Raw genomic sequence first — 60,948 nt, forward strand, 5'->3', positions numbered from 1 at the left:
ACCGTCGGATCCGTCAGAGCTGTCGCTCGAGGAGCCGACAGCCGACACAATGAGTCCTTTCGTATCCTCTTACGCATGCGAATTACACGGATCAGGGACCGTCAATGTCCATCGATCATATTTGTGCCCGGAGATCTCCCTTATTTCTTTCTGGAGCCTTTCTGCTCTTCATCCGGCGACTTCTCGCGATTTTTCACCTGCCGATCGAGCTGCTCTGATTGGGGCACACTGAAAGACTTTTTTACTGTTGGATGACAGATTGTTGTATTTTCATAACTACACAATTTATATTCCCCACCATCATTCAGAATTTTTCCACCATTGCTTATTTGTAAGGTAAAGCCACTTTAGAGCAGGGAAAACAAATTTTGAGAATTATTTATACGGGTTTGTAATGAAAGAAATGATAAAGCAACTCGCAAGTTTTAATTATGCAGACTTTGAAAAATTGTTTTATATTAATTTTGTTAGAAAATGGCAGATGGTTGGCATTTCGCAATCGGAAGCTCGCACTGTTTTCGCGAAGGGGCAGTTCGGAGCAAGGCGATGTATTTCTTTTATCCTCGCGTCGCCTAGCAGCGAAACGCGGTTTCCTCGTAAAATCGCGAACCCCGATGCCCCGGTCTAATGGAATATGATGTCAAACGCGTCCCCGCGACTGCGTAGTAAATCTCGATGAGTTATCGTCGTTTAAACGACTGTGAAATTAGCGGTTTAGCGAGCTGCGGCTCCGGATCGCCTCGTAACTGTCTTCTAGGTGCTAAATTTCGCGGGGGCCAGTCTCCTGGCCGAATATTCGCCGCAGAGCCCGCGTCTCCAGCGATTATGCGATCCGCTTTCTACCCAGCATTCACCTCTCGAACAGGTAACTTCACGTGGACTTTTATGTTGAGGCAAGTAACGTTGTAAATGCATCCGCAGTCTCACAAAGCCTTGTTCAGTTCTGCACTGTATTATTACCTATCGGTTATTTCGGTGTTTGTTGCTAAACCCTGGCAAAGTGAATGTTCGTAGACGTCCGTGACGACAGGGTGTACTCGTGAGAGCTCAGCAGCAGCGTCGCGACGCGTCGGCGGCCGTCAAAGCGTGTTCGTGTCTCAGCCAAGCAGTTTTTCGCCGTAATAAAGCCGTGCTTACGGTGATAATAAAAGCCCGTCGCTTCGGTTACGGCTCGGCGATGTTTGTTTCTCTTGCCAGTCGTCTCTGATGTCTGCTGGTGCTCGCCGATTAACGACGGCCTCGTCCGCTTGTGGGAAACGAGCGTCGTTTTCCGCGACATCGCCGTCTTCTACCGAGAAGTTCCCTTTCAATGGCGCGGAACATCGGGACCGGTGATTCTAAAATTACAATGCTAAAAACGAGTTACGAGCATCCTTTTTCGAACCTCCGCTACGCGGGCTCGTCGGCTCGAGACTTCCGATAGTGATCGCGCCTAATCGCTCGACGCAACCCCGATCTATTATTCATCGGGTTTGAAAGTTAATTTTCAATATAATATACTGGAAGAAATTATCTTCTAATGGGCTAGAAGAAAACAAATAGCTCAAAGAATAGCAACTATAATTTTTCTGGGGGTAGTAATTTGGCTATCAACGGTGCTCAATGGAAATAAAATTCTACTCCTCTGTCGTCGATATTTAACCATTAGTGAAAGCTAGGGATACAAACAAATTCCTTATCTCCTAGGAATTTACAAAGAAGTTCTGATCATAGATGACGTGATTCTTCATAATAGAAAATAGTAGCACACAAGGGGTTACAAAGATTCCGATTGGAGTAAGAGGAAGCCAATCGTCGAACGTTGACGGACGTTGACGGGAACGTGTAATTTCGCGCGTGAATGTCCACTTGAATGTCCGAAGGGGTGTGAACGTGGGCCGGCACTGGGTCAGTGTCCGGCAGTGTCCGACGGAATTAGGGAGATGACGAAAATTGCCGGTGCTCGTCCGCCGCGATGGGCGCGGTCGAGTCCAGCGAAAATTTTCTGAATGGACACCTTTTTTTTTATCCTCGCGTCACGACGGTGTTTCGAATTTTAGGCCCGCTGCTAGAATCCTCGCAGCTGCTCTTAATTGACAGAAAGCGCTCGCGCCCCGGGTACCACCTCGTCGATCGAACCACCGGCCCCGTTTCTCCTCTGTAATTCGATCAAGAACCCCGTTGACTACCGACTACTGTTGACATTTGGTTATTTTGACGTCACGCTGCGAGACCACGCCGAGGTTCCGGGGCCCTTCGGAGCAACCCTTCCGCTTTCAGAGAAGGACCTCCTTCAAGGACCACCCGCGGACACGCTGCTCGGACCGACACCGTCTAAACTCGAGCTGAACGACGATCAATTAACGGACTCTCCTCGCCAGGAACAATCCTACCGACCAGGAATTCGATTTTACGGGGTCGCGCCCCCTTTTCCGAAATCGCCGTGCAGTCTTCGATCAACGATTCGGGTGATTCGGGTTCATGCTGCATGCAAATATTATTATTATTATTATTATTATTATATACGGACCGAGGTCCTTTTATACAAATGTGTACAGTTTTGACAGTATAACTAATATAACAAAAAGAAGATATGACAAAAAATCTTGACAATATTGGCTCGAGGAGTCCTTCGTGAGAATAGCCTTTGTCTTCACCGGGTCTTCATCGAGTCTTCATAGATTCCAGAACTTTCCAGCACGATCCAAACTGATTGAAGACTTAAATTTTATCCGAAGACCATACTTGGTGCCATTTTCGAGCAACACGCAGAGGAAGCGGCCTCGAAAATGCCGAAGTCCTGTTTGATTTCGAAACGCGAGTCAATATTGAACTGTTTTTCCAGGATCACGGGGCCCAGGGACAGCTCAAAGGGGACCGATCCATCGATCGTTTGTTTGACTTTCCACGCGTGCTCCACGCCGGAAATGGAGGGAAGGAAAGAGAGAGAAAGAGGACCAGCAGCCTATTTGTCGGCGCAACACGCGCGCGCTCGCGCTGACCCTTCAGGACCTCTTTACGGAGGTTGCCGAGGAGCTCTGAAGAGGTCCTCGAAGGATCGAGGACGCAGATGTTTATTTTGACGCGACGAGTTGCCTCGGGAGTCACGACTCATCGGATTCGAGTGGATAAATACTTTTCGACCCCCGTGCGCAGTATGTTTTAACAGCACGCGAGCAACACCGCCATTTCTCTTCTGCAGACGACGATGCTGCGGGTTTTCCTCTTCAACTATCAACGATTCTAAATTTACTCTTGATAATCTAACTCTCCGTAAACGTTTGGAGATGTTTAACACTAAACCTACCACGGTCGGTTTCTGATTTTATATTTTACAATTATTGAAATTGTAATGACACTTTCACTCAAAATGGTAATACACATTTTTATATCTAAGCACATATTACAATCGAAATCACAGAAAATCTGTATAAATTCCATGATGTCATTTTTATAAGGCAACACATGCCAGCCATTTTTATATCTCGGTAGGTTTAGTGTTAACAACGTTTCAAGGCTTCCGACATGTTTCCTAAAGGTATAAGCTATGAGAATCGGTGGGATTTTGTTCGAAACTTATTCCGACGGTTCTCAAGCACTGCGGATTTCACGTATCGGGTCAGTGCAAGTAGAAACCATGAAATCGAGGAGGAAGCGTACGGATCGTCTCGGATCGGTATTGAAACGTGTTCGAAAGGTTCCTGAACGCGAAACCGCGTATCCTGTCGTGGAAAAAGAAACGGAACCGATCGAGGAGGGCGAGAAAGAAGATAGCGGATCGGAAGAAGCTTCCACGGAGAGAGGTTCGATTACACGGTTACTTTGTCCCCGTGAATGGGGGACGTCGGACATCGGCGATCGTGCATCGGCGAGCAGCAACGAGAACAACGACCGGCAGAAACCGGGAAAACGGCATCGGAGAGCCATCCGCGCAAAACCGCACAAAAGAATTAGCAGTCCGCGCACGGCAACTGTTCCCTCCATATTATCTCTTTCTTTCGCGTCTGTCTCGTCTTCTGCCGACTTTCGTTCAGTCCTTTCTCTATTCCTTCGGATTCGGACATTTCCAAAAGCTGACCGTTGGTCCACGGGAAAATTTTTCTAGTTATCTTGTTCTAGCCATAAGGCTCTCCTTTCTCCTCTAAATAATTTGCTAATTCTTCTCTGTAAAATAATTTTTTAATAACCATATAAAAAATTGTTTTACACAGGTAGACTGAATTTTTTTGATATCGTTTGTTATTCTTGAGATATTTCATGGAAAAGAACATTTTCTAAGGGCTGATTTCACCCCTTTAATGCGAGAAGTAGCGCGAGAAGAATTAATACTAATAATATACACATTTTGTTTATTTTACTTTACTCTCCATTTTTCTTTCCGTTGTCGTTTTTCTGGTATAGTGGCACACCTTGTTCGGCTCGTATATCGGGACCGGCTTGTACGCTAAAATTACGGTCATGGCGTACGGTTATTGGTCCGATGGAAGGGTGAGCTCGAGCCATTCGGAAGAGGTAGTTTCCATGAAATCGCAGCAGATTCGGTGGTGTTACGGCGATGACTCGTGCTCGAGGATTTAATCGTCTTCCATTCGTTCCGCCACGGGGGCGGGTTCATGAAAAGATCGTCGTCATCCGGCAGCTTGTACTCGTTCACGGTTTCAAAGGCGTCCCGGGATTTCCCGTAATGATCTCGACACCGTCGCGACGAGTCGTTCGTTTCTGTCCTCGCCAGAGCTGCCGATGATTAATGTGAGTTTATGTTTCCGGCGCGGCGGGCGTCCTGCATGTATACCTACAAGCCTAAATAGCCTAACATACGATTCGATTCTATGGCTCTTTTCAACCAAACACAATTTTCTCAGTTACTTCAACGACCTGGTGAAATATCCCCTATAATTTCAAACGGATAAACAGCTCCCCTTAATCCTTTGCGCAGTTAATTTATTCGCAATGCGTAAGTCTGTGAACTAATTGAACTGAATTATGACTTGAGGGTGGCGTGGATGCTTATAGTTCCGTTGCTGAAACGATTGGTTATTAGTAGTACTACGGATTTTATGCCCTTACGACAAAAATGGGCACGTACAATTTAAAGCAGTGGACATGTTAAAAATATTTAAGGACATCAGTGCATTAGTTTCACCTTAATAGGATGATTAAAAGAAAAATACCATTTCTATTTGGCTGCGGTGTCCAGCAATCAATGCGAACAATTTTTATTTTGAATAAAGATCCGCAGTCAGGTTTGTAGTAGCGTGCGGATCACATGCTAAATGGAACTACGTAGACTTGACCCTCTGCATTCGAATATTCGAGTTTCTATTAACCTTTACAGGCAAGTGGTTAACTCGGAGTCACCACTAAAAAATCATATGTATACAATAGAATTATTCTAGGTCGGAAAAAATGTTTAATTTTCAAGTTAAAAGAATCCCGACTGCAAAGGGTTCAACATTGACGTACAATCAAACAGTAGTATAATTTCACGATGAAAAATGTAGAAAGCATAAAACATTTGTCTTTGCACTCAAATGGCGACTCTGGCAAAGGGTTTAAGGCGAACGAATCGTCTGGTGTGTTCGATTTGACTCGCTCGCCAACGAAACGCATCGATCCGGAAAAGGAACAATAACGATCAGACGGGTTCCAGTCGTCGCTGACTCGGATAAAAATCAAGAGGGACTGCACGAACCGATTTCTAATAGAAAAACTGTCCGAAGAAGCTGTCCTGGGGCAGCGGCGTTTAAACGGCCGAGCGTGGGTGTAATTGAAAGGCGCGTAACGGCTGATTACGAGCCGCTGAAAGGGCTCTATTCAGCGGCGCGAGACACAAAAGTGCGTCGCCCCGATCGAGACAATGCCCGCCACGGCACAAACGGGGCACATCGGCTTGATTAAAACGAGAATTAGGGAAATAAAGCTGCCTGTCTGTCCTAATTGCGACGGGCTTATCGCCGGGCCTTATGTCGGCCCGACAGCCTCGCTCGTTCGCCAACTAGCTTCATCGAAACAGACGTCTCCGGCGAGGAGGCGACGTCGGCCTCGTTTAAAATATGCAATCCGAGCATTTGCCATTTTACAGGTTACCAAGAGAAATTATTTTTTGGTAGAACCAATGAAATGTCATAAATAGACAGTGGATTGTATGCATTTATGACAAAAATGAGTAGGTGTAATTTAAAATAGTACACACATCAGAAGAACTTAGGAATAGTGTTGTATTATCCTCAACCCACTAAATATAGTAAGACAGAAAATAAACTTCTATTTCACTCCAGTTTGTTGCAACTCAGCAGGAAAATTTTTATTTTGCATAAAAATCCGCTGTCTAGTTATAAAGAATCTAGTTATAAAAGAACTGTTTAGTATTCAAGTTAAAGTAGCTCCGAAGTGCAATGGGTTAAAAGACTTTCAAATTTTTTAGTATACTGATATATTTATATATTTACCATAAAAATCCTATTAAATCTGGATAAAGTCAATCCTGTTATATCAATTAACACTGGAACTGGATAATAACAGGATTGACTTTATCCAGATTTAATAGGATTTTTATGGCAAATATATAAATATATTAGTATACTAAAAAATTTGTAAGTCTTTTTAACCCATTGCACTTCGGAGCTACTTTAACTTGAATATTAAACAGTTTTTCCGACCTAGCATAATTCCATTGTATGCAGTTTGTAGCGGCCATCGGCACGTACAATAAAAACATTTGGCGTGCAGATGGTTGGGTCGATTTACGAGGCAAGCGACAGCGAAGCTACATATTTTCGAGAAAGCCGTTTTCAGCGCTTGCAATTTGGATGTTTTAGACAATGCATGTCTTGTTCCTTAGAATCCTTCGTTGCCGGCCTCAATAGGAAATGCTGGTGTCATAAACCCCCGAGTTTCCAAAGGGTCGCGCAGACCGAGGTCCGATGGGCCCACGCCAGGCCGCGGTATGCCTTATATTACGGGTCCGGAGGAAAAACCCATTATGTATATCATAAAAAACCCTCCACGGTCACTTCTAGCATCGCCAAAAAAGCGCGCCTCGAGCGCAAAGGATGATGGGGGTGTACTGGCCGAGTAAGCAACCTGATTGGCAGCGATTGTCATCGGCTGTTCACTTAGTGTAGTTTTGGGTCGAGGATCCGCCCTGCGAAGTTAACTTCAAGGATTTTCGGAAAATGCAAAGAGAGAAGCTCTGGAGACGCGTCCGCGACAATATCTTACTCTTTTAAATAAAGATCTATCATAGAACATAGCAACTTAGTTCCTTCACGTTAAATATTTCTTTTTAGTTTTCTATTGATTATTACATAGTGATTAAGTAGTTACTTTTTTTAATTTTGTGTTAGTTTTTAGGGAGTGCTAGTTTTGCTAGTTTAAGTGATAGAAATGGCAAGTGGCAACAGAGTTTCGTTGACTGCAAATGAACGTATGGATGTTGTAAAGGACTTGGAGACTTCCTCTGTTAGAGATGTTGCTAAGAAGTATAAAGTACATCACTCGACAATTCGGCGAATCCATCAAAACGCTACGAAAATCGTGGACTTCGGAAACAAAGGAAAACTGGAGAAACAACGAAAATCTACAAGGAAACCGTTGTGTGAAGAGTTGGAACAACGGCCCGTAGACGAAGGAAATGGGGAAAGGCCAGTGGTCGAAGGAAATGGGGAAAGGCCCGCAGACGAAGGGATCGAACTGTCTCGAGACGTAAGGAAGAAACTGGAGGATGCATTTCAATGTTTAGAGAGTTGTAATAATCACTTTCCACGCTCGGTACTCTATTTATTAGAGGGAGTAAAATTAAGAATCTTAGGTAAGACAATTCAAATGGTTAATTATTAATTAATAGGTCGTACTATTCTGAGCATAACACAACATTCTCTTTTTAGGCGATTCAACAGAACACCGTCGAAAAACACCGAAGAAAATTGAAATAAAAAGTTAGCATCGCATTGATGTTTTAAACAATACAGTAAGCTTTCAGTGTTTGCCTGGCGTCGAGATATCGCAATTTCTCTTTCCTTTTCACTCGCTATCCTCTTCTGTCCTAAAGTTACTCCATACCGTCAATTAAACCACATATTTATACCGTATTTATACAGTTGAAATTATATCGCGTTTGGTCTTATTTTAATCAGAAAAATGCCACAAATATAAAGGTGAAAGTTTCATAAAAAAAAATAAGTAATAATAAAAAGATTTTATATTGGTGTTATGTGAGGACCTTTGAACTGTGCCGAAGACTGCGACTCTCCGCGTCGCATTAGTAGCGATTCACACCGATATACACGAGCCAAAATCAGATTACTAATTACTACATTGGATTTACCGTATACATATTTCCTTTTTCAATTTATGGATCTGAAATTGATGTCTCATACAATACTTAAATGTATAGCAATTGATTAAATGCCGACATATATTTAACAATATAAATAATATTGTGAATAACAGTATAGCAATTTTAGTGGAGACCGAGTCTCTCACCCCTAGACTGCTAAGGGTTTTTCAATGTTTTAAATTGCACCCCTACTCGCTTTTGTCATAAATGTCGTATTTGTCTATTCATAATCATCCGCGCCAGCAAAATACCATTTTTAACGTAATGACATGCCATCGCTTTGAAGAAAATTCGTGAGAATTGTGAAATATTTTGCAAGCGTTTACACGAATGACGAATATTCACTCCTCCTTGAATGAGACAGCGCTGAACGCGGTGCGTACAGGCTGCGCTTTACGAGCCCTTTTTCTCCCTTCGTACGGCTGGCCCGAAGGTCGAGGCACAATGTACAATGTACAAAACGTTAATATCCTGCGACGAGGAGTTAATGGACAAGCGGCGGCGCGATGCTTCCCCGGTTACGTGGGCGCAGATAATATATAGTCGACGTAACAAGCTTCTAACCGGGTGCAACCCCTTTGGTCCGTTTCGCGTGCCTACACTACCACTGGCAGCACGTTCAACGTGACGAGGACAAATTGCGGATACCGTTCGTCCCTTTTCCTCCCTCGCTACACACGCAGCCCTTCTTCGGTCTAGTTGATGGATGATCCTACCAGGTGATGCACCCTCTCGTTAGAAACCCACCCCCGTTACACAGTCGCCACCGTCTCGATTTTCCTGCCTTCTTCGCTTTGCTATCCTCTTCACCCTCTATTTTGCATCGGAACATTCTACACACATAATCCGTTACGAGGCACCAGTAAGGGACTGTCGTCAATATTGGGACACGTTTCGTGCTTTAGCTATAAAATTTTACGCTCTACATTTAGCTATACATTTTCGCTGTAGAAAGTATAACGATGGCATTAACGAATAAAAAGTTATAGCCAATTTTCCGAAGACAACGTTACCGGCAGATTTTGTCGTATAAGTTGGGACACACCAAAAACTCTGAAAAGTAAGTGTTGAAATGAAGTCAAAACGCCTTATATTCAATGGTTATTGAATATTTATCTCTTGGATCATAATTTCACACGAAAAAACATTGTTCACTCAATAATGGATTCACTTTCACAATGTTTGCATGTAAAATGACTTGCTAGCATGGTAAAAAAAGTCGTCCAGTCTTTTTCGGTTTTTGTTATTGCAATTCACGTTTGTAGGCCCCTCATCGAGACATTCGTTTGTTGATTTGAAGTTTAGAATAAAAAATGCACGAGATATTACCCCAGGCTCTTTCATCCGGTGGAAGCATCGGGCAGGTAATAGTTATCGGTGTCGCATTAGAGGCCAGCTTTGAAATAATGTTCCGTGACAGAACGCGGGCTCGCCCGAACGCTCGCAACCGGCCAGCATCGGTGCAACGCGAACCGTTATTAGTGATCGGGGGACATTGGCGGCGGCGAGACAGCGTTGTCAACCGATAAGCGTGGTCGCCGATCAACGTGACGAGACCTTGCGTGTGCCTCTCGCGGATTGGGTTACCGTATCGATATCGAATTATACGCCGTCTTGAATCGATACCGGTCGACTTGAACAAAAAAGAAAAAACGAGAAAACTGGACCCCGACCTCTCGACGAACCACGAGAGAACAACGTGGTTTCTTTTACAGGGAAACCGAGACAAAGGAACCCGGTTTGGCGAAATAAAAAGAGCGATTATCAGCCGGTAACGTAAGTATAACATATGTTCAAGAATGTGTTGCAAATCGCTCGAAAACTTGGTCCACAATTTGACTAGAAAACCGTCGCGACGAGAAAGGATTCTCAATCGATTTCGCCGCGAAATTTGAATAACAAAGAGGGAGACCTATTCACGGAGTCTAGCGAGGATTCCGTGGACGTCAGTCAAATGTTGAAGAGGAGGAGGGGGAGGGGTTGAGAAGAGAGACGAGCTAACCGGGGGCGAAACGGGGAAAATCGCGAAACGAAAGTAGACGCTGTCACGGGCCCCTCGGGAGGGCTCGGATAATTCAAGGAGGTCACGCACGGCGCCAGATGGATCCCGGTGCCCGTTCGCTTCTCCTCGATTTTGTGGAGGTTCCTCAGACACGACATTTGCAGCTGGCAGACGCGCGCGCCACCGACCAGAAGGAGCTCTAGCACGTGCTCCCAGTGCACGCGTGCACCTACAGCGCCTCCGAAAACTATCGCCACGGTAATTCGCCCGTCTACCACGAGCTCTCCATGTTCGAGTTTCAGAAACCGTAAAGGTTCGTGTCCATCTGAGAGTAAAACTATCGCGAGTCACTCGCGAGAGTCAAATTCGTCAGTGTACACGGTATTGAGAGTGCTAGCGATGAGCTGCACTATGCGTATTCTATGACACGTACCTTTAGGCAAAAATCTCCGTCTTAAAAATCGTATTTTGCGAGACCACGCGTAGCCACTTGTAAGAGACGTACCTGCGTATAATCTAAAGCTACGTCCACACTGTAGCAACATCTAGCAACCTTTCGTCGCCTCTCATTGCCTCCTTTTTTTTCCACGGAATAAAACGTACTTGAACGAAGATCCTGGTTGGAAATCGACGACCATCGGGCTCGTCATCCCCAAAAAAATAGGCGTTCTCTGAGCGCATTCGTGTTCGAGGACGGTTTCAGTTTCTTTCCGCGAGTCGACAAAGGGCTAGACAATGGACCAGAGGGTACGGGATAGATGCTATCGATTAACTATGCGAGAGCACCGCCTCTCCTCTCCCTTTGTCCCCGTCTCTCGCGTTCCCTTTCCTCCCCTTCGCAGCCCTTTGAGCAGATTTCGCGCGCACACCCTGCTGTCAAGGGGAGAAACAGTCGGAAAGGGGAACGATCATCCCTTAAGGGGGCTGCTTCCACCCCGGCTGATGGCCAATCGGGGCTCGTGCACGCCCAGTGACGTCACGATCACCCCTCCGCACCATAATTAGCCAATCCCGTCGCCGGGGCTGCGTTCTGTCGCGATCCAACCCCTGCAACGATTATGCTCGCGAGCCAATGATCCCGTCAGTATTCCAGCGAGCGTGAACAAGTGTGCGTGCAACCCTCACGAGCGTGCTCGCTCGTCGTGCATCCTGCACGCTGGAAATCGCGAGGGACACAATGGTGCCCGTGTCTCTTTTTTCCTGTTTGCAGGCTCGAGTTCCCGCTCCGGTCGGTCCCCACCCCTAGCCTTGTCTTTCTAGGCGAACTCTCCCACACCCTCGAACTCGACAACCGTCCCCCTACGACTTCTTCGCTCGCGAAATTGTTGCGCTGCCTTCGTCAATCTTCGATAGGCAAACTGTCCCAAAGAGATGGGTCGCCTAGAGAGCTGTCTAGTCTTTCTTCCAATCTACCCATCATTTCAAAGAGCAGCTATTCGGTTTTGTCACAGATAGGTATATAAAATCTACAGTCTGTGATATAATTAGACTGAGGTTCTTCGTGCGAAATAAAAATTGTCTCTATCCATTGCAGGAAGCAGGAGCTAAATAAACATTTATTTCTTTCACGAAGTATTTTAATATGCCGCAAAATAATATATTAATATTTAATATCGATACTTTAAATCATTTTACTGTTTTAAGTTTTATCTGCTCAGTTTTGTCACAAGCTCATAAAGCCCGCAGTGCAATGATAATAGATAATACAATTGCTTTCATCCTTCCAGCCTACATATTTTTCGAAAACGGAGAAAGAATTCATTGTGTACTAGGATTCATTATGTACATATGGATTATGTACTTCGAATTTCGAAGCTTCGATTTCACTTCGAAGGCGATGAGAATATATATTTTTTATAACTATATATTTATATTCTGTCAAAATTCTGTTAAATTTTTTATTAATATGTTAAGCGCCAAGTCTGTCTTGCCTTTCTTTCCATTTAGCCTGCGGTATCCGATTCCACCGAATTTAATAAAACTCATTAAAATTTTGTTTGCTTATTATTTTTTAAAGTACATTCGTGATATGATCCCGAAATTTATTAATAGAATGCAATTTTTTTAATTTAATCTAATTACGAAAAGTCCAAACGGAACGTTCAGTGTCAGTCACCGGTGACTGACATGGCGCTTAACGTGTTAATATTTTTATTTATCAAAAATCGTGACATGGTATGAAACTCATAAGTAGACTGCGGATATTTATGCAATATAAAAAATGTCTACGTCGATTCCAAGACACAGAGGTTACATAAAAATTTCATTCTTGTTTTAATTATTTTATTGAACTGGAACTAACACGTTGATGTCCTTAAATTTTTTAAATATGTCCACTGTTTTAAATTGTACGTATCAATTTTTATTATAAATCCATAAAATCCACAGTCTACTCATAAGTTACAACTTCATACGTTTCGGAGACTTTGAAACTTCGAAGTTCCCTTCGTTCCTTCGAATCCTTCGAATCTTCGAAGAGTCGAAGCTTCGGAAAAGTAACAACCCTATTATGTACATGGCAAGCAAAATTAGCGTAACGCCACCTTTTCTAGAACTTCAGACATGTTAATTGCGGTGGAGAGGAACCAAACAAACGAATGATGGAGTCCGAAAGGGTTGAACGAATCTTTGAACAAAGAGCAAAAACAGACGAAGCATTACGCTCGTATAAATACAGTCTGAAGACCGTGGCGCAAGATTGAATATCCCCAAAGTCCATAAAAATGCTGCAAGCGGAAGTTATGGCTTCGATCGCCGCGAGATAGGTTTGTCGCGATTTCCCTGGATCGAGGCAGTGGATCCTGGGAACTGGAGCCATTAGCCATCAATTTTCAGCAGTGACAGGCTCCCACCCTCTCTATCAAATCCAGAATTACACGGCCCACGCTCACAAAGGAGCAGAATCTGTTGCTCGAGGAGGGGGAAAAAAATAGACGAAGAATAAGGAGCTTTCTCGGGGAAGATCTCGAGCAGATAGCGATTGCACACGGTGGAGTATACGGAGCGAGAAACCAGAAGCAGGCTGGACGAAGAAGACACGAGGACGGACAGAGAGGAGAAAAAAAATAAGACGAAAATGAGGAGAACGGTTTTGAAGATCGCCGGGAATGAAAGAGACGCGGCGGATGCTGATGTCCGTGTATCGTCGCACCGAACACGCGTGGGCGGCTGCATAGGTGTGTGCTCGCGTCTGTGTGTCCGAGTATCGCTTTCTACGACGAGGGATAATCCGCTTAGGCGATCCCCGACGCTGTCGTCCAGTCTCCCGGTCGTCTTTGGTGGCATTGTTACCGGCGTTTTGTGAGAAAACAGCATTTTCGACGCTCGAGGTGGCGACAAGAACAGGGCTTAACTTATCTCCGTCACAACAAGAGCCGCGCGCCGGTCCTGGGCCTCCGCTTTCGCGTGGATGAATCCCGCCCGTTGCATCGGATACACCTGATGCGCGAGACGCGACGATGCACCTGAGAAACCAGATTCACTCGAAACGGTTTCGTCCCGTTTCGACTGTTCCGGCTGGAGTTTGGTACAGGCTGCTTGTTGGAAGCACTTTCCTACCTTTGACAGAATCTGGAGCAACGAGGCCACGCCTACTGGAAAGGCCACGCCTATTTTTTAATAGAAAGTGCACCGTTGATAGGCTTCTGTCTCTTTCTTCCTTGTTATTTGATTTGAGAACCAGTTCGGAAATAGTCACAGACACAGACAGATCTCTGAGGCACTTTCCTAAGCTTAGTTAGAATCTGGAACAACAAGGCCACGCCTATTTCTTAACAGAAAGAGCATCGTTGATAGCCTTCTGTCTCTTTCTCCCTTGTTATTTGATTTGAGAACCAGTTCGGAAATAGTCACAGACACAGATAGATCTCTTAGGCACTTCCCTAGCTTAGTCAGAATCTGGAACAATAAGGCCACGCCTACTAGGAAGGCCACGCCTATTTCCTAACAGGAAGAGCATCGTTGATAGCCTTCTGTCTCCTTTTTCTTCGTTATTTGATTTGAGAACCAGTTCTGAGGTAATCACAGACACAGATAGATCTCTGAAGTACTTCTTCTTCAGACAGAATCTGGAGCAACAAGGCCACGCCCATTCCTCAACGAAAAGAGCAAGGTACACTTCTTTATTCCTCTCTTTCATGTTATTTAATCTAAAACGTTGCTGTGTAGTAATCACAGGCACAGACTGCCCTCGGGGCCACGTCCACGCGGAGCAATCAACACACAGAAAACAAGCTGGGTGCAGCTTGTATTTTTCTGTGCATTTTTCTAGTAAATTTGTCCCGTCTCGCGTTGGAACGTTACAATAGATATCGCGCTATGGCTTTGCAGAAGGAGAAACGTGATTTCTGTGGGCCACGAGCGCGTGTCGGCGTGATCTTTCCTGATCGATGAAGGGTTGTGGGTCGCGGCCACCCTTCGGCACGGCCGCGCATAATCCTATGAATGCATAATCCGGACGCAAACAGCCGCCACGCGCGTCTCGTTTTAGAACGCGGCCGGTGATGTTTCACGGATTACGAATATTTGCGCTGCGTTTCACGGTATCTCGATCTCCTCGCGCGTCGCTCTCCGTGATCGTAGTGCTCCGTCTTTTTTTTACGCTATCGTTGATGGATGACCTCGGAAAAAACAGCCACCGATTTTATCCTTCCGCAAAGCTTCCGTTCAGAAGTCCTCGTAGAAATACGGAAAAATTTGACCGCTTTATATCGCAGACGAATGAAGTTCGCAGTCTCCGGTCTATTTTCGACCGGGAGTTGTGGAATAAATTTGGAGAGAGAGAACTTGTTCGGTAAGTACTTTATTCTTGGATCAAGTGAAAACGTTTTGGACAAAGAGACGCGCGATCGTTTGTTGCTCCTGGTACCGTGGACACGCTCCAGGAAGAAGTCGACGACGACAATGCATAAACGTTCGCCGTTCCAACGTCAGCGAATTCGTCTTCCAGTTTGCCGTCGTTCTAATCGCTACTATCACTTATCGAAGGAAACGTCGTTAATCCTATCGGGCGCGTCGCGAACGAGAACGCTTCGTTCGGTCCCCTTTTCGCAGCGACGGGGGAAAACGGCACGATTAATATAGAAAATATCGTTATTGTTATTTACATAACGTACAAAACTAGAAAGTTCTAGACGGTCGAACGATCGAGGCACGTGGCGCACGGTCCTCCGGATCCTGGAATCTGCCGACACTCCGCCGATAAAACCCAACTTTCAACATAAATGAATTGCCATTCCACCTTCTGCTTTGATTTATGAATATCAGAGTTGCTGCAATATTGTTTTACCGTCAGTTACTCGCACTCCACTTTCTACGTAACTGTTTATACATGGAACTTTATATGACTCGAACATAAATGAATTTTTATTCGATACAATAACTACTTTGATGCAAAATACAGCGAGTGTAAAAAGTATCCGCACGCCCCTTGAAATAGAATTACCTTTTTGTAATTGTACCAAACGATCTGATTTTTTATAATCAATTAGAAGCATTGGTTTACAAAATGATACGCGAAAAAGATTATCCAAAGAATGGTAATTTCGAAGGTTACATGCAAAAATAAAAAAGGCGTTTTTAAAACTTTTTTATTTGGATCCTTAATGAAAATTTAATTTAGTTTTACACGACTTTTGATCAGTTTCTGCTTAAAATCCACAGAATCATCTGTCGATGCGTGTCGTTTATTCCTGCGTCAACCAATTTCGATGAAATTTTCAGTATAGTATGTATAACCAACATAGATTTACAAAACATACGTTTTAAATTTTCTTTAAGGGCCCAAATAAAAAAGTTTTAAAAAATGCCTTTGTTATTTTTGCATGTAACCTTGTAAATTACCATTTTTTGGATAATCTTTTTTGCATATCATTTCGTAAACCAATTGATAATAAAAAATCAGGTCGTTTGGTACAATCATAAAAGAGTTATTCTATTTTAAAGGGCGTACGAATACTTTTTACACACACTGTATATATTTGCTAGTGTAGTTGATACCTTTGTTTATGCTTGAAACACTGCACTTTGAGTTTTGAGATTGTAAGTAACATGTGCGGTAATTAAGATTTAATTGAGGGAGAGTATGTGTCAATATAATTTAGCACCCGCGTTAAACATAAGAATGATGATTCCAGAAATTCCCATTGCTTTCGAGACGGAACAATTTCGACAGAGAAGATGGCTGAATTCAGGCGAACGGAAAACCGTGCGACGGCTCTCGGCCTCGGTATACAACAGTTATCGCCGTGTGTTCGTTACAGTTAGAGTATCTACGAGTAAATTAGGCTCTATTCCTCCGTAAGCGAGTCTACAAAACGATCGGAAATTCGCGAAACCAGGGAAGAAAGTGGAAAACAAATGAAACACGAACGGAATCTGTCCGTAGTTTGATTATCGAAGCAAACGAATCCCTCGCCGTTTTGTCCGGAACTATTCAACAGAAAATCGAGGGAAATGAATCGTCAAGATTTTCATATTAAGTTCCCAGATAAAAAGATCCATCATACACCAGGAACAACGGGAGTTGCAATTGAATTTACAACGGGTGATTTATTCGTCGATGCAACCCTTTGAGGACGATCTACGGTGGCAAACACATAATTTAACTTTATCTACAGTAGCACAGACAATATCTCTTTTATTTCCCAGCGATGTTCGATACACGATCTAGTCTCCACGATCTAGGAAAATATTTTCAGTGTCTTCGGAAATCCACGTCCGCAAAGGGTCGGTCGAAAGTAACGGCGCGAAAATACGGGAAAGCGAGACGAGGGATGGAAACTCCACAAAAACTGGCACGATCGAAGGATAAAACGAGGAAAGGCGATCGACAGAAGCGATCCGACACGAGGGACCGCGCGTGCAGCCTGCAGTCGTTACATTCGATTATCGCTGGTGCACTCGCAAGCTACAAATTGTCGGTCGAGCGTTGTCTCGTGTACGTCGTGTTTTACAATTAATTGAGCGTTAGGCAGCTCGTAGTATTTATTCGACAGGAGTGCAAAGGCTTAAACAACGAAGGCGTATGTACATTGACGCGTTCCGAGTCGGCTTTCGGTTTTCGGGAACACCTTAGCTGCCGAGACTCTCTTTCTCTCTCGTGAACCGAATTGAATTGGTTCGTCGATTGGTTAAACAGAAACAGAAACGTCCTGCTTCGAAGCTGGGACCGTTCTCTACGAAATTGGTGATCGATGAGTGTGAGGCCGTTTCTATAGTTCTTTTTCGCTTTTAACCCTCGTCGCGCAATGCTCGGGTTCGCTCGGACCCGCGTGAATCGTTCATTTTTGTCACTGGTTTCGAACTACAGTAAATCCTCTACAGTAATTCTTCAATCGATGTCCAACAGCCGTGTTCTGAACGGACGTCAGTGGTGTAGTAGATGCTATTTTTTTATGACTGCATCTACCGCGCCGAAACTTCAATCGACGAGCCGAACATAGAGAAGGACAGAATGAAATAGGATCGCGTGGCCGAAGCGTGTCGCCGTCGCCGGCACAGTTTAAAGGCCCGTGCGTCATCACAATGTAACACCAATATTTAATCTTCTTTATTTTTCACTATTTTTTTATGAAACTTTCACCAACATATTCGTGGCATTTTTCTAATGCAAAATGATGCCAAACACGATATAATTTCAACTGTATTTAGTGGTTTAATCGACGATGAAAGTTTCGAACGCAACGAAGAAGAGCGTACTAGAAAGAAAGAGACGCGGACAGTCGGAAATACAGTTGAAGTTATATTGTGTTTGGTGTCATTTTAATCAGAGAAATGCCAGAAATAAGTTAGTGAAAGTCCCATAAAAAAATAATGAGAATTAAGAAGTTTGAAAATTCGATTCACTCGAGTCAATGTGTGGTGTTCACACTGATATACCCGAGCGGAGATCGGTCATCGCCGCCCTGGACTTCGATTGCACAGGCGACCCAATACTCCGATTGAAGAATTACTATATAAAAGCAAAAAGGCTGTACACGATAAATGAAAAAAAATATCCCCTCCACTGTAGTAATCTAATCTCGGAGCAGAGACTAGACACGATATAATTACAACTGTATTTAGTGGTTTAATTGACGATGAACGATTCGGGCGCAAGGAAGGACAGCGTATGGGAAAGAAAGAGACGCGGAGACTCTCAGTCGCTGTCCATCTCTACGTTCGGCTCGGCCTTTGAAGCTCAAAAAAGTAGTGTCCTTCTACGAAAAATGCAAACGAACCTCCGCGAGGCTTTTGCGTTTATAGAGGATTTACTGTACTCGTGCCGGTGACTACAAAACTTCCAAACACGATCTTTCCGCTTATTATTACATCAATTGATTTTAATGATTATATGTGGCGTAGAATAATTCGCGTAACGGGTCCGATCAGACCCGGCCAGTTCCGAGGGTTAAACAAGCTCTGAACTAAGAAGATGACGCACAATGATTGCAAATTCTTTGCGGTGAGGATAAACTGTTTGCTTTTGAATTTCCACGAGAATTGCACTCGGCGAGGACGAGTCGTTTACGAGGATTCGCGATCAACACGATATAGAGAAAACCGGTAAATGCTTTGTAGAAAATGGCGGACGAAAGGATATGTGTTCGGAAGAGTCGCGAATCGCTCGTAAGCCTCGTCTATTGATAAATGAATCTTCCGTTTCAGTGCGATCTCCGAAGTTATACAGATCGAATAAAAATCCGTCGAAAAATAGATCTTGATTGTTCGAAAAGTTTCATTCCAGAGAAAAAGGACCTTGAGAAATGGATGGGTACCGATGATTTTCGAGGAGAAGTGCAGAAGATGGGCGACGAACGTGCAGAAAGGAAAAAGAAACGATTCTAAAGGGTCGCAGCTAAAGTGTCAAGATGGCGCAACCGGAAGTGGATGGCCGAGGGAACAGAGCACGCTCACTCACTCTCCTTACAAAAATACGTTGGACGGAACCGACGACGAGTCTCTTCTCGTGCTAGCACTCATTCATGTATACTCGTTCTCTCTCTCTCTCTCTCTCTCTCTCTCTCACTCGCACTCTATCTGTCTTATTTTTGTAAATTTTCTATTAGGTAAAACAGCGTTAAAATTGCGTTTTGAGCGCTCCAGTCCGTCTCCTTTCGCCATCTTTGTTCCATCGAGAATTCTGCGGGATCGCGACGGGACGGGTTCGCCGACAAAGAGGAAAGAAATCGTCCGACAGAAATCTGTGGTTCGTCGTGTCTTGCTCCGCGTTTTTCCGCTCTGAGAAGCCGAGTCGATCGATCGAGGACTCGACTTCCGGTCTCCTCGGACGGAGCCGACGCGCGAGGACACCGAAGCAGGATAGTCTTGGAGAGCCACAGAAAAATATTCGTTGTTCAGGTGTAAAGGTAATTTACTTGATCACATGGTATAAAAACAGCTTGTCAATAAAATAGGCCGGCCGAGGTACATTTCACGAAGCTTCACTCACTCGAAGTTTCATTTCCTCCGCGTGTCTCGCGACTCGAGCACCGATCGAACGTCGAGTCGATCACCTCGGCGATCAATCGCGTGCCCTGACTAACCGACATTGATCTCACCCGGAAATTCAGATCATTCCGAGACTCTGTACTCAGATGAAACCATGGAACTCGTCCGTAACGCGAACACAATTTTTATTCACGCCGTAGCAGTCTTGGAAGATGAAATCGTGAAAAGCCTCAAGAATAATTTTTTTAACGTTTGGACGTTGAACGGTTACAAAGAAAAATCACAGACGACTTGAAAGGTTTAAAACCGAGCCTTTGTACTTTGAATGATTTCTGTGAAGACGGTTCTTGATAAAGGTTTTTTAATAAAATCCTTAATAAAGGATTTGTTTCTCTTCTCTAATATAAAATTTGAACTTTCAGGTTGATGAGACGATTCTCAAAATTTGATACGAAAATTAATTTCACTATTCCATTTCATCTGGAAAAACTGAACTCCGGGAGGGATAAAAAATATGCTCGCGTCGAGGACGAGTCGCTCGATCTGCGCAGAGAGTTCTCCGAATTATCGAGGCACTTGTTCGCCTAAGTTTCCTCGTTAGGCGCACCGCTCTCGTCTTTTCCCGGTGAAATCGTTTCCATCGTCGATGACGCTTCGCCTCCTCTCCGATTCCCGGCAAAATTGTCACTGGAACACGATGCCAAAAGGCTCTCGCAGATTATGTGTCTCCGCAGAAATTTGCAGGAGAAAACCAAGAGGATCAGAAACTCGCGAAAACTCTCTCTGTCTCCCTATCGCGGCGTACCGTTCTCTTTATTGTACGTGTTTCGCGATCAATCCTCGCTCGAACTCGTCCCCGAAAGCACCACAGTACTCTCGAGAACGAGCTCAGCTACTAGAAGGACACGTTGCGGCACAGAGTTTCGATCCAAGATCAAAAATTATTCTATAGAAAACGTTTCTCTAAAAAAATCCATTTTGGACCGCAGAATTGTGCTATTTTTCAAATCGCATGGGTCTCGGTCTCCGGGAGATTATCGCATGCTGTAACCGGTCAGGTTTCGCGCGTTCATTATCCTAATTTTTCGTCGCCATTCGGAACCTTTTGAAGTTCGAATCGCACGGTTCGCGATTTTTTTTAAAGATTTTCGCATGCTGTAAACGCACATGATATTCTGCGGTCAACGCGTGACAACGTTGTTCGAGGTTAAAAAGTCCGTGTGTTGCGTTCAGAGGAATAAATCTTGAAAATTGGTCGGACAATTTCGAAAATGATCCCAACCGTTTCGTTAAAAAAAAACACCTTCGGCCTCCTCGATTTCTCGAAGGTTTCAAGACACACGATCGGGGTGCACCTTGTCCCTCTCATTCTATCTCTTTTCCATTTTAAATCGTTTTATTAATGAACGGACGCAAATGGCTCTTGCAAAAATACAATTTCTTATCTCTTCGACCTCTCTTCCTCTCTCGCTCTCGTTCTCTCTTTCACACTCGCACTCTCTCTCTCTCGCGCGCTCACTCTCTCACTCGGTTACTCTAAAATGAAACGCGTGTAACTAGCTACTCCTTAATTAAAGGTCTTCTGTAGTCGTCGTCGGGGGTCCTCGCCGGAAGCGCGAGGAGCTGGCAAGAAGGCCGTCGAAAACAACGGACAGCGAACGTTCCCGATAAATTGGAAAAATTTCATCGATCGTCCACCCCCTTGTGCTGCAATCTTCCCAGTTACATATAATATAACGCGATATATTATATAATAATGTACAGTACGCTTTATCTAGGCTTCGAGACCGAGACGGTTTCGAGAAAGACGAGCATCCCACGGACAGATCGAGGAAATTTTTCGCATTGCAAGGCGCGAGAGGACCTTCGAGCAGGGCTTGAAACAATTCCGAATGACGCTATTACGAACCACTGAAATTTCCAGTCTGTTTCGGTTACGATTTCCATTTTGCTTTTCACATCAATTCTTGTTTATTCTCTAGATTGAAATTTCTTCCGAGCTCTTTCACTGCTAATTATTGATAGAATTTTTTAAATCATCCATATTCTCGCAGAGCATAAAAAGACGAATCCGACGACTTTGTTAACGATACCATTAGGATCATTTAATCTCAGGTCCTTGGGTACGACACTCGATGCTATTAGACACAATCATCTCGAGATCAAACAATCGAATATGGTTAATTAGGTCGTTGGATTCGTCTTTCTATGCTCTACAAGAATATAGAATTTCATGGCTTCGTCCTGCGAACATTTTCCTACGACAATAAACTAGCCAGATGTTTAAACATCAAAATGGAAACCAGCGAAACAGTTAACAACATGTCTAAACAGTTTCCTCCGGTGTAAAGATCGTTTGAGACCGTGTTTCAGGAGCCCAGACTGACACTACTAGATTGCGGATTTTATACATTCATCACAAAACTGAGTAGCTGTAATAAGTATCGATACCCGAACTCTGTCTCACATTAACACGATTAAAGAAAGAAAGATATTCCTAAGTAGTTCCTTCCCCTGGCAATCGTTGCAGAGAATTTTGATTTTGCCTGAAAGTCCGCAGTCTAGGTGTCGCGCAGGTTTTCAAGCTCTACCTTCGAGGGCACCTCTCCATCGATTCGAACACGTTTGCCCCTCTTTCCTCTCAGTTCGCCGCACGGGTGTCTGTGTACAAGGTGATCGTTGAACGTTGTTGCTCTTCCTCCAGACGGGTCGACGAGTGGACACGAGGAACCGACGAGTGCCGAACGGCGAAGGAAGAAACGGAGATTCCCGGGCCGATCGTAGCAGCTCGAACGAGCGGCCCTGTCGGGCGACGACGTTTCGGTCTGGCCCATCTACACCTACGCTTCCGGCCAGGTCCTCGATCTCGATCCTCTGTCAGGTGACGACGAGCCAGGCGGCGGACTGCGCGGTGTTGTTCAGCCGTGGTCACTCGATGCTCCTCATTAATACTGCCAGCTCGCGGAAAGTCGCGCCCAGCTTCCCCGGCGTCGACTGCTTCTTCAGCAACACGCTCCTAATCGTCTGCAGCTTCTTGTAGCAGGAGAGGCACTTGTGGTATCTGAAGAATGGTGGCCGGTTAACAACGATCGCCTACGATTAGGGTCCTTAGATCGCTACTGGATGGGACCTCTAGTCGGAGGATGGGGGTCTCGGAACGAGAATACTTAGCTTGCGATAGTTCAAGCAACTTGCAGCCAGAGAACCAGCACGAGAATATCGAGCTTTAGGTAGCTTCTGAGAGTGCAAGGATAAGTCTACAGTCGGAAATCGATTGTTCTAATCCTTGAATAGCTACCGTATGCAAAGGAAATTACTTTTAACGATGCAAGGATAAGTTCTATCAGCTTGCTCTGGACTTTGGATAGCTACCAGATTCAGAAATAGTTCTCCCACTTATTAATCGTGGATGTCAAAAGTTGCGGATAGCTTTTGATGATACAAGGATGGATCTCCTACTTGTGGATCGTGTGCACTAGGCTCTTGCAATGTAAGGACGCGTCCTCAAAGTCGTGAATAGGATCTGGATTAGGCATAAACGTTTCCAAAAGTTACTCACCGTTCCTCCCGCGACACATCCACGCCGATCGTTTGCAAAGGCGCCTCCACGTTCGATTTGATCACCGTCGCGAAATTCCGCAGGATCAACCTCAACGCTGTCGAACCCGTGACTATGTACCTGGAACAGTCGAAAGGGACCACCAACGATTTAATAATGAATTTATAAAAATAATGAAACGTACAGCGAGGATAAATAGAAGTGAAACGGAGCAAACACGATGCCGTTTCGAAATGTCCCGGGGAACGCGACGGAAAAAGGGAAAGGACGAGAAAGCTCGGGAGAGCAGAGAGCCTAGCCATGCCGCCCACCGGTGCTCGCGTCACGGCTAGTTTGTTCCAAAACGTGTTATTAGCCCATAACGACGCCAATAAATAACGAAAGGCACGAAAGGCTTAGGCGGCCGGATTCGACACGCTCGCTTTCGGAGGACGATAAAGGGTTCGCTCGCGCTCCCGTTCGAATCGGCGCGACGAATCAGCGAATCGCGCGGACCGCCTCGTAAATGTTCCGCGTAACGCCGATCGTTCGCCTCGGGATGCACAGTGGTCCGGACAGCAATTCCGATCTAGCAGTTCATTTGGTAAAAAATTACGGTATTTAATGCATCTACATTACTTTCGAAATGTTCAGCAATGCCGAAAATGCCGACATTAATAATGAACATTTTGTCAATATGATTTTCGATCGAAAATGTTACTAATTTTCCTTTGTGATCCCTGCTGAACCTATTCAATATTTCTAACAAGATTTTTTTTTTAATGAAGAGCATTCTTTTCCTTCAAAGTGCATACCTCAAATTTGGTATTACGGTTCGTCATTTGTTAAACAAGTCATTCTTAATGGACTACATATTGTTTGTACTCTTAAACTTCCAAATAGTGCTAAAATCTTAATGAACAGCTAGATCGGCTGCCCGGACCACTGAAAATTTTCCGTCAACATCCAAACCACCAATTCGCGACGTTTTAGGACGTTTCACGCCAATATCGTTCGCGCCGAACGATTTCTCGAAGCGAACTCCGGTTTCACTAAAGAAACGGCAATCGTTTGTACTCGTTCAAGTTTTAGGACGAATTTAAATAATTTATTATTTATCGAACACACGAGAATCGTGGATGGAAGATCGATAAATCGGTAAACGAGCGCGGTACAACCCCTCGAAAGGCGGCACGCGCCCCATCGAATATTCATCGGCTCGATACTTTTTTTTCTCACGGGGTTCCGTCGGTTACGGGACCAGGACGAAAGCCCGTGACGAACTAGCCGTGAAAACGGCGAATAGCTCTATGCAAACTGCATCACGCCGGCTGAGATGCATACTCGTTGTAATATGCATGTAGCCGGCGATTTTCTGGCCCGATTCACCCTTTTCCCGACTGTCAAATAGTTAAGGTACGTGTTCATCTGAGAGTTTCTGTCGATAGTTGCTCTCGAGAGTACTTTCAATTTGCGTGCCCATTTGAGGTACACAAGTAGCAGGGTAGACAATATAATGAGCAGACTGTGTTATGCATTTCTCGCAAGAATAAATGAACTCATTAAAACAATTAAGGAAAAAAATGTTTATTTTCCATAAAGATCCGCAGCCTAACAATGAAGAATCGTGCGATAAAAAGCATCGAGCAGCATCGTTGGACACACGAGACCGTTTTAAATTGATTGCAGCCTAATCGCCAAGGGGGAAAAGAAAAGACACAGAGAAAGAGGGTCGCGTAAACGGCTGAGCTCGACTGTTACGATTGACCGTAGACACGGCAGCTGCTGAGCGATCGACAATTAGTACGAATTCACTTTTATGGTATCGGTGGCAATGTGCACGCGAACGTCGACTAGGCGTGAGGATATTCTCGAATGGTTATGATCAACGACCGTGAACTTTGAGAATCTCGATCGGCGCGAGGAGCCGAGAACTCTTTAATGAATCTTGAGGAATCGAAGAGTCGTTAGGTGTCTTCGAGAATCGATGGACTTAGGAGGTCTTGAAAGGCTGCGGAGTCTTACGGAGTCCGAAAGAATCGGAGATCTTGGAAGATCGTGAGGAATTGAGGAACATAGAGGATGATGAAGAATCAAAGGACTAAGGGGATCGTGAAGAATCGAGGAACTCGTAGGACCGTGAAGAATGGTAGAAGTTAGAGGACGATGAAGAATGGTAGAAGTTAGAGGACGATAAAGAATCGAAGGACTAAGAGGATCGCGGAGAATCGAAGCATTCTGGCGGTCATTAAGAATGGAAGAAGTTAGAGGTCGATGAAGTATCGAAGAACTAAGAGGATCATGAAGAATCGAAAAACTAAGAGGATCACGAAGAATCGAAGAACTTAAAAGACCATAAGAATCGAAGACCTCGTAGGTCCCTCTAAGGATCGAAAAACTTGGAACATCTCAAACAATTAAAAATGTAGTCGTTATCAAAAGATTGAACTCCAATAAACAACCGAATTAAAAAAAGTCTGCCCTACAGAATTTCGAAGAAAGGCAGCAATGAAAAATTGAAACTCGAAGCACAAGAGCTAGAATTAGAAGAATATCAGTCGATTAAATGACATATAAGAGATCCGATAGAGAATCAATTAGAAAGCCGGTATCTCGTTAATGAGGCGCTACAAATTGATTCGCCGACAGCGCCGTAAATCAAGACGCTCGTTCTAATAATAGCAATGACAGCGGAATAAGTGAAAAAGGAAAATCGTCGCAACAAGCGATCGCTTAATGAATGGAACGGCAATTTTCCGGGCTGGTGGTTTCTGATCGTCATCGAGGAGGAGATGTATTATTAGATCGTGGCGCGATTGGCTCATCATTGAATCAACGCGAGGAAGTTATTATTTACGATAACAGCCGGCGACAGACGATCGATCCGATGATCATTAAATGATTGTGACACGCCTGTGCGGATCACAGTGCGACGGGGAATCGACGAGAACATTGATGGAGATAGGTTTGTATAGAAATTGCGACGGACAGCCGTGCAGAATTCGTAATGCTTGTTGTTTATAATTGGCGAGGAGTGAAACAGGAAGAGACGGATAATCAGCGCGCACGTGAAAGGAAACGCTCGTTTCTGGTCACGACAGCGCAATGGCAACAGCTTGTAACTGTGCGCCGGCTAATTAACTGGTTCCGAACACCGGTTCCACCCTCTAATTCATTTCTTTTTTCACTCTTCCCCGTCACCGTTTTCCCCAGAATCTACCAAAACGTGGACAGCTAGGAACGATTAGCGTTAGACTGCGGATTTTTATGCTAAATAAAAACTTGTCAGGTCAATTCCGGGTTATTATAAAATTTCCCAACAAAAATCCGGGCTATGAGTTCATTTGTACGTCTACTACAAAGCCGCTTCGTCAAAGCAATAATTTAGTTGTATAGTAGAAGTAGGATAGATCTAATACAGCAAAATGTAATGAATATAAATGTATTATAAACGTATAATCGTAAAGGTTAAAAAGTCATTTTCAGAGCCATTGAGGCTGAAAATGAACTAAACCACCTAACTACAATGTTGTTTCGTTAAGAATGAATTAATACATTCGGTCTTGCGATTGTAATAAGGCGACGCGTGTCAGTTCTGTCTGGTGCTCCGTGCGTATAACGTTAGGAACTACATAACTGTTTATTTCGATGGCCAGTTTTTTCGATAAAATTCGAACGAACGATAACGAAGACGAGGTGCAAAGGTTCCCGCGAGTCCGACTCGGAATCTGGGTCGACCGTTCTTCCTACGCCGGCATTAATATTCATGATCGACCGGCACCGGCCCCGACGCTGGGAGGACAAAACGAAAAAAAGAAAGAACGACAAAAAGGATTTGCCCATAACTGTCCACGAGACACGTCACCATATGCATGCGAAGCACGCGTGGCCCTTCGAACTTAAACCTAACATCGGGACAATCGTCGCGCGACAGCGAGGATCCGAGGCTCGAATTTGCATCTGGCCTCTGTCTTGCATTGTCTCGGCTAATTTCGCGCAGCCCTTCTCTTTTTCGCCTCGTGTTTCCCCCGTTCAGCGAATTAGCCATTCCCATAGAGAGCCGACACGGTGAAGTACGACGACCCCACTCGAAACCCACCCTGTTTGTATCGCACGGAACTCGAGAACTTCTCCCCTCTTCTCTCACCCTTCCCCTCTCCGCGGCTCAGGAAGGGCTGTCTCCATTTTCTTTAATTCACCGACCGTGTAGTGTTTCACCGTTGAAAGTGGAGTAACGTTAGACGATGATACGCTCGAACGGGCACCGTGTGCACGAGTGCATTCTATTCTCGCGATAGAAACATTGTTGACGCTGGAACTACCGAACGCCAAAACATCGCTGCTCTGCAAAGACTTGTAAACATAACAGCGCGTTTAATAAGATTTACAACGATTTTTAACAAATTACGCACCGGCGATTACTTCAGAATTTGTTTAAGTTCATTGCCCATTGCTAAGGATTTTTTGATTAATCTAACAACTACTTCGATCGTGAACCAATAACTCGGAGAAAGTCCTCCAGTTTGACCGAAATAAATTGAAATTGGGCGAATACAGTGCCGAATAATTTTGCTTTGACGAATTTGTGAACAGAGTAGATATTGAAACGGTATTGAAAAATCGATGTGTACTCACATTTCGTATTTACTTTGCAGGAGATCTCCGATCGGACCAAGCATAAAGTTGCAAAGGTCCAGGTTCCACATTGGTCTGAAATCAAACGGGACCGTGAACGTGGCTGCCACGGAACAGAATCATCGAATCGTTCGGCGAAAAACTACTCACGGTTTCAGAGTCAGTATCCCCAGCAGGTCGACGATCACCGAAAGATCATTCATTGCCACAGCAGATTCCACCGCGGCCTAGAAACATTCAACGATTCCGTTTAGTTTCGAATTATCGTCGTCAATCCATTTGCATCATAAGGAAGAACGAAAAATGTCACCGATTTCATTAATTTCTATTATGAATGATAGCGATGATGCGAATGGATTAGACAAGCTCCGACACGCAGTAGCAATAGGATACCTTAAGATCTTTATGTTGCTTCTGGGAGTAGATGATCTGCAAGGACCGATGTCGGTTCGTCATCACGGTCATCATCGATTCGTGACCTCGCATCATGCTGTTGAGAACTTCAGCCTCGGACATTTCGTTCAGAACTCCGATTTGAGGGTAGCCGAACGCCGTCGAACTCGCAAAATTATTCTGTGAGAAGTATCATTAACATGCGTTGCAGTTACAAACGGTTTGTTACTGGCATTACTGTGTACGGTCTTTCCTCTTTAACGTCGCGCGTCTCGGTGGACGAGATAGTGCGTCAATAAAGACGACGAGAAAACAGCTGCCACTGTTCCCGAATGTCCCGCTGCCTCCCGAGTCGCGAGAGGTCTACACGTTTCGCTGTCTATCATTGAAACGTTTTGTTAAACGCAATGTTTGACTAGTTTCATGTAAACTACGAATTCATTGACGTCACACATGTGTACCGGTGGTAGCGAACGCGTTGAGGAGGGAATATACTCGGATAGAACGAATCGTATATTCATACTAACGGGCAGAAAGGTTTCAACGTCCAGCCCATAAGGTTTATCGGTGCTTATGGGAACGAATTCCTCCTTCCCCGTGGTCTCCACGCTCGGCCTCAGTTGAGACGCCCGTACGTCTACCTTAGGATTCGGGAGCACTTGAGCTTTGTTCGCTTTCTTAGTCGCGAGTGTCGTGGTGGTAGTGGAAGCGTTGCGTGCGGACAGCGACATTGAGGTAGTATAGTTCCTATTTAGCGAGGTGGACCTGGACTGCGCCGAGTTCGGCCTGTTTAACGCTGGATCAGAGGGGCTATGCCTTATACTATTAATTCTGAAAGAACGTAACACGAATCGTTAACGGGGTAGACTCCTTTCCAGGATTGCAAGGGTGCGGGATGCGCCTTCTCATTTCTCGATAATGCAAAGATGGGTTTTTCCGTCCACAAGAGTCCTATTTTTAATTAATGTTATTTACAGCATGCAGCTGTCGCAGCTTTATGAAAATGGCTAAATGCGCAGCATTATGCTTCCGAATAATGCAAATTACGCCTCGTAAACGTGAAAATAGGACTTTTGAGGACGATTGCGGCCTAGACTGATCTTTTATCTAGCGCTTTTGACTATTGAAACACCCGATCTTTGCATTATCAAGAAATGAGAAGGCGCATCCCGCACCCTTGCAATCCTGGAAACGAGTCTATCCTCTTAACGCGACGCACAGCTAACCAAATTGGAATATTCGTTGAAAGGGGTACTGATATACTTACTGTACCGGATAATCGCTTTCGTAACCCTGTTCCCCGTCCTTACAACTACTCTGTCTCTTCAAGTAATGCTTCGGAGAGTCCGGGCTAGGTGCTCTGTTCTTGAGTTTCCCATCGTCCATGACTGGAAGAACGGCAGCCATCGGCGCCACTCGCGGCGTCAACGTCGAGTTCGACCTTTGCGGGCCCAAGGGTTGTGGAAGCGTCCCTATATCACTGCTGGCGCCGATCTTCTTGCCGGGAAGGGGCGTGATGTTCTGTCTGAGAGGAGGTATGGACGCCAGATTCTTCGAGGTTCTGATCAGGCCGTTGTTCGTCTGCAGAGTCTTCGATTGGCTCGTCGAGGTCACCGCACTTCTCTGAACCGGTGGTGATGACTTGATTGGCTGAACACGAACTGGCACCGACTTGGTCAACGCCAACGTCGGGGCAGGTGGGGGCGGGGATGACGGTGACGGTATGGGTGGAACTTCCTCTGGTTCCGCCGCGTTCAGATTCGACATTGAGGTAGAAAGATTCTGCAGTATCTGCGGCTGGGTGGGATCTGGAAAAGGTAATCGTGCGCGGTTCGTAATACGTCTAATAAAAGTACATCGGCGGATAAAACGAGTGCAAAGGTTCGTCTCATGCAAACTTCAGTATCAGAGAAGGAAGAGGGGACGTTTTCGTGGAAACTCACCTAAGTCCTGAGGCTCCTGGAAAGCCTCGGGTTCTGGAGGTGGAGTGCGTGACACTGAAACATACCGTGCATAGCATGCTCATTCGCAGACTGTACGACACAACATTCACGAATGGATTTGTATTTTTCAGGCTTGTGTGATTTGTAAGTGGATAGTTAACAGTTAGGACAGAACAGAGTTTGAGTCGAGTTAGGGTACACGATCGAGTCTTGCAAGAGAAGAGATAGGACGACGTTGATATACTTACGTGCTCTGTTTGGTTGAAAGACGTCGTGATAGGCGGTGACATTGGGTATGTCTGCGTACGTTGCTTCATCCTCTGGGTCTGTTCCAGACTTGTCCGCTTCCTCGATCGTTTGTACGTCTAATCTATAAAGAAAATTATCATGGTTGCGATTTACAATGCAACAATACGTAAAACTTGAGGTGATTTCGCGTGTTTCACTTACGTATGTTTTTTTAATCCAGGCGGCCTTTCCCTCGAGAAGCTCTTCCTTAACGAGTTCCCGTGACTAAACGGCGAGTCGGACGTCGATACTCCTCCCAACGGCGCTATTTTTTTTAAATCGCATACGTATAAAATGACATTGGCAGTTTGCAAACTCGCAGCGATCTGAAAAGCATTCGTTAGAGCGGATTTATGTTAACTGTTCATCGTTTGTCGATCAATTTCTCCGCTGTATCGACTTACCAACTGGTTCTGGGCCACAGCTATGTCCTGCACTTTTACCCAACCAGTCGGAACCGAATCCAACGTACGAGCCGGTTCCCAACCGTACACCTTCAACGCATCATGGCAACCAGCGAAAAGACATTCTCCACCCTGACTGAAATAGAGGCACCTAAACAAACGGAGAAAGCAGTTTAATGAAACATTGAGATTATCGGAAATCGCTTTTACCGTTGTCAAGAAGCATACCGAATTGCTGTGGAGTGAGTTTGATCCGTGGACGAAACAAGTTGAAATGATTCCAGGTCCCAGAAGTGAACTGTTCTATCCGCGCTGCCACTGGCTAACAGAAATTCGTGGGGATGAAACTCTACCGTGGTAGCCGGACCTCTGTGTTCGGAAAATTCTCTGAGTTGTCTGCCAGCTCTCAAGTCCCACAGCTAATGAAGAAATAAAGATCAGTCATCGAATAGTGGCATCAAACTACATTGCACTGAAATGATCTTTAATTGGTTTTACCTTAACCATTCCCTCCTCTCCTGCACTGGCAATCCATTGGCCATCAGGACTGAATTTTAAACTGTTCACCATCCTATTGTGTCCTTTATACGTGAAGATACAACCTTTCCTTCTAATGTCCCACAATTTAATCGCCGTGTCCAAACTTCCAGATGCCAGCAACTCCCCGTAAGGATGAAAGTCCATGCAACGTATACCTGACTTGTGTCCTGTTAATGTACGGGCCAATTTGGCGTGTTCCAGGTCCCAGATCTTCAGTGCTCCTGTCTGCGAGCCAGCGCATACCAGATCCTCGGTCTGTCCAAATCTTACACATTCTATCGGAGTGGTATGGCCACTCAGGCTCTGAAAACAAGTCAAAGATAAATATTTCAGAGTTTCTTTGAACCAACTCCAAAACAAAAGGACCAGACATACCATAATACAGTTCTGCTTGCCGACTGCCCATAGATTCACCTTCTTGTCGTCGCCACCGGTGACCAGAACACGGCCAGATTTATGACCCAAAGCCAGGCAATTGACATTAGATGTGTGGGCAACAAAATCCTCTGCAGAGAAAGAAACGCATGTAAGAAAGATTCATAGAGAAGTCTCTAAACATCTGTCTAATCTGTCATCAATACAGAGTGCCCTCTGCTGCAGTCGCATAGTCATAGAGCCACTGAACTCTCACACGGTGTGGGACAATGCTGTCTTTGCAGTCCATAGAGTGTTTTGTTTTCTCTCTACGCAGCTCAGGGTGACAGAAGTCGCACGAACATTTGCAACACTTGAATTTTCAAGTTATCTTGCACACGATTGAATCAAGAGCAGAACGAGATGTCAGCGATCGGTGACATCACGAACGCAGTGTGTTCTACGATCCGGCGAAGGTTATGACCATAATAGGAAGACGCAGCGAGGAATTAATCGGCATCGAGGCAGCGTCGTGCGCATTGTAAACAGAAATTGTTTACCCGTATCGGGCTCGTATATAGCGCCGGAATGGAATTGCTCGAACGCAAGAGCATGGTATATCGAATCGAGTATAGTGCACACAACAGACAGTTAGGAGACGAACACTTACGGAGTTTCCATGACCTCTTCGTGGACGAAGCCATGTTCCGGGGCCGCAGGATCGCGTTGTTCACTATACTTATTTGGCAACGACAACAATTTGAGACTTCAGCTTGCGGACGCAGAATTTTCTCTTGGCCGAGCTCGCGGTCAACATTTTGCACGTTTCTGTTATGATCTCTCGGTACAGCGGCGATCGTTCAACGGGGCGACAGCATCTCGCCGCGCGACACGGTCCTCTTCGTGATCCTTTCCTCGAAATCTCAGTCCGTTTGCAGAAACCGTTCGTTCCACCTCCTCGTCGTATCTCATTTCTTGAATCTGCCTGTCCGTGGGCAGCGCGAACTAACGTGACGTTGAGAAATATCGAAGTCCCTGTTTCTATCGAGATCGCGTTCCGATCGATCGCGCCAGATGTCACCAGCTCACCGGTCAGTTGGATCGTTGGATGTTGCTGGATATTGCATGCTGTTGCACCCGAGACGTCAAAGAAACACAAAGAAACAAGACGCTCTTGTAGAGCGTACACCGATTCTTTACCATCCGCGAAAATATAAATTTCACGAAAAAACCTTGTTCGAATTATACAGGGTGAACCACGAATAGTGACCAATAGAGACTACTCTGTTATTAACATTCCGATCGAAAATGTTTTTATCAGGTATAGCATGGTTTCAAGAGAGAATTTTTAGGAGTAGACCACCATTTCTCTTTCCTTCGAAATAAACGATTCAAATCAACCGTTATAATCGAGTGAACTGTAACAAAGATTTCCAGTATGCCAATTTTCAAATCGAAATCGTCCGATCATAAAGTGCACTCATCTAGCTTTACTTTTTGCATTTACCTTTGACATTTAAGAAATTTTAACTGCAAAGTATCGAAATATTATTTTTCATTTGGGAGCAAATGATTCTCGCTATATTCTGCCATGAGACGATGAGACACAATGCAAATTTCGATAAGAATCATTTATCCGTTCAAATGTTCGTACAGCGCTATTCTGCGTGGCAGCAAAACGCTCAAACTACTAACGAGACCTTACCGACTGTGTATAGTGTAGAAAATTATCGTAATCAGCGTCGTAATATAAAAATTGATAATAGAGATATGTAGTAAGTTTCTGGATAATTAATTTTTGACTTTGAGCCTTTGAGTGCTTCGAGTTCTGATTCGTCATTTTTTATGTTCTAATATCATATGCTTACCTTACCTTTTCCAGCCTGTGCTTCTTATCTATAATAGACGCATACTCATTGGGAATTGGTTACCGAAAAACAACGGAGTTTCACCTCTGCACCTCTGTAAGAATAAGAATGCTCAGTGACTGTGCCCCACTCAGCCCCACTGTGCCCTGCTCCTGCTGTGCCCTAAGCATTGTGGAATTGTGGTTAGGTTTATACAGGTTTATATAGGAGGTCATTGTGGTCGTGGTCACGTCACTGGCAATCACTGGTCACTGAATTGACTTTTCTTTGTGAATAAGTACTTGTACGAACAAAACATGGCGCTTAACCTTACCGTGAAAGTTCATCCTGTGGTTCTTTTTCAAATAGTCGACGCTTACGAGCGTCGAAAAGCCGAGTCCCACCGTGTTATCGGTACACTACTAGGTAATACAAAACTTGACGATGTTTTCCAACGTCGTTTCGGTGAAAGCATATTATTAATTTTAGTATATAGCTTTTACATATAGGTTATTTTGTCAAATCCAACAATCGTTAAGCTAAATTCTACGTTTTTTCGATTGATTTTTCTAGGCACGGCTGAAAAAGGTATGGTCGAAGTAACGAATTGCTTCTGTGTACCTCATAAAGAGTCAGAAAGTCAAGTGGAAGCTGATCTGACATACGGAATCGACCTATACGATTTAAATCACAGGGTGAATGCACAAGAAAACATTGTTGGTTGGTGGGCAACTGGGAACGAGGTAAATTACCTTTGATCATTTCTGCTGTTCCACAAACCGACAAAAATCTTTTATTTCTAATGCGTTGTACAGGTCACCACTCACTCTTCGGTTATACACGAATACTATGTTCGTGAGTGCAACAATCCTGTTCACTTGACTGTTGATACAACACTGATAAACACTACTAGAATGGCAATTAAAGCCTACGTGTGCGTACCATTAGGAGTACCTAATGGAAAACAAGGTTCCATGTTTACACCAGTTAAAGTACAGGTGTGTTAATTATTATTAATTTAATTGAAACAATACAGTTCTGTATCGAATACATCTGCTTTTATGGACTTACTAAACTTCTAAACTTTCTTAGGTTACCTGTTACGAACCAGAAGTAGTTGGACTGCAGCTTTGTTCCAAGACACAATTACCGGCTCATGCGCAAATAGCTGGTGTAAAAACTGGTGGTGGTATAGAGCCAATGATGGATCTTGCTCAAATCGCGGAAGCCAGTGGTAAACTATCTTCCATGTTGGAGCAAGTACTCGAATACGTCGACGTCATTCTCAATTCTAAACAACCTCCGGATAACCAAGTAGTTACATGTTTCTATTCCTATGTATTTCACTAATTTTTAGCGAGTTATTTTTAATCAATTATTCAATATCTTCAGGTGGGTCGTGCTCTTTTGGATATGGTGCACTCTGTACCGACAATGTCGAGCGATCAATTCGATGAAATGTTTAACAGCAACGTGAAAGATCTATTGATGGTTGTCGCGCTCTCGCAGTTAATAAAAACTCAACTTCAACTCAATGAAAAACTTACGCTGCTCACAACTTTGTAATACAAATTTCGACCAGAGAATTTGTAACACGAGTTTGAAGATTCTGTACATCCATTCCTGTGAATAAAAGGAGTTTCAGATTTTCGGTACAATGCGACTCTCTTTCATTTCATTGTGTTGCGAGTATATTTTACATTGATTAGAAATACAAGTGAAAAATAAATAAAATTGTTTATACAGCTCATTATGTACATATGAAAATCCTTAGGCAATTATTCATAATTCGTAAGCCACAAGATCCTCTCTTTGATTATCAATTAAGTTGGTCCAATCAGGCACTCTGTTCGATTTCAAATAATTCTCTTTCGTTATACATCTCAATGGGAGGTCGACGGTACCGCAAATAGCACCTCCTAACCATGCTGTATAATTGGGTTTACTGGGTGCAGTATGAAATTTGAAAGCTTGAATTTTCAACTTCTCCGAATAAAGATTGCTTTTCAATAGAGCTAGGAGTTCCGATTTAAGACGACTAACGAATCCTTTCGTCATTGTCGTGCCTCCGATTAATATTATATTTTCAGCCAAAGTTCGTCTAGTGTCTATGGAACACTGCAAACAACAGGTAATATTAGGATAGTTTAAATAAATATTGGGAAACTCTTAATCGCGTATAGGTTGTGTATTATACCTTAAGAATTGCATCTAAAATCATTGTAGGTATGCTTAAATTATCATTGTCCCTTTCCCACAATACTTCAAATGCTTTCTCCCTAACTTTGCCAGGTATGGTAATATTTTTAACCCCAGGGTACATGACTGCAGGAGGAGGACTTGGAGCTTCCTCGGTTTCTAATTTAACGGATCTCTCCAATGTAGTAACAAAACATGTTCTAACTTTTATATCTTCCACAAGTTTTTCTGTTATATTCGCTTTCGGAGATGTTTCTTTCAATCTTTCCATTAAATACCTATAAAAATAAAATACTAGTAGTATATGGATGTGTTGCTAGTATCGATCGTACTGCATTTTAGCAGGTGGTATTTACTTGTGCACAGCTTCACCAGCTAAAGGAAGTGCTTGCCATGCTTTCAAAATTGGTACCCCCTCGTAAATTGGAATCACTGTAGCTTCTTTGTATCCAACATCCAATACCAAGGCTGTATTGGTGCCTAAAGTACTAATGGTTGCCAAATGAGTAGACAAAAACATCAAACAGCCAATCTCAAAATGTCTGAATAATACTTTAGCTAGTGTTTCTCTGAATTGAGACGGCGTTAAACAAGATTCTAGTATTACAATTCTGGCATCCTTAGGTGTTATTATAACGTACCTGTGATCGTGGTTAAACTATTAAAGATACAGCAATACGATAAAATGAAAATCATTTAGAAATGTACAAAGCTGTTACCTAAAGAATAAACAATGGAGAAACTCTACGAGTAATTGATACAAATCTTCTGTATCCTTATAATCGTAAATCTTCCTGATCTGTTTGGTTTCTGAACAAACAGCCTCTGTCCTTATTATTCCGCGTGGTGTAGCCTCGTTCGCGTACCCGTATCTAATCATAAATTACATTTTAATTTGTTGCCTAAACATTAGAATACTCGAACAAATGCAAATGATTCGATGCTTTACTTCGTGTATGCGCTTCCAATGTCAAATATCACCATTTGCTTGTCCGAGAAATAGAGAACACCTTCGTAGCGGCGTAACATTTTAACCATCACCGATTTTCGTTTTTCACGTAAGGAAGATTCAAAAAGGGTAAGTTTTATTAATACTTCGAAGAATTAGGGATTATTGATGCACTGACAATTACACAGGTGTTGACTATCCCGTTCCGGTAGATCATGAAGAGAGTAAGTTCTATCCAGTTCTATCCCTATCTCATTTTGTACAGAGTTTGTATGAATCACCGAATCAAAAAACTATCGAAAAGTCGTGAAAATAACTTATAAGTATTATTTCTTTTTATTATCAAAGATGATTTCCTTTCTAATGTAATGACAAGTATAAACAGAAAGGATACTCTCAGATATAAAAAGAAATTGTAACGCCATCTATGACAAAACCTTTCAAGCTACTCGTCAAGGGGCAATGCCATTGCTTTTTGCCATAATAAGATAACGTTCTAAGCTGCAGATTTTTTCAAATCTGTTTCAAATAAACAAAACTTATATAAATATTTTCCTCTTTTCGAATTCAACGATAGTACGAAAGATTAATTTAATTTCTAATAAATACATGATAATTTTTATTTATTTATAAAATACAAGGAAGATGATAGACATGTTTCTTAAACGATCATTTCAAGTTCTCTTGCATAATCTATAGCTAGCGTAGCCAAATCTGAACTGGGTATTGGTTCCTCAGCTTTCTTTTCGTTGGTAGTTGCAAAGTAAAAGTAACCCTCTTTGGTCAAAGTCCAATTCTTTTTTGTTGCAAACGCTTTCATATCTTTCTCTGAATTCAGATTGAGCATTCTAGAGGCATCTTGTATTGAAATCTTATCGTACGCGCTCTCCATACAGGCTCCGATTTCATCGCGCACGGTATTCAATAAAATATCTATGAAGAAGTTGTACGATGCCGCCGGCACGTTACCTTTCGCTAAAAATATTTTATTGTACGAACCCTCCATCAAATACTGTTCCAAGCTTAAAGGGTGTCTAATATAGACGTTGGATTGTATCTGATCGGAAGGCAGTAGTTCCAGTTCTGTGTGAAACTCGGCAACACGATTTTGAGACAAGAGAAACAGGAGATTTAATCCTAGCAGATGATATTTATATGCAGATTCCAAAAGATCGGACTTGTAATCAAAATAGTAACATTTTAACTGTGCCATATAACGCTCGAAAGAAGGTATATCTTCCGTGACTATACTCCATTGTGCACCAATCTCTAAAATATCACCTGTAATTACAAAAAAGTTAACAAACAATATTATTCATAATTCCGGTTTGCATTAATGATACGTGTTCATGTATTATGCGTTGATACATACGAGCTATCAACAATTCGTTCTGACTTGCTGTATTATTGGACGTTGGAAGGAACATCAAATGGGTAAGGCCAACCTGTGAAAATTAATTATTTTATCAAACGTCTGATAGATAATAATTGTATTGTATGAAGTAAATAGTAGAAACAGAAATATTCAATATTAAACGGATGCTGTCTGATAAATTTCAGCTACAGCACACCATGACAATTCATTTTGACAGACTAACTATATAGGTTATACTGTTTGCATGTTTAACAATGGTAGCATTTTCCCAGTAATATTACCGTACAATAATCAATTCGTATACACTACCTTTAATTGATTGAGCAATTCGCCGCATTTTTTTAAATTGCAAGGAGTCGCTGACCATTCTTGTTTTAAATTTTTGTACAGAGAAACAACATCTTTCAACGCTGCCATTTTTCCACATAAACGGTGAACTGCATACATATATATATGTGAGTAAGTATGTGTATCGCGTCAGCCGCGTGTGCGTGTGAAGTGTGACTTTAGTAGAGATACATATAATATATATATATAGAGTTACACTTGTTACACCATAGAGGACGATTTTGAAATTGTAAAATAAGCCTACAAATACATACCTATACATAAATAGTAGATTTCAAATAGAAACCAAATGGTTGAGCGTTCAGAAAGATCACCGAAGAATTTCACTAATTTGAAACAATTTTAGAATGCGATTCTAAAATTGAGTGCAAACTAAGCTTAATGCATCAGGCTCATTTTCAAATAAGAAGGAAGAAGGTATAAATAGTTGTTTGTTTATTCCGTAGTCTCATAGCCTATAATTCCAAACGAAATTTGTTTGAAAATGTTTTCTAATTGTTTAAATACCTCGGATAAGGATCAAGGTTTGTCTGATTGTGTTGTTTAAATATACATGTACAAGAACTCCGTATGTTTTGTGATTCGTTTCAAACTGAAAGTTGTCGATTCTGTTTTCAGCGTGTATAAGAAACGTGAATGAAATTTGATTTGTAAATTGGAAAATGACGTTGAAGATAAAATGGCAGAAAAAATTGTACGAAAATTATGGATTGCCAGACAATTATACGGATAGATCATTTTTGAAGCAGTTACGTAAAAATATTAAGCCAAATAATATAACATTGATAGAAGCGATCACGTTTGGAGCTACTATATGCATTCAATTAAATATTGTAGTACTCTTTGTCATTATATTTGTCTGGTTGAACAGGGAGTGGGCCATGCCCGACATGATATTTTTATCGAGTGTAATTCTGACAATATTCGGTTATCTTGTATATTGTTTAAAAGAACCGAACACTTTGACCAAGTTGACCAAAGACATTAGGACAGTATTAATTTTCCTTACATTTGGTTACATTTTGTCGCCTGTTTTGAAGACATTAACTGAAACTATTAGTACGGATACAATCTATGTTATGGCAATATTGATGTTCTTAACACATTTGATATTTAGCAAGTACGGTTCTCTGCAGATTTCTTTGTCCGACTCTTTATCAATAACGTCTTCCATATTTGGTTCGTTGATGTTAGCTTCTAGATTGGCATCTCCGTCTCATGCGTTTTCGCTTCTTACGGTTGCTGTGCAATGTTTTGTACTATTACCATATCTTATGTATAAAATAAGCAACAAAATACTTATTTCAAGCTGTTTAACTTTTAGTACTTTATATTTTCTTTTATTTATTTCACAAACGATCTCTTATGTTTTTATCGTATCCATAGTATTCCTACATTTCGTATGTCCTTATTGGTATGTACAATGCCAGAGGTATAAAGACAATATTTATGGTCCTTGGGACGAAGCTGTTATTACTTCTTAGCAACTTGGAAATATTACGAGTCGATCGTAGTAAATACATTACACGATGTACAGTCGAACGGTACAACTTCATGGAAAACGTTAACATTTAATTTATTAATAGACGGCACGATTACTGTAGCCACAGAACGAAACTATGGAAGAATATTTGGATATATTATTAGAAAAATATTCCAATAAAAATATTAAAGATGTTAGTATTCCTATGTACAGATATATACATATATCTTACCAACAAATATTACTCTAACTATTCAACTGCAATTCGTGAACTACAGTTGATAAAAAAGTATGTACATATGTACATGACGACAAAGTATCTCGCAGATACAGAAACGAACGATCCGAACGATCGAAGATCATACACAAAAAATATGTTCTTGTACATTCGAATCGCTATGCGTGAATGCGAGCTTATGAAAATTGTAATAATCTCTTGATCCTTCTCACGAGCACATCGACGAAATTGTGATCTATCGTCGTGTACTCGCTGTGTGTGTCTAACAGTTGCGTAATAAAACTGTCCGTAAAAGTAGAAACGAGACCGTGTTTTAGTTCCACTAATGTCTCCGACGATCCTTTCCACGCGACCATGTCCTCGTCTATACCTCCCGACGACACTGGAAATAAGTCAAGAAAAGTTAGAAAACGACTACCGATAAGTATCCGAGAGCGGTAACCCTGGACCGGTAAGCAGTGCGAGTCGTTTCTAGGTCCCGTATGTTGGCCGATTTTCCTGTATACTGTATATTCAGTATGTATGCTGTGAAATGTGTAGAACGAGGCTGCACAGCCTCCAACAAGTAGAGCGTAGAAACAACTCAGCATCGCCATTCAAGATTCGCTTTCTGCGAGCATTAAAAGCACAAAGCTGTTTACCTTGCATTCGACTGTGTCGGGATATCACTTGAATCATATAAAAGTCCAGGTGACTCCAGAGTATGTACAAAGCGTGTTCTATGATCATGGAACAGTATTTGATAGTTTGTCGCTTTTCTTTGATCCAGCGATTTAATCGTTGTTCGACTATGACCCGATGGTTCCTCACGCCTAGTTCGGCTTCTTCTTCTTCGGACGTGTACTCTTTTAGTTCGGTGGTACTCATTTCTCCTACCATGGCGACCTTTTTTATAAGAGCATCGATATGCGGTAGTTCGGAGTGCAACAAATTAGTAACGGAAACAAGTTGATCGATGATCGTCCCCAGGTGTACCCCACCAAGGTCTTTGATCTTGTCCTCCCTGCTTCCTGATTTTGCAGCCAGATGCGGTTCGAACAACACGTTCCGTATCTTCTGATCCATTCTGGAGTGCTGCATTTGATTGCGCGTGTACAGCATAATGTTTGCGACGATCTGCACGCAGGACATGTGCTGTTGATTCGCGTCGGTTTCTTCGTGGTTAAAACGAACGGGCGCCGGTTGCAACTGAAATTTACACAACAGAGAGAGCATCAGTCTTTGCAATCGATAGAGATGAGCGCGGAGTTCTCTCATGCCGGTGGTGTCTTCCAATTTCCGATCGTCGAAATCCGACTTGGCCAATTCTTCATCGACCAATTTGTACATGTCGATGTTGGCAGATCTGGATATGACGCCGGTGAGGCAGGCGATCTCCTTCAAGAAAAGAGGATTCGCTTTGGGGAACGCGTTTCGCAGAACCATCTCGATGACGTCCCGATGATTTTGAAGGAACCCGCACACTTGTATGGCGCACGATTGGTTCTCAGTTCCGAGAGTGGTGAGGAGAGCGTCGCAGAGATACAAAGCCGGCAAGAGGATTTGTTGGTACCGTTGGCCGATCGAGGGTATGAACGAATAGTCGTCCCCTTCGAATCCGATATGAACGTCGGGATGATGATCGAAAACAACCATGCTCGACATGCACGAGAGAATCTTGTTTTCGAGAATGCTCTCGGCGCCGAGTCTGGTGGAGGCCATTCTACAGAACGCTGCCATTTTCGCCTCGTACAGGTAGAGTGGTCGCAATGTTTGCGGCTCCGGCTGTAACATACACCGTAACATATTATCGGATTCGAGAAGGCTGTCTATCATGTGCTTCAGATATCCCCTGCTGGTCAGATAGAGTATCCAAGCGTTGTCGTAGTCGAGCTCTAAGATTTTGTCGAGACAGGAGAGCGCCAGCATCTTGCAAACATCGTGGCCGCCGGAACAATTGTGGCACAGAATGTCCATCAGTTTGTTCCCGAAGCTGTTTATCACCTGTATCGTCGCGTATCGGTGGGAACGCTCCTGCACCGGCATCACCCTGTTCACCGTGCTGTCCAGCTGACTAACGTACATCGTGTCTATGATATTGGTGCTCTCCGACTTCTCCAAGCCTACCACGCAGAGGAAATTCAAGAGAGCCGCGTACAGATGTGTGATCACTTTCTGCGAGGAGGCGCCCGCGTTCAGTATCCACTGCAATATATGGTTCAGAATTATTTTCATCATCGTTGTGTTCGACGGCGAAGACGGGAACGACTCGTTGGTATCCGTCTCTGTCATGAAGCTGTTCCGCAAATTGACCAGCAACATCAACACCGTTCCGGACACCAGGGTCTTGATCTCGCTGAGCGCCTCGCAAGAAGTCATTTTTTGCAATAGATCATGAGACAGATTCAGCAAGAGATTTTGCTTCTGCTGCGTTGGTAGCTGTTGATTGGTCGCGACGCAGAACAGTATCTCGGTGGTCTGGCACCAGCCTTCGACGAACTTGACGGTGGCGTACGACAGCAGTTTCGTCTGGTTTCTCTTGAAAGCGTGGGTTAAGATCTTCTGCACCTCCTGTTGCATGAGATTCCGTTGAGTCGCAGTCGCGCTGCTTTGTGTTACTGCCAGCTCCTCCGTGATCAAGGAATGTAATTTTTTTATGTCTACGAGGCGCGGACCACCGATCAGGGCAACCGGAACGCTGCAGCGGCCCAGCACCATCTCTATTTGGGATGGATCGAAGAAATCCAAGGACAACGGGGCTTCCAGCTGAAGCTGAAACTCGATGTAGTGCAGCAGATCCATCAAAAGCTTCTGCAATGGTACTATTTGCCCTTTCTCTTGGCCCAAGTCTCCCATCAGACGTTGAACTCGAGAAGTTTGTAATCTACCGCCAGCGACTCGTAGCTCGATCGCGGCTAGTTTCAGCAGCCACGACATACAACCGAGCTCGGTTGCGGTGTTCTGGCCCTCGAAAGGCAGCTTGGAGAGATGTCTCTGCACGAAATCCTGATTCGCGCTGATACGAAGAAATCTCAGTACCGAAACGGAGGTCTTGCTGTTCGCGGCCAGCGTATGCAGAAAGCAGTAACAAGCTTCCGTGATCTTGTCGCGGCCGCGTTCGAGGGACTGCTCTAAAATTCCCAATATCGAGTGCAAGCAGGTTCGTGGAAACCCTAAGAAACCCGGTTGCAGCAGCAATGTTTTTCGAATATCCTTCGTAATTTTGAACGCTAGCAGATAGTGAGAGAGGTTCGGTGTTGGCCGTGTAATACTCTGCATCAGCAAAAGCAGGATTCTCTCTTTACAGTTACCGGTATATTGTTTCTCGCTCGACTCGATATCATCATCCAGAGCGATGTCTGTGTCCAAACATTCGACGAACCCGTGCCTGATGTTGGTAGCCAAGGCAGGAGTCGCCGTGAACGTCGACAGCAGTTCGGAGTCGGCTCCTGGTTCGTTTGTCACCTCGAGAATCACGCCGACGGCGTAGAATGCGTGTTGCGGTAGCCACGAGCTGTACGAGACGTATTTTGCGACGTTTATCATGTAGTCGGGTTTTTTCGATTGTGGGTCCACCTCTAGAAGCAACCTAGACAAACCGGTTAGGAGTTTGTGTATCGATTTTGCGGCTGACAGTTGTGCCATGTAGCTGTGCTGCGTTTTCAGTCCTCTCTCCAATATTTCTAGACAGTACAAACTACCGTTCTCGAGATTCTTCTTGCCCGGGAAACCTTCGTATAAATCAAAGTTGGAGCAACCTTTATTCAGGATGTACAACATGACGTGAAGGAGTTCCGATTTCGAGTGCAACTGAGTCATAATGTGGTATCCCGGAGCAGAGTTGACCACCGTGGTCTCACCGCTTTGCAGCTCCACCTTACACCCGATGAAATCCTCCACGGTCGGCTCATACTGTTTGATGAGCTTCGAGAAAATTTTCAGGCAGCCTTCGGCCACCTCCCACTTCTCTGCCAAATTTTTATACGATCTCGTATGAAACTTGAGGAAAATGGTGTTTATGATGAAATGCAGATATGGATCGAAACCGGGATTTCGATGACCCATTCCCAGCAAACGTGGTATCGGGAAATCGGTCAGGACATCCAGAAGTTCCAGCATCGCTCGTGTCAACGGATACTCGTCTTTCTTCGACTCAATCTCCTCCAACTCGGTCTGAACCCCCCGCGGTTGATAGCTACTGATGGTTGGTATCGTTGATAGTATTTGCGCGGCTTCTAAACTTTGCCACACGGTCGACGAGCTTTCTGGTGATTTTGCTAACGCGGCTAGAGTCCTTATCAGCACTCCTTTTAACGGAATTGATATGCTACAACTGACCAAACCGATCAAAGATGGTATCACTTTCCACCCTGGATGATCGCATATCGCTATTCTGGACATTTCATCGTTCTTCGCGATTACTTGAACTACCATGAGTACCGCTTCGAGTCCTTTTACTTCGTCCGGGGTGATACCCTTTGGATGATTTCTTTGCCGGTAAACGGTGTCCTGACTAGGAGGCAATTCTTTTCGGAGGTTGATGTAATACTGGCTCAACGATTTGAAAAAGTGATCCCATGAAATCGTTGTCGATCCTGAAGTCCCTAAGAAGAACGTTATTTTCATTAGAGTTCTGCCAGAGTACTGTTTAAACTGTAAACTGTAAACTGTAAACAGTGAACAGTGAACACTTTCGCGCTGCGACAAAAACAATTGATTACCATTTGGTTTAAGAAAGTTGAACACTTGTCTTGCAGCTTGCGACGAAGATGCGAGAGACGCTATCATTTTAAGATAAGGTACGAATAGACCGGCTGGCAGTATTTCACCTGCCAGCCGTACGAATTTGAATAGCGCAACTTGTCTGGATGGGAAACGATTCATGTATATAGACGCGGATACGTGCGTCGAGTCGGAATGATGACACCAATAATCCATCACCAAATCTAATTTTAGGGGGTCCTCTTTGTACAACTCCCCCACTATTAGCATCAAATATTCAAAGTGATTGTCCAAGTTTAATGGCGGCTCGATACCCTCTTGTTGATAGGCTTGTATCAAGCGCATTGATTCGTCCGCTCGACTTCGTAAATCTTTCACTTTTAAAGGCATCAGTAATATAAAATCAGATAAAAGAGTATGAAAATAACGAATATAGAATTCTTCTGAGTATATACTCTTGTTCTTGAACAATACTTCAGCCATAAAGTGGAAACATTTGTTAGATAAAGCTGCTTCCAATAGTTTCTCGTCTTCATTCGTAATGTTCAATGGCTGTGAATTGATTACAGTTTTAATCGTTGTTAAGGCAACAGCGAAAGCAAATTGTATCATTCCTCGAAGTCCAGCGCTTTCCCAAGTAATAGTCGTAGATAGTAATTTCTCGCTGAATTCTTCGCGCGCAATTCTATCCGAGATCAACGGCATCGAATTCATTAGTTCTGAAACAAACGCATATCTAAAAATTCAAATCTATAAATACGATACTAAATTGCAAATTGTTTATCGTACCTTCGCCGTTTTCGCGGCTATGTAACGAACTGAAATTGATTGCATTCAACACGCTCATTATAAGGGCGAGAGTAACTTTATCTAGTCCATCTGCGCGTGCTTCCGATTCTATGGGTCTTGTTTGTAATAATGACAACAAGCCGAGTAAAATTTCATTTGGCAGTGAGGATTGAGCAGACCACAAATACAAAATATCGGCCAAGTCTTGCCTGGAATCGTTGTAAAGCTTCATAACCATGTAGCGATGTTTCGATCCTCCTAATGCACGATTTTTTTCCAATAACTCTTGTTCCTGTCAAGTATATAATACGAGTTTCAGATTAGAGAAAGAACGAATATGGAAAATTTGGGATAGCCACCTTTACAGGATCCATTTGTTTCAACAAGGATAAAATTCCCTGCAACAAGTTGTCCTTCCCCAATTTGTCCGTATATTCTGTGATATGTCTCAAGAGGGCTATGGGCGCATCGATTTTCCAACTGTGACCCATTCTAGCTTGAACAAGCATTCTCAGAGTAGATGTAAGAGCTTTCTTTCCATCGTAGTACAATAAAATTGCTGTTAATCCTCGAGGTAAACCAGGATGGTCAGGCATTTGTAACTGCGCCGTGCATAGAAGGTCTAAGGCGGCCAGTTCGTTAAGATTATACATGTCTGATATAATCAGAGTTTCATCCACCAGCTCTTTTGGCAACAACTGAAATCCCAAGTCGGGAAGTGTGATTCCTTCTGTTGCTCCTTTCTTTATTTCTTCCCGATTGTTTGCATTCTGAGGCTACAACCAGACAAAATATAAAATGTGTAACAGAAACGCTCGTGTTTATATTGTATATATGGTGTATATAGTATACTTGCGTACAGGATTCTTCAAGAGCGTAAGAAAATTCTGCCTATGATTTCGTAGAGCTTCTGTAAATTCATGATATTGAAGATCATGATTGGTCGAAGAAGACGTGATGTATCGTTCTACGAGACTCTGTAATTCCTTGTACGGAGTCCACATATCTGCCGTTGATATTTTCTCTGCAACACGTTCATCATCGATTACAATTCAAATTGAAAATTCGGTAAAAACGATAGAAATGCATCGGGCTATGCGGCATGTTAAAAGGGTTAGATTTTTCAATCGATATTCTGTGCGTAAGTATTTATATAAATAAAGAATTACCTTCGGACATCTTATTTTAATCGTGGGAACGTTACTAGTAAGTCACGAAATGCTCGCAAACTGATTTAAACGTAATGTGATTAAACAAATATCGTGCAACATAATACAAACACCGGTTCTCTTTCTCTTGCCCCCACTTTCCCCGGACTGGTTCAACGGTCCTCTGGCGGCAAGTGATGAAATTACGAGATATGGCGCGCTTTTTTGGCGCATGCGCGACGATTTTAGCGTCAGTAAAGTACAAAGTTGGGCTAAAATGGGGTACTTTGGTCACCTCAATAGTTTCGCAAGATTTGTTATTACTTGATTTTGAAATGTGACTGTATAACATGTGTGTGTTGTATTCAAATTTAATATGTATATATATGTACATATAATATATAATATATAAACTTCTGAACTCTGCCGGTACTTTCCTACCAGTAATAGTTCTCCACTACATTCCCCACAAACTTAGGACTGCTTAGGTCGGCTTAGGACGTAGATAACCATAGACTATCGACTGATGAGACGCGATGCTCTAGGGTCTAATTGTAAGGGTCTAATAACATTTAGTAAACATTTAGGGTCTATAGTGTATGCATAGAGACTCCTATACTACACTATACAGTGTATGCGCATCATGCGTGAATCGGAATGGACCCTAAGATACAGACAGATACAGAAATGTATTTAATTCTGGAATTCGACGTCAGAAGACGCGCTGTTGCTCGGTTTCGGCAGTTATGCAAGGTGGCATAACTAGAAACAGCTTTGAATCCATGCCTTTTTCTTTCGTGTCCATTCGTGTCGCAATGTGTCTGAGTTAGTAATCGTTTAAATGATATTGTTATTTTCTTACTTTTCTTGTATTGTTGTGAATTTCTAAACTCGTAAGTTGAGATCACGGTCTATCTAATTGCCGGAAAACTACATTAACGTACGATGCGGAACGTGAAAACACGTGAATCAAAATACACGCATGTCACCGGCCGGTAATTTTGTATACGTGGTCAGTTTTGAGATAAATAGACGACATGCTCGTTATATGTTTATTGGCCATGCAACCGCTGTGTACTATTTAAATGGCATGTTTATCGCTACATTTATTCATTTTCTCGTCGACAAACGTGGATTGTCTTCTTCCGCTTGTTTACGTTTCGAAGGAATCATAACCTAATGTACTATGACAAATGCCATATGCAATACATTTTAAATTTTCATGAATTGCAATTACACATTATTTACATAGAAAACACCTTTCGCGCTTTTCCGTTGTTCGATTTCCGCCTACGAGACAATTATCTCGGTTTAGAGAAGATAAGGATTTGTAAAATATAATGAAACAAATGACTTATATATTTTTCTTTTGTGCAGGTCAAATTGTAAACGAAGCGTGTGATTAGTTAAGAAGTTCTATCTGTAAGCCTAATAAACATGGGTGCATTAACAAAGACAAAGGGTTTACTTATGTCCGCTCAAAAGCAGGAAACTCTTTTAAAATTAACTGTGTTATCTCTCGCTGCGATTTTATGTAAGTATTCTGAATCTGTATGTAACATTCTATACGATATGATTACATCAAACAATCTGTTATAGCATTTGCAACAAGATTATTCTCGGTTCTAAGATTTGAGAGTGTTATCCACGAATTTGATCCATACTTCAACTATCGTACGACAAAGTATTTAGCTGAAAATGGATTTTATAGTTTCCATAATTGGTTCGACGATCGTGTTTGGTATCCTCTTGGAAGGATAATCGGAGGTACATAATTTAATGCACAGAGTTACTTTGTTTAAACAAGTAAGGAAATCACTATTGATTCTTATTATCTTACAGGAACGATATATCCAGGCTTAATGATAACATCAGCTGCATTATACCGTATTCTATGGCTACTGAATATTACCTTAGATATACGTACTATTTGCGTTTTCCTTGCTCCATTATTTTCTAGTTTAACAACAATCATAACTTACTTGCTTACCAAAGAGCTGAAGGTAAATTTTCTTTCGATGTGTAGAATATTCAAATTCGTAATGTCCAATGGAAAAGTGTTATCTTATCTTGGTTTAAGGATTCCGCGTCAGGATTATTTGCTGCAGCTATGATAGCAATAGTTCCTGGCTATATATCACGATCCGTGGCAGGTTCTTACGATAACGAGGGTATAGCTATTTTTTGTATGCTGTTTACATATTACATGTGGATCAAAGCAGTGAAAACAGGAGCAATTTGTTGGTCGGCTTGTGCTGCTCTTGCATATTTTTACATGGTGTCTTCCTGGGGTGGCTACGTGTTCTTAATTAATCTTATTCCTTTACACGTGTTGACCCTAATGGTGACTGGTAGATTTTCGCACAGGATATACGTCGCGTACAGTATTCTGTACTGCATAGGAACGATACTGTCCATGCAAATATCGTTTGTTGGTTTTCAACCTGTACAAAGTTCTGAACATATGCTTGTAAGTGACATATATTTGTATACGCATATACATATCGATTGTTCGGCTTCGTGAAAATTATGCTTATCTCTTTTTATAGGCATTAGGAGTTTTTGGACTTTGTCAAATTCATGCTTTAGTTGACTATTTGCGTAGTAAAATGTCTCAAGATGACTTTGAAGTACTTTTCCGTGGTCTCGTTATCTCCACAGTTAGTATTTCGTTTGTTTTGGGGATTATTTTAACCATTACAGGTATTTATCGTATTTGTATATATAATATATTATACGCATTATTCAAAGCTGAGATTTCTTAAATCGTGCATGGTGTATACCAGTATTAGAAGTTTTCGACCTTTTTAAGGAAAAATATCTCCGTGGACTGGACGTTTTTATTCCCTTTTGGATCCATCCTATGCAAAGAATCATATACCAATAATCGCTTCGGTTTCCGAACATCAGCCGACGTCTTGGAGTTCTTTTTACTTTGATCTACAGATATTGGTATTTCTATTTCCATCAGGATTGTATTTCTGCTTCTCAAAGTTAACAGATTCCAACATTTTCCTTATTTTATATGGAGTTACTAGTTTATACTTCGCAGTGAGTATAACTTAGTTTAAGGTATATTCTATTCCAACTGATGCCAGTTGTATTCAAACAATAATACCTTTTTAAATGTGCAGGGTGTGATGGTCCGTTTAATGTTAGTTCTTGCTCCTGTGATGTGTATCTTGGGTGGGATCGGAGCATCTTCTTTACTCGTTACTTACATGAAGCAACTAAATGGTACAAAGGTTACTGATAAGAAGTCGAAAAAGTTTGAAAGCAACTACATACTGAGAAGCGATGTAATTGAATCAATCTATCATTAATGTTCTATCGTTATAATATGTATATTATAGGTGCAACAGATATACACATATGTTACGTCCGCTAACTATTAATTTTCAGATCGCATCGCTTTTTATAACGATCATGTGTATTCTATTCTTTTCGTACACTACCCACTGTACATGGGTTACGGCAGAAGCTTACAGTTCACCTAGTATTGTGTTGTCAGCGCGGTCTCCAGACGGTGGACGAATGATTTTCGATGATTTTAGAGAAGCATATTATTGGTTACGCATGAACACGCCAGAAGTAATTCACTAGATTTTGAATAGTTTGAAATAATTGAATATGCGTCTGTTGAAACACGCGAATATATATTATAACAAATATTTCTTTAAACTTAGAATGCCAAAGTAATGTCTTGGTGGGATTATGGATACCAAATTACAGCAATGGCGAACCGAACAATTTTAGTGGACAATAATACATGGAACAATACTCACATATCACGAGTCGGTCAAGCAATGGCGAGTTCCGAGGAGAAAGCTTACGAGATAATGAGAGAATTAGACGTGAATTATGTTCTTGTAATTTTTGGAGGACTTGCAGGATACTCATCCGATGGTACGTATAATATCGCAAGCACTAAACCAATTTAATTAACGTTCAAACGTTTGCAAGGCAATAAGTTATATCGTCTTGTTCCATAGATATAAACAAGTTCCTATGGATGGTTCGTATCGGTGGAAGCACTGAAAAAGGCAAATCTATAACGGAATGGGATTACTATAATTCTGCAGGAGAGTTTAGAGTCGACAAGGAAGGTTCTCCGATTTTGCTCAATTGTCTCATGTACAAAATGTGTTACTACAGATTCGGTCAAATTTACACGGAAGGAGGTGAGTCTTCCAATCGTGTAAATCGTATTACGATTTTCAAACTGAATGGAAAAAACATTGAAACGCTCTAATGTTGAAATTCTATCGAACAGGGAAACCTTCGGGGTACGACAGAGTTAGAAACATGGAGATTGGTAATAAAGACTTCGAGCTGGATATGTTGGAAGAAGCTTACACGACAGAGCATTGGCTGGTGCGAATATATAAGGTGAAAGATTTGAGGAATAGAGGAAATTAAAAGCACAGGGAATAGTAACACCGAAGTAGGCATCACTTTGTAAACCGTGTCATAATCTTGCTCGCTTATAAGGTTTACAATTGTTTGAGGTATGGATGTGGGGCACTAAAACTAAATACAGAGTCGCGTGTTTCCATGAGCATCGATATAATCGAAACCATGAGAAAAAAGTATATCAGGCCTCGTCGTAAGCATTAGTTTGATAAATATAGTAATTCAGTCTTGGAAATAATCCAGGTTTTCATTTCTTAGAGAAGCATATATTTTGTACGAATTTATTAGTATCGATCTTCATAATTGTTTCGTATTCAAATACGTATACATACATTACATACATAAGTATCTACATAAGTTACTTTTTCTAATTTCATAATGTATACACAGAGTCTGCTTATTATTCTCTTTCCAATTCTCGAGGTTTAACGATATGAAAATTCAACTCATAAGATAATGGTAGCTTAGGTAGGAAATAAATTTGTACTAAAAAGAGAATTGGTTTTTGTAATCGAAACGTTATCGTATATCGTAAGCTTCGATGCTGCAACATTATATGAAGAAAAGGGGAAGAAATACCAATTGTTTTTAGATCATTGGTGGTGCATACAACATACATAAATATATAGGTATCATGTACTATACGATCTCACCATCCATATGTTGCGCAAAGGCATGTTCGTACATGCATTGCTTGAAAGTGTAATTAATGTCAACTTTCATTTTCTGAATGTGTACAAACATGTGCGACTCCTGGTGAACGTGAAAATAAATGTGAACAAGACAGTATTTGTTTCAGTGCGTATGTTTTATTCGATATACATACTTGTATTTAACAAATTGCATTGAAATCCTCGATCTTTTGGGATTAAGAAACGAATGGACAGTGTAGGTATGCGTGTATGTTTTTTTGTTCTTTTTCGTTTTCTTTTTCAGGAGTTTAATTATTCGCTCATATAATATTAAAATTAAAATGAATTATGTTGTTTATACATTTGCCTCGGTACCTTACTAATATCATTAATTTAAGAAATATAGGAATGGAAACATCTATTTAAATAATAGATTTATTACTCGATGCATAATAAAACTCTACTTCTCCAATTATAATCGATTATCTTCTAATAGACCACAAAGGGTCCAACTGATTCAAAGGATCTATCGTTGGTTCTTTACCTTTCTCTTGGATGGATGTCGAACTCGTGGATCCTATACCATTGTTTGGTGAAGCTTTTTGTTGACCTGAAACAGTGACTAACAATATTATTCTATACAATATATCGTTATCTGTGATTCTGTGTAAGCGATATTCCATCGTATAGTATGCTATACTATAATAAGCTATAAACATTGCAGCCGAACCTTGTTCGATATCTGATCGTTGAGCGTTAATGCAGAGACTTTGAAGGAAATCGTCCGAGGGATGCATTTTTCTCGAGGTTTTATCTTTGTTCCCTTTAAATCCATCGAAGTTTTCGAACGTTGAGCGAGTGGATGATAAGATGCCACCTAAAATATTTTAGAGAATAGTAGACATAGACATATTCATAAGAATATGAGTTAAAAAGTAATGCAGCCCTCGCACGTACGTTTCATTAAAATGTCTTGAGCATGGTACAAAACCAGTTGATAGGCAAACAACAATGATTCCTTATTTACAACTTGTTTGCGGCACTTGAGAAGACCTTTAAATACCAGAGGTACATCGACTATTCCACATCCAGCCCGTATATGACATACTGTTGCAGCTGCGACCAAGAATAAGCTACTCAACGATCCTCCGTCTATACAATGAACAACTATGGGCTTTGAACAGCGTCGTAATGCTTGTTCTGTCATCACGTCCGTTGCAAATGTAAGTAACACTCCTGGACTACTGGGGAAGCCGCTGGAAAGAAGCCAAAGATATTATCCAAACTATAATATAATATAATACAAACAAACATCGCGTCCAATTTTTATCTTACTTGGAAGGCCACGTAAGAAATTGCATATGCACGATCGTCTTTTCCGAGTTTTTCTTAACATTATATATAGACATAACCCTCTGGATGTAAGAAACATGATTGACCCTCTTTTTCAATGAAATCTTAAACGTGCCGACGTTCAAAATGTCCTCTTCGTCTATAGGCCAATAGATTTCACTGTTTAACTGAACAGAATAATATTGTACTTGAAATCTTTCTTTCTATGGCATACGGCAGGGAGTTCCAACTTGTTCTCCTCCGAGAACCGCAAGATCCCCACCATTAGTCAAACCTCTTCCCACTACTACTACGTGCAGCCGTAGAGTTAGTGGGCGGCATAGCGACACGGGAACAGGGACGTTCTACCTTAAGAGTGGGGGAAGAACCTAAATTGGGAAGGTGCCGCGTATGACTCGCGAGCTACAAGTTGGAACTCTCTGGCATACGGTATATGGCATATTTAGTCACCTGTGCATCCGAAGCTAAACATGCGATTATCTCGCATTCTTGCTCCCACGTCATCGTCCAAAATGCTTGTGTTCTATCTGGCAATGGTGTTTGAGTAACGATGAACGACATTGGTATCCATTGCGTGATTTCTATTACATGCGAGGCGTTGATATAACTTGGAGTATCCGTTGACACTATCTGTACCCTGGCTGTGTCGTAAGGGATACAGTCCATCACTCTGTTCTCCGAGGAATGCGCCAGTGCCACTGTACACGATTGCTTTCCGCTCTCCCTCTCCTAGAATAAAATAAATTATTTGACCGTTTAACAACGTTACGACAGAGTAGATGGTAAAGTTGTTTATGGAATAGCTAGGAACTCTTACTTCGAACTCTTGAACCTCTCTCCACTTAATATCAAGATTCGTTGCCCCGCTTAACGTTTTAACAAGCAGACTATCTATAAATTTTTCATATTTCTCGACTTCGCTAATGAACTTCTGAAGAGCCGCTGGATCTCCTAGAGGATCTTTTTTCGGCTGTACATCGTTGTACCATGTATCCCACACTATTTTTAAATTTTCATTTTCCACTTTGTCCTCGTTGGCAGAAGCTTCGCCAGCTTGTTGTACATCTACTTGTTCGTTTTCTTTTTCCTGTTCCGTTTTGTCTCCGTCATCGGCGGTGCTTGCTGCAGGCTCCCCTTGTGTCTGAGTTTTATTCAGGGGGCGTATTTCCGGTACTAAGGGCGCGTGATTTATGGTGATGTCCAGGTCAGACAACAGATCCACGTTCGACTTTTCCGATGATTTCGTGGTGGATTTTGTGGGATTCGCGCTCGTAGTTGTATTTGTTCCATTGTCAACAGCTTGCATGTACGTTTGATTATAATTGGTGTGGTTTTCACTTTTGCTGGTGGATGCTGAAACACAAAACCAGCAGATTATTTTCCAAGATTCGATTTTCCAATGAAAAACTTTTCGAATTACCTTGATTCTGCATTTGAAGACCGTACTGTGTAGTGTAGTAGATATCGGATGAACTTTGAGATTGATATAGCTGCTGTCCCGAATACTGGGAAGACGGTGTTTGACTCACCAATGAATTATTGCTAGCATTCGTATACGTTGCATTGCTTTCTTGAGGTAGGTAAACGTTGCTACTTTTAACAGTTGTTTGTAACTCGGTCGGTGGTGGTGGCGGTGGTGTTGGTTTTTGTTGTTGCTGTTGTTGTGGTGGTGTTGGTTGTTGTTGTTGCTGTTGTTGTGGTGGTGTTGGTTGTTGTTGTTGTTGTTGCGGTAGTGGTTGTTCCTGAACAGGTTGCAGGTTGTTATTTTGAAGATTCATCGACGAATTGTAGTCGTACTCGTAACACTGACTAGTAGGATTGTATATATATCCCATCTGGTTTTTGTAAGGCTCCGTTGCCGTATTCGTTGCTTGTTGATTTCCTTGCATATAATTATACCCTTGATTATAAGTTTGCGAATAGCCGCCGTATCCAGAATAATGCGATTGCTGTGGATACTGGTACATCTGCGAATAATTCTGAATGTTCGATGTCTTCGCGTGGCTCTGAATTATTTCTGTGGTACTGGGACAGCCCGAATAAGAGTATGTGCTACAGGTGTCGGAGGGCATCATAGTGTGCGCGTACGAAGCACCAGTGTTTTGCTCCATACTTTGGTAAGTACAGGGGTAACTTAAAGCGGTGTTGTTGGCGGGCACTTGTGTTCCATACGAGTACGTTTTATCCATATAAAATGACTTGGTTTGGCCTGGGTACTGCATAACAGTGGTATTATGTAAATTCGTAGCGTTCATCTCGTTTGCTGCAACTGTCAAAGACGTGGTCGAGTTAACGGACTGCGGAATGTTCGTATTGGTGTAATGCGTTGGTATGTACGGCGTAGAGGCAGCGATGTTGGCTGGTGCGCTTCCGCTAGATCCAGCCATCTGCTGGGAGTGCAGATCCGATTGATTATAGTATACTGTACCGCTGCTGTAATCTTGAGAAGACGGAACTTCGTTTTGATTGATCTGCGGTAGGGCGTAATTCTGCATCTGGGAACTGGCGTCGGCTGGCAACACCTGTTGGTTTCTAATAACAGTTTGAGCAGATCCTTCGGAGACGTGTGTTTGCTGAGGAACTGGCTCGGCTCCGTATTGTTGTCGTTGTTGATCCGCGGCCATGTAAACGTTCGGATGCACGCTCATGGGTTTGCTGGCTATGCTGGACGTTGGTATAGCTGTCTGCGATACCGTTGACATTTGGGGCGGTAGGTTCCGAGGTTTCGCATCAACCGCGCCATCGGGTTTTTCAACGACAGTCGAAGGATACTGTTGCGTAAAATTGTATCCGGTGTTGTAATTGACTGAAGGTTGATAACTATCGTATTGCATCGTATTAGGAGGAAGATTATGATTATACTGCATTTGAGTATTGGTAGGATATTTTTGTTGTCCATCCAATACCGTGGAATACTGTCCATTGGACATGAAACAATTGGTCGGATAATGAGCAGTAGTGTTCGAGATACTCGTTGTTGTACCAGTCGCGGCTACCTGCGGATAAGCATTCACGGTTTCTGTGTTATTCGTTTGTACATAGTTTTGACCCGAAGCGTTGTTTACCGTGGAGTTTTCGTTATACGAAATCGTATCGTAGGCGTATGGCAAACTGGGTTTGTAATCTGTATACGACGTGGGATAATACTGTTGCATAGGCTGTACAGATGACACTGTATCCGGCACTGAAATCCCTGCGGAATGGATCGCGTTTTTGTCCATAGCGTCGTCCAGATACGCTTTCATCGTTGCGTCTCCTTGAAATGGTCTAGCTTGGCCTTTGCCCACGTTATAGTATTGATTTTGAACATTCTCTAGTCTGTTATTCAAATAATCTTTCAACTTGAGGCCGCTGCCGGATCGAACACGGGTTTGGTCGTATGCGGTAGTTGTCATCGTATCGACTTTTTCTTGGGAGGTTTTATTATCCTGAGCAAGAATGTGCTCGCGTTCCTCTTCCTGTACCTTGCAAGTGCTTTTCACTCGTTGAAGTAACTTCGAAACATTTATCTCTAGTTTCCTATAAAATTCGAGACCTTTGTTGGCCTTACCCAACAAGTCTTCGTAAGCATCGTAAGATGCGATCAAAGACGATATAGTGTGCTCACGACGCTTCAATATTTCTTCGACACCTTTCCGCACGTTGGCGGTTTGAGCGTACGCGTCTGTCAAAGCTGCCAGGATATTGTCCTGCGCGACAAGATTCTGCTCTATCAACGACACCTGCAACATCAAACGGGACAACTATAAAATTCCATCTCCGATGGAAACGTTTGAATTCGGATGAATTCGCTGGAACGAATACCGACCAAATTTTGATGTTTGCTGAGCTGATCCGCAAACAAACGGTCTAAAGGTCCAGAATCGGATGTAGCGGTAACCAATAGTCGCGTCAAATCGTCCTGTGCGATCGAGTCGCGCAATTTTGTATGAAATTCGTTTCTCTGTCGACGCATTTCATCCACTTTGTTTAAAATGTGTTTCAATTCCTTCGTGTGCATTCGTTCCAATTCGATAGCAGTATGCGACTTCTCGTTGTTTTGTTCTACAAAAAGTAAAAGTTTGGAGAACGAGTTCGTAAAAACACTATAACGAGCGAGTACCTGAAAGGTATGCACTCGGTGATGGAACGTGCGTCATAAGTTCGGCCAGCGGTTGGGCGAGTATTTTTAAATTTTTCACGTGCATCGATATCGCTTTGTGCAGAGCATGATTACTCTCCGATGCTTTATTGTGGGCTTCCTCGTATTTCTTAGCTTCTCTGGTTAAATCGGTCGCAACGATCGATGGAGGTCTTTTTCCAACTGCGTCCTGATATTGTTTTTCTCTGTAAAAACAATGAAACATTAGTACAACCGATGGTTCCTGTCGAAGTGTACAAAATCAATTTCTAAATGATAGATCTCCAACTTGGTCTCTTCGTCAAGAAGAAGTTTATTGATTTCCTTCAAGATCTTCTCGACGTCTTGGCTGGTGTCGGATAATTTTCCCATTACGTCCACTAGCTCCTGAATGACGTGCTGCTTTGCATTCAGCGCTGCGCATCTTTCAACCAGTTCGTCGGGAAGGGGCAAACGTTCCCATTCCGAAGTTTGAACATCGGGATCCCATAAATTCATATGCTCCAATTTCAAAGATGCCAAGTAGCTATTCAAGTGTTGATCTTTGTCCTCGATTTTTCCACCGATGGATCGTAATATTTTTGCTTTTTCCTCCGAGTATAAGGAACTCGCTTCGTGAACTTTCATTGGCACTAATCTGCACCGTACGATCGAACGTAAACAATATTAAAGAAATTGATTCTTGCGATGTAGTTAGCATGACATATACCTGGCAAAAATATCAGGTCCCGAAACTTCAGGATCGTTTATACAGAACGATATTCCTTTAACCAACGAGGCACCTTTTACCGTGGGCAGAGTTTCCTTTTCAGGCACCTCTTCATGGTATATAAATTCGTTTTCATTCTTAGCTGCTTTTCGTTTCCCCTCTACCACGTCATTAGTAAATGTAAGCGCTTCTTCTATAAGTGTTTTCTCTTCAGTCTTCGCGTGAGCATAAATTGATTGCGCTTCGTTTAACGAAGCTAACGCGGCATTATAAAATGCCACTCTCTCTCCCATTTTTCTCTGTTCTTCCGCTGCTAGTCCTTGATATAAATGTGTGACCGCTAAGTGGTAGGCCTTTTTGAATTTGACGTATCGTTTCCAGCTCTAAAACAACATGCTTTTAATCTTATCATATCTTATGCAGATAATCGGAACTCTAAAACAGAACCATTATTGTATCATACCCTGTATATTTTTGTACCAACTGTATCCGATATAGTCCCATCCTCGCTTCCACCTTGTTTAAGCGTGGTTAGCGCCAGAGTATAATAATCCACTATTTGCCTCGCGACTTTTGCTGCATGATACATATATCTTGTAGAATGATACACAAGAGCAGATAATTAAAGCCGCAGAACACGATCGTATCTATGCACTTTTCAATCGTTTAATACATACCGACGATCGTAGGTTTACGATTATCAAGCATACTCTTCTCCAATATGCATTCTTGTGCCTGAGCCAGACAAAGCTGATGCATGAACGTCATCAATTCTGGAGCCAAATCTACGCCAGATGGCTGTGGATAACTGTTCTTCAAATATTCGAATGCCCATGCCGCGCATTGAAAATGGGCACAGGCCATTCTCATGCCATCCGCGGATATTCTCTCTGTGCGTGCACCTAATTGAGTGTGCATCGAACCGATATTGTACAATATTGAAATGATTTCAAAGCGAATATTTGCCAACGAACAGACCATATTTGCGTACGTATCTCTCCTGCACAAATATATGGAAAATTAAAATTATCGATCGCAAAGGTACCTCCCTGTTAAAGGCATAGTTTTTACCATGTGAATGTGACCGCTGCTACACCATCTTTTCCCATGGGAAATCTACTCTGCAGAAAATGTAACTGACAATAATACTTTTTCAATAATAAGCAGCCAGCCATATCGACTGGCGGTCTAATAGCCATTGCTCGTAAACTTTCCAACTGGTGTATCTCGTTCGTATAGGATTCTGGGTCCTCATTATAAAAATCAAGGATATACTAAAAAAAATAAGAGAAAAAATACAAAAATACTCGTTACATTATTTAGTTTCGTAGCTATTTAGAGCTGATGAGGCTAATGTGGTACTCCACAATTGCGTCGTACGCAAAAATTTGAGATACCGTTACGCTGATGTGCATAATAAAAAGTAAAACGAACTGCTCGTATAATGATCACTCTAATAGATCGTAACACTTTGAAAATGTAAAGTATTGGTATTTACCTGCTTCAACTTTGGTCCAAACGTAGTTGTTTCCGGGCTGACTTTTAATTGAAACGATATCATTGGCAACCTTGGTACTGCCTCCATCGTGAGATTTTTTCTAATCGATACCTATTTTTTAGTTTAGCTTTCTCAAAATTGACAGTTGTTCATCTGTCAAACTCGCAGAAATAGGATTTGTTCACGAAACATAGTTCTCGTTGTCGCGTATTTCTGACGGGTGATTGTACCGCCTTCGGACCTATTTCCATGTGTAGAATATATTATATAAATATATATATGTATATACTATTTATAGGTATATATATAGGAAGAACCACGAAGAAATCATCTGGAAGGAATGCGGTTCTAATTGGTTGTTGGGCACGCATAATTCTGCTATTGGTCGAAATGACAATATCAACGAATCAGATTATGAACAGGCTTGGTCCACATCGTGTATATACAATAAAATATGTTCATGTTTATATGGAAAACGAACAACAAAATAAAAGATTCTACTCTTTAATCTACTTAGAGTCTAACAGATTGTAACAGGAAGGATACGAGATAAGTAATTATTCTTTACGGTGGTTTCCATGAAAAGTGTCAACACTTTTTTACGGAATAAGTTGACACTGTCAACGTGTCAAGTAAGCAAACTTAAATTTCCAGTAATGTCATTAAGTAATTATTGGTAATTACAGAGAGTATAGTAATTATTTTGAAATCGCAATGCCCCTGTCAAGAAGTGAATTTTAGTAGCTTCAATTTGAGCCCTCAACAATGAAAAGACCTGATCGAGAAAACATTGAAATATTACAAATGCAGATATCCCCTCTGATATTATTCTTTATTCAAGTATTAACAATTATGCCACACTTTTGTCATAAGACACTATACACATTCCGGCAAAAATCATTTGCTTCGTTCCAACGTCTGTATAGAAAATGCTCAAATTGCTAGCCATAAGTTACCAACAGCTGGGGCATTATCGATCGTATCATCTCTGTCGGTAACGTTTGGCTAGCAGTTTGGGCGTTTCGCCGCTGCATTTCTTGCTCACTGCTTTTCTTACGGCTGTTTATTTACAACAATTTACAATTTACACGGCACCTTATGCACCTTATGGGCAAAACGGCAGGAATCATCTGTGCAGACAAAGAACGGATTCATGTCCAAGAATTACATCAGTAGGGATGTGATCAAGTACCTCGGAGACAGGTTCGAACTGATTGAATTCGAACTTTCTATATGTACTTCGTAAAATAGAAATGATAGAAATAGTACTCTAAGTATGCTCGAATCTATGCCAGATAGTTTC

General features: G+C 42.4%; 9 protein-coding genes across 15 annotated transcripts; 4 read left to right on the plus strand and 5 right to left on the minus strand.

The window, feature by feature from the left end:
* The first annotated feature begins 6,553 nt into the window (after positions 1-6,553).
* LOC143214580 (uncharacterized) lies at positions 6,554-12,903 on the plus strand. Its single transcript, XM_076435801.1, has 2 exons — positions 6,554-7,789; positions 7,866-12,903. The coding sequence occupies exons 1-2, from the start codon at positions 7,366-7,368 to the stop codon at positions 7,919-7,921; spliced, it is 480 nt and encodes a 159-aa protein (XP_076291916.1). The 5' UTR covers positions 6,554-7,365; the 3' UTR covers positions 7,922-12,903.
* Positions 12,904-22,668: 9,765 nt separating this feature from the next.
* On the minus strand, positions 22,669-32,651 carry Kat80 (katanin p80). 2 transcript variants are annotated; one of them, XM_076435792.1, is made up of 15 exons: positions 32,514-32,651; positions 31,865-31,995; positions 31,448-31,792; positions 31,178-31,368; positions 30,950-31,100; positions 30,708-30,871; positions 30,506-30,627; positions 30,258-30,311; positions 29,582-30,122; positions 28,842-29,145; positions 28,315-28,494; positions 28,072-28,148; positions 27,922-27,996; positions 23,308-23,427; positions 22,669-22,809 (listed from the first exon to the last, which is right to left on the minus strand). In XM_076435792.1, the coding sequence occupies exons 1-15, from the start codon at positions 32,545-32,547 to the stop codon at positions 22,677-22,679; spliced, it is 2,622 nt and encodes an 873-aa protein (XP_076291907.1). In that variant the 5' UTR covers positions 32,548-32,651; the 3' UTR covers positions 22,669-22,676. The 2 variants fall into 2 exon arrangements, with proteins under 2 accessions (XP_076291907.1, XP_076291908.1); XM_076435793.1 differs by lacking the exon at positions 30,258-30,311.
* A 1,217-nt stretch (positions 32,652-33,868) lies between these two features.
* Eif3f1 (eukaryotic translation initiation factor 3 subunit f1) lies at positions 33,869-35,348 on the plus strand. The gene is made up of 5 exons (XM_076435798.1): positions 33,869-34,116; positions 34,264-34,433; positions 34,506-34,688; positions 34,783-35,004; positions 35,083-35,348. The coding sequence occupies exons 1-5, from the start codon at positions 34,008-34,010 to the stop codon at positions 35,254-35,256; spliced, it is 858 nt and encodes a 285-aa protein (XP_076291913.1). The 5' UTR covers positions 33,869-34,007; the 3' UTR covers positions 35,257-35,348.
* Positions 35,337-37,261, minus strand: Arp10 (Actin-related protein 10). The gene is made up of 5 exons (XM_076435797.1): positions 36,839-37,261; positions 36,609-36,761; positions 36,246-36,530; positions 35,888-36,167; positions 35,337-35,808 (listed from the first exon to the last, which is right to left on the minus strand). Exons 1-5 carry the CDS (start codon positions 36,925-36,927, stop codon positions 35,473-35,475), a joined length of 1,143 nt encoding a protein of 380 aa, XP_076291912.1. The 5' UTR covers positions 36,928-37,261; the 3' UTR covers positions 35,337-35,472.
* A 167-nt stretch (positions 37,262-37,428) lies between these two features.
* On the minus strand, positions 37,429-38,680 carry Rpn12 (regulatory particle non-ATPase 12). Its single transcript, XM_076435799.1, has 3 exons — positions 38,523-38,680; positions 38,211-38,283; positions 37,429-38,119 (listed from the first exon to the last, which is right to left on the minus strand). The coding sequence occupies exons 1-3, from the start codon at positions 38,658-38,660 to the stop codon at positions 37,500-37,502; spliced, it is 831 nt and encodes a 276-aa protein (XP_076291914.1). The 5' UTR covers positions 38,661-38,680; the 3' UTR covers positions 37,429-37,499.
* Positions 38,681-38,693: 13 nt separating this feature from the next.
* Pig-c (phosphatidylinositol glycan anchor biosynthesis class C) lies at positions 38,694-40,586 on the plus strand. The gene is made up of 2 exons (XM_076435800.1): positions 38,694-39,085; positions 39,180-40,586. Exon 2 carries the CDS (start codon positions 39,224-39,226, stop codon positions 40,043-40,045), a length of 822 nt encoding a protein of 273 aa, XP_076291915.1. The 5' UTR covers positions 38,694-39,085; positions 39,180-39,223; the 3' UTR covers positions 40,046-40,586.
* Positions 40,459-47,400, minus strand: Nup205 (nuclear pore complex protein Nup205). Of its 2 annotated transcripts, none has more exons than XM_076435791.1 (7): positions 46,942-47,400; positions 46,633-46,796; positions 46,132-46,548; positions 45,773-46,064; positions 44,983-45,702; positions 40,924-44,856; positions 40,459-40,664 (listed from the first exon to the last, which is right to left on the minus strand). In XM_076435791.1, the coding sequence occupies exons 1-7, from the start codon at positions 46,949-46,951 to the stop codon at positions 40,459-40,461; spliced, it is 5,742 nt and encodes a 1,913-aa protein (XP_076291906.1). In that variant the 5' UTR covers positions 46,952-47,400. The 2 variants fall into 2 exon arrangements, with proteins under 2 accessions (XP_076291906.1, XP_076291904.1); XM_076435789.1 differs by having other exon boundaries at positions 40,924-44,865; positions 46,942-47,399.
* Positions 47,401-47,596: 196 nt separating this feature from the next.
* Positions 47,597-52,122, plus strand: Stt3a (catalytic subunit 3A of the oligosaccharyltransferase complex). Of its 3 annotated transcripts, none has more exons than XM_076435796.1 (12): positions 47,597-47,745; positions 48,298-48,454; positions 48,520-48,687; positions 48,763-48,923; positions 49,001-49,390; positions 49,470-49,623; positions 49,733-49,971; positions 50,055-50,219; positions 50,323-50,511; positions 50,607-50,826; positions 50,913-51,101; positions 51,194-52,122. In XM_076435796.1, the coding sequence occupies exons 2-12, from the start codon at positions 48,358-48,360 to the stop codon at positions 51,337-51,339; spliced, it is 2,118 nt and encodes a 705-aa protein (XP_076291911.1). In that variant the 5' UTR covers positions 47,597-47,745; positions 48,298-48,357; the 3' UTR covers positions 51,340-52,122. The 3 variants fall into 3 exon arrangements, with proteins under 3 accessions (XP_076291911.1, XP_076291909.1, XP_076291910.1); XM_076435794.1 differs by having other exon boundaries at positions 47,669-47,813; XM_076435795.1 differs by having other exon boundaries at positions 47,704-47,932.
* Mop (tyrosine-protein phosphatase non-receptor type protein myopic) lies at positions 52,123-59,900 on the minus strand. Of its 3 annotated transcripts, none has more exons than XM_076435787.1 (15): positions 59,646-59,900; positions 59,219-59,421; positions 58,825-59,147; positions 58,611-58,723; positions 58,148-58,530; positions 57,728-58,075; positions 57,421-57,644; positions 57,127-57,362; positions 54,739-57,040; positions 54,136-54,671; positions 53,769-54,047; positions 53,301-53,485; positions 52,923-53,221; positions 52,696-52,842; positions 52,123-52,575 (listed from the first exon to the last, which is right to left on the minus strand). In XM_076435787.1, the coding sequence occupies exons 1-15, from the start codon at positions 59,730-59,732 to the stop codon at positions 52,448-52,450; spliced, it is 5,793 nt and encodes a 1,930-aa protein (XP_076291902.1). In that variant the 5' UTR covers positions 59,733-59,900; the 3' UTR covers positions 52,123-52,447. The 3 variants fall into 3 exon arrangements, with proteins under 3 accessions (XP_076291902.1, XP_076291901.1, XP_076291903.1); XM_076435786.1 differs by having other exon boundaries at positions 52,123-52,587; XM_076435788.1 differs by lacking the exons at positions 59,219-59,421; positions 59,646-59,900 and having other exon boundaries at positions 52,123-52,587; positions 58,611-58,740; positions 58,825-58,964.
* Between the last annotated feature and the right edge of the window lie 1,048 nt (positions 59,901-60,948).

This window comes from Lasioglossum baleicum, chromosome 12, assembly GCF_051020765.1.
Source record: "Lasioglossum baleicum chromosome 12, iyLasBale1, whole genome shotgun sequence".
Lineage (NCBI taxonomy): Eukaryota > Metazoa > Arthropoda > Insecta > Hymenoptera > Halictidae > Lasioglossum > Lasioglossum baleicum.

Coding starts and splice junctions, on each gene's coding strand:
- Eif3f1 (XM_076435798.1), top strand. CDS start 34,008: ATGGCGCTTAACCTTACCGTGAAAGTTCATCCTGTGGTTCTTTTTCAA. Junction 34,434..34,505: donor GGTGGGCAACTGGGAACGAG/GTAAATTACCTT, acceptor TGCGTTGTACAG/GTCACCACTCACTCTTCGGT. Junction 34,689..34,782: donor TTACACCAGTTAAAGTACAG/GTGTGTTAATTA, acceptor AAACTTTCTTAG/GTTACCTGTTACGAACCAGA.
- LOC143214580 (XM_076435801.1), top strand. CDS start 7,366: ATGGCAAGTGGCAACAGAGTTTCGTTGACTGCAAATGAACGTATGGAT. Junction 7,790..7,865: donor AGTAAAATTAAGAATCTTAG/GTAAGACAATTC, acceptor TTCTCTTTTTAG/GCGATTCAACAGAACACCGT.
- Stt3a (XM_076435796.1), top strand. CDS start 48,358: ATGGGTGCATTAACAAAGACAAAGGGTTTACTTATGTCCGCTCAAAAG. Junction 48,924..49,000: donor TGCTTACCAAAGAGCTGAAG/GTAAATTTTCTT, acceptor TCTTGGTTTAAG/GATTCCGCGTCAGGATTATT. Junction 49,391..49,469: donor AAAGTTCTGAACATATGCTT/GTAAGTGACATA, acceptor CTCTTTTTATAG/GCATTAGGAGTTTTTGGACT.
- Nup205 (XM_076435789.1), bottom strand. Junction 46,549..46,632: donor TTACGCTCTTGAAGAATCCT/GTACGCAAGTAT, acceptor GTCTGGTTGTAG/CCTCAGAATGCAAACAATCG. Junction 46,065..46,131: donor AACAAATGGATCCTGTAAAG/GTGGCTATCCCA, acceptor TATACTTGACAG/GAACAAGAGTTATTGGAAAA.
- Pig-c (XM_076435800.1), top strand. CDS start 39,224: ATGACGTTGAAGATAAAATGGCAGAAAAAATTGTACGAAAATTATGGA.
- Mop (XM_076435786.1), bottom strand. CDS start 59,732: ATGGAGGCAGTACCAAGGTTGCCAATGATATCGTTTCAATTAAAAGTC. Junction 58,531..58,610: donor TTGGTACAAAAATATACAGG/GTATGATACAAT, acceptor ATGTTGTTTTAG/AGCTGGAAACGATACGTCAA. Junction 52,843..52,922: donor TCAAGACATTTTAATGAAAC/GTACGTGCGAGG, acceptor AAAATATTTTAG/GTGGCATCTTATCATCCACT.
- Rpn12 (XM_076435799.1), bottom strand. CDS start 38,660: ATGTATGCAGTTCACCGTTTATGTGGAAAAATGGCAGCGTTGAAAGAT. Junction 38,284..38,522: donor AATTGCTCAATCAATTAAAG/GTAGTGTATACG, acceptor TAATTTTCACAG/GTTGGCCTTACCCATTTGAT. Junction 38,120..38,210: donor GAACGAATTGTTGATAGCTC/GTATGTATCAAC, acceptor TTGTAATTACAG/GTGATATTTTAGAGATTGGT.
- Arp10 (XM_076435797.1), bottom strand. CDS start 36,927: ATGGTTAAAATGTTACGCCGCTACGAAGGTGTTCTCTATTTCTCGGAC. Junction 36,531..36,608: donor CTCCATTGTTTATTCTTTAG/GTAACAGCTTTG, acceptor CCACGATCACAG/GTACGTTATAATAACACCTA. Junction 35,809..35,887: donor TTTTAGATGCAATTCTTAAG/GTATAATACACA, acceptor TGTTGTTTGCAG/TGTTCCATAGACACTAGACG.
- Kat80 (XM_076435792.1), bottom strand. CDS start 32,547: ATGGCTTCGTCCACGAAGAGGTCATGGAAACTCC. Junction 30,628..30,707: donor CCTGGATTAAAAAAACATAC/GTAAGTGAAACA, acceptor TTTTCTTTATAG/ATTAGACGTACAAACGATCG. Junction 23,428..27,921: donor CTGCAAAGTAAATACGAAAT/GTGAGTACACAT, acceptor CGACTGTTCCAG/GTACATAGTCACGGGTTCGA.